This window comes from Triturus cristatus, chromosome 1_1, assembly GCF_964204655.1.
Source record: "Triturus cristatus chromosome 1_1, aTriCri1.1, whole genome shotgun sequence".
Lineage (NCBI taxonomy): Eukaryota > Metazoa > Chordata > Amphibia > Caudata > Salamandridae > Triturus > Triturus cristatus.
The window spans coordinates 807,090,221-807,162,309 of NC_140579.1; positions in this window are offsets into that span (position 1 = coordinate 807,090,221).

The following is a 72,089-nucleotide window of genomic DNA, read 5'->3' on the forward strand; positions in this document are numbered from 1 at the left end:
TTCAGACATGGCCATATGCAAATCAGTCTGACCCTGTGCCGCATGGGAACAGTCCATACTGAACTGCCAAGCCATGCCTTCCCTGGACTGGAAACAAGCTTCCTAGGACCGGTTTCTGGCATTTCAGCCGTCTTCAGCCAGGCTTGCTTGAATCCAGTGGCAAAGTGAGCAAGACACTCACGTCTGAGCATATCCTGCCAACTTATGGCGAACAAAGCGGTACAAAAGGGGGTGGCGATGGACGGAGCATCAGAACCAATCAAACACTCACACCCAGTCAACAGATCCGAGTTTGATCCATCACCGTTCTTTAGCCCACTCTGCCACCCCAGTTCAGACATGGCCATATGCTAATCAGTCTGACCCTGTGCCTCATGGGAACAGTCCAGCCCGAACTGCCAAACCATGCCTTCCCTGGACCGGAAACAAGCTTCCTAGGACCGGTTTCTAGCATTTCAGCCGTCTTCAGCCAGGCTTGCTTGAATCCAGTGGCAAAGTGAGCAAGGGACTCATGTCTGAGCATACCCTGCCAACTTAGGGCGAACAAAGCGGTACAAAAGGGGGTGGTGATGGACGGAGCATCAGAACCAATCAAACACTCACACCCAGTCAACAGATTGAAGTTTGATCCATCACCGTTCTTTAGCCCACTCTGCCACCCCAGTTCAGACATGGCCATATGCAAATCAGTCTGACCCTGTGCCTCATGGGAACAGTCCAGCCCGAACTGCCAAGCCATGCCTTCCCTGGACCGGAAACAAGCTTCCTAGGACCGGTTTCTGGCATTTCAGCCGTCTTCAGCCAGGCTTGCTTGAATCCAGTGGCAAAGTGAGCAAGGGACTCACGTCTGAGCATACCCTGCCAATTTATGGCGAACAAAGCGGTACAAAAGGGGGTGGTGATGGACGGAGCATCAGAACCAATCAAACACTCACACCCAGTCAACAGATCCGAGTTTGATCCATCACCGTTCTTTAGCCCACTCTGCCACCCCAGATCAGACATGGACATATGCAAATCAGTCTGACCCTGTGCCTCATGGGAACAGTCCAGCCCGAACTGCCAAGCCATGCCTTCCCTGGACCGGAAACAAGCTTCCTAGGACCGGTTTCTGGCATTTCAGCCGTCTTCAGCCAGGCTTGCTTGAATCCAGTGGCAAAGTGAGCAAGGGACTCATGTCTGAGCATACCATGCCAACTTATTGCGAACAAAGTGGTACAAAAGGGGGTGGTGATGGACGGAGCATCAGAACCAATCAAACACTCACACCCAGTCAACAGATCCGAGTTTGTTCAATCACCGTTCTTTAGCCCACTCTGCCACCCCAGTTCAGACATGGCCATATGCAATTCAGTCTGACCCTGTGCCTCATGCGAACAGTCCAGCCCGAACTGCCATGCCATGCCTTCTCTGGACCGGAAACAAGCTTCCTAGGACCGGTTTCTGGCATTTCAGCTGTCTTCAGCCAGGCTTGCTTGAATCCAGTGGCAAAGTGAGCAAGGGACTCACGTCTGAGCATACCCTGCCAACTTATGGCGAACAAAGCGGTACAAAAGGGGGTGGTGATGGACGGAGCATCAGAACCAATCAAACACTCACAGCCAGTCAACAGATCCGAGTTTGATCCATCACCGTTCTTTGGCCCACTCTGCCACCCCAGTTCAGACATTGCCATCTGCAAATCAGTCTGACCCTGTGCCTCATGGGAACAGTCCAGCCCGAACTGCCAAGCCATGCCTTCCCTGGACCGGAAACAAGCTTCCTAGGACCGGTTTCTGGCATTTCAGCCGTCTTCAGCCAGGCTTGCTTGAATCCAGTGGCAAAGTGAGCAAGGGACTCACGTCTGAGCATGCCCTGCCAACTTATGGTGAACCTATCGGTACAAAAGGGGGTGGTGATGGACGAAGCATCAGAAACAATCAAACACTCACACCCAGTCAACAGATCCGAGTTTGATCCATCACCGTTCTTTAGCCCACTCTGCCACCCCAGATCAGACATGGCCATATGCAAATCAGTCTGACCCTGTGCCTCATGGGAACAGTCCAGCCCGAACTGCCAAGCCATGCCTTCCCTGGACCGGAAACAAGCTTCCTAGGACCGGTTTCTGGCATTTCAGCCGTCTTCAGCCAGGCTTGCTTGAATCCAGTGGCAAAGTGAGCAAGGGACTCACGTGTGAGCATACCCTGCCAACTTATGGCGAACATAGCGGTCCAGAAGGGGGTGGTGATGGACGGAGCATCAGAACCAATCAAACACTCACACCCAGTCAACAGATCCGAGTTTGATCCATCACCGTTCTTTAGCCCACTCTGCCACCCCAGTTCAGACATGGCCATATGCTAATCAGTCTGACCCTGTGCCTCATGGGAACAGTCCAGCCCGAACTGCCAAACCATGCCTTCCCTGGACCGGAAACAAGCTTCCTAGGACCGGTTTCTAGCATTTCAGCCGTCTTCAGCCAGGCTTGCTTGAATCCAGTGGCAAAGTGAGCAAGGGACTCATGTTTGAGCATACCCTGCCAACTTAGGGCGAACAAAGCGGTACAAAAGGGGGTGGTGATGGACGGAGCATCAGAACCAATCAAACACTCACACCCAGTCAACAGATTGAAGTTTGATCCATCACCGTTCTTTAGCCCACTCTGCCACCCCAGTTCAGACATGGCCATATGCAAATCAGTCTGACCCTGTGCCTCATGGGAACAGTCCAGCCCGAACTGCCAAGCCATGCCTTCCCTGGACCGGAAACAAGCTTCCTAGGACCGGTTTCTGGCATTTCAGCCGTCTTCAGCCAGGCTTGCTTGAATCCAGTGGCAAAGTGAGCAAGGGACTCACGTCTGAGCATACCCTGCCAACTTATGGCGAACAAAGCGGTACAAAAGGGGGTGGTGATGGACGGAGCATCAGAACCAATCAAACACTCACACCCAGTCAACAGATCCGAGTTTGATCCATCACCGTTCTTTAGCCCACTCTGCCACCCCAGATCAGACATGGACATATGCAAATCAGTCTGACCCTGTGCCTCATGGGAACAGTCCAGCCCGAACTGCCAAGCCATGCCTTCCCTGGACCGGAAACAAGCTTCCTAGGACCGGTTTCTGGCATTTCAGCCGTCTTCAGCCAGGCTTGCTTGAATCCAGTGGCAAAGTGAGCAAGGGACTCACGTCTGAGCATACCATGCCAACTTATGGCGAACAAAGCGGTACAAAAGGGAGTGGTGATGGACGGAGCATCAGAACCAATCAAACACTCACACCCAGTCAACAGATCCGAGTTTGTTCCATCACCGTTCTTTAGCCCACTCTGCCACCCCAGTTCAGACATGGCCATATGCAATACAGTCTGACCCTGTGCCTCATGCGAACAGTCCAGCCTGAACTGCCATGCCATGCCTTCCCTGGACCGGAAACAAGCTTCCTAGGACCGGTTTCTGGCATTTCAGCTGTCTTCAGCCAGGCTTGCTTGAATCCAGTGGCAAAGTGAGCAAGGGACTCACGTCTGAGCATACCCTGCCAACTTATGGCGAACAAAGCGGTACAAAAGGGGGTGGTGATGGACGGAGCATCAGAACCAATCAAACACTCACAGCCAGTCAACAGATCCGAGTTTGATCCATCACCGTTCTTTGGCCCACTCTGCCACCCCAGTTCAGACATTGCCATCTGCAAATCAGTCTGACCCTGTGCCTCATGGGAACAGTCCAGCCCGAACTGCCAAGCCATGCCTTCCCTGGACCAGAAACAATCTTCCTAGGACCGGTTTCTGGCATTTCAGCCGTCTTCAGCCAGGCTTGCTTGAATCCAGTGGCAAAGTGAGCAAGGGACTCACGTCTGAGCATACCCTGCCAACTTAGGGCGAACAAAGCGGTACAAAAGGGGGTGGTGATGGACGGAGCATCAGAACCAATTAAACACTCACACCCAATCAACAGATCGAAGTTTGATTCATCACCGTTCTTTAGCACACTCTGCCACCCCAGTTCAGACATGGCCATATGCAAATCAGTCTGACCCTGTGCCTCATGGGAACAGTCCAGCCCGAACTGCCAAGCCATGCCTTCCCTGGACCGGAAACAAGCTTCCTAGGACCGGTTTCTGGCATTTCAGCCGTCTTCAGCCAGGCTTGCGTGAATCCAGTGGCAAAGTGAGCAAGGGGCTCACGTCTGAGCATACCCTGCCAACTTATGGCGAACAAAGCGGTACAAAAGGGGGTGGTGATGGACGGAGCATCAGAACCAATCAAACACTCACACCCAGTCAACAGATCTGAGTTTGATCCATCACCGTTCTTTAGCCCACTCTGCCAACCCAGTTCAGACATGACCATATGCAAATCAGTCTGACCCTGTGCCTCATGGGAACAGTCTAGGCCGAACTGCCAAACAATGCCTTCCCTGGACCGGAAACAGGCTTCCTAGGACCGGTTTCTGGCATTTCAGCCGTCTTCAGCCAGGCTTGCTTGAATCCAGTGGCAAAGTGAGCAAGGGACTCACGTCTGAGCATACCCTGCCAACTTATGGCGAACAAAGCGGTACAAAAGGGGGTGGTGATGGACGGAGCATCAGAACCAATCAAACACTCACACCCAGTCAACAGATCCGAGTTTGATCCATCACCGTTCTTTAGCCCACTCTGCCACCCCAGTTCAGACATGGCCATATGCAGATCAGTCTGACCCTGTGCCTCATGGGAACAGTCCAGCCCGAACTGCCAAGCCATGCCATCCCTGGACCCGAAACAAGCTTCCTAGGACCGGCTTCTGGCATTTCAGCAAGGTTTGCTTGAATCCAGTGGCAAAGTGAGCAAGGGACTCACGTCTGAGCATACCCTGCCAACTTAGGGCGAACAAAGCGGTACAAAAGGGGGTGGTGATGGACGGAGCATCAGAACCAATTAAACACTCACACCCAGTCAATAGATCGAAGTTTGATCCATCACCGTTCTTTAGCACACTCTGCCACCCCAGTTCAGACATGGCCATATGCAAATCAGTCTGACCCTGTGCCTCATGGGAACAGTCCAGCCCGAACTGCCAAGCCATGCCTTCCCTGGACCGGAAACAAGCTTCCTAGGACCGGTTTCTGGCATTTCAGCCGTCTTCAGCCAGGCTTGCTTGAATCCCGTGGCAAAGTGAGCAAGGGACTCACATCTGAGCATACCCTGCCAACTTATGGCGAACAAAGCGGTACAAAAGGGGGTGGTGATGGACGGAGCATCAGAACCAATCAAACACTCACACCCAGTCAACAGATCTGAGTTTGATCCATCACCGTTCTTTTGCCCATTCTGCCACCCCAGTTCAGACATGGCCATATGCAAATCAGTCTGACCCTGTGCCTCATGGGAACAGTCCAGCACGAACTGCCAAGCCATGCCTTCCCGGGACCAGAAACAAGCTTCCTAGGACAGGTTCTGGCATTTCAGCCGTCTTCTGCCAGGCTTGCTTGAATCCAGTGGCAAAGTGAGCAAGGGACTCACGTCTGAGCATACCCTGCCAACTTATGGCGAACAAAGCGGTACAAAAGGGGGTGGTGATGGACGGAGCATCAGAACCAACCAAACACTCACACTCAGTCAGCAGATCCGAGTTTGATCCATCACCGTTCTTTAGCCCACTCTGCCACCCCAGATCAGACATGGCCATATGCAAATCAGTCTGACCCTGTGCCTCATGGGAACTGTCCAGCCCGAAATACCAAGCCATGCCTTTCCTTGACCGGAAACAAGCTTTCTAGGACCGGTTTCTGGCATTTCAGCCGTCTTCAGCCAGGCTTGCTTGAATCCAGTGGCAAAGTGAGCAAGGGACTCACGTCTGAGAGTACCCTGCTAACTTATGGTGAACCTATCGGTACAAAAGGGGGTGGTGATGGACGAAGCATCAGAAACAATCAAACACTCACACCCAGTCAACAGATCCGAGTTTGATCCATCACCGTTCTTTAGCCTACTCTGCCACCCCAGTTCAGACATGGCCATATGCAAATCAGTCTGACCCTGTGCCTCATGGGAACAGTCCAGCCCGAACTGCCAAGCCATGCCTTCCCTGGACCGGAAACAAGCTTCCTAGGACCGGTTTCTGGCATTTCAGCCGTCTTCAGCCAGGCTTGCTTGAATCCAGTGGCAAAGTGAGCAAGGGACTCACGTGTGAGCATACCCTGCCAACTTATGGCGAACAAAGCGGTACAAAAGGGGGTGGTGATGGACGGAGCATCAGAACCAATCAAACACTCACACCCAGTCAACAGATCCGAGTTTGATCCATCACCGTTCTTTAGCCCACTCTGCCACCCCAGATCAGACATGGCCATATGCAAATCAGTCTGACCCTGTGCCTCATGGAAACAGTCCAGCCCGAACTGCCAAGCCATGCCTTCCCTGGACCGGAAACAAGCTTCCTAGGACCATTTTCTGGCATTTCAGCCGTCTTCAGCCAGGCTTGCTTGAATCCAGTGGCAAAGTGAGCAAGGGACTCACGTCTGAGCATACCCTGCCAACTTATGGCGAACAAAGCAGTTCAAAAGGGGGTCGTGATGGACGGAGCATCAGAACCAATCAAACACTCACACCCAGTCAACAGATCCGAGTATGATCCATCACCGTTCTTTGGCCTACTCTGCCACCCCAGTTCAGACATTGCCATATGCAAATCAGTCTGACCCTGTGCCTCATGGGAACAGTCCAGCCTGAATTGCCAAGCCATGTCTTCCCTGGACCGGAAACAAGCTTCCTAGGACCGGTTTCTGGCATTTCAGCCATCTTCAGCCAGGCTTGCTTGAATCCAGTGGCAAAGTGAGCAAGGGACTCACGTCTGAGCATACCCTGCCAACTTATGGCGAACAAAGCGGTACAAAAGGGGGTGGTGATGGACGGAGCATAAGAACCAATCAAACACTCACACCCAGTCAACAGACCTGAGTTTGATCCATCACCGTTCTTTAGCCCACTCTGCCACCCCAGTTCAGACATGGCCATATGCAGATCAGTCTGACCCTGTGCCTCATGGGAACAGTCCAGCCCGAACTGCCAAGCCATGCCATCCCTGGACCCGAAACAAGCTTCCTAGGACCGGCTTCTGGCATTTCAGCAAGGCTTGCTTGAATCCAGTGGCAAAGTGAGCAAGGGACTCACGTCTGAGCATACCCTGCCAACTTAGGGCGAACAAAGCGGTACAAAAGGGGGTGGTGATGGACGGAGCATCAGAACCAATTAAACACTCACACCCAATCAACAGATCGAAGTTTGATTCATCACCGTTCTTTAGCACACTCTGCCACCCCAGTTCAGACATGGCCATATGCAAATCAGTCTGACCCTGTGCCTCATGGGAACAGTCCAGCCCGAACTGCCAAGCCATGCCTTCCCTGGACCGGAAACAAGCTTCCTAGGACCGGTTTCTGGCATTTCAGCCGTCTTCAGCCAGGCTTGCGTGAATCCAGTGGCAAAGTGAGCAAGGGGCTCACGTCTGAGCATACCCTGCCAACTTATGGCGAACAAAGCGGTACAAAAGGGGGTGGTGATGGACGGAGCATCAGAACCAATCAAACACTCACACCCAGTCAACAGATCTGAGTTTGATCCATCACCGTTCTTTAGCCCACTCTGCCAACCCAGTTCAGACATGACCATATGCAAATCAGTCTGACCCTGTGCCTCATGGGAACAGTCTAGGCCGAACTGCCAAACAATGCCTTCCCTGGACCGGAAACAGGCTTCCTAGGACCGGTTTCTGGCATTTCAGCCGTCTTCAGCCAGGCTTGCTTGAATCCAGTGGCAAAGTGAGCAAGGGACTCACGTCTGAGCATACCCTGCCAACTTATGGCGAACAAAGCGGTACAAAAGGGGGTGGTGATGGACGGAGCATCAGAACCAATCAAACACTCACACCCAGTCAACAGATCCGAGTTTGATCCATCACCGTTCTTTAGCCCACTCTGCCACCCCAGTTCAGACATGGCCATATGCAGATCAGTCTGACCCTGTGCCTCATGGGAACAGTCCAGCCCGAACTGCCAAGCCATGCCATCCCTGGACCCGAAACAAGCTTCCTAGGACCGGCTTCTGGCATTTCAGCAAGGTTTGCTTGAATCCAGTGGCAAAGTGAGCAAGGGACTCACGTCTGAGCATACCCTGCCAACTTAGGGCGAACAAAGCGGTACAAAAGGGGGTGGTGATGGACGGAGCATCAGAACCAATTAAACACTCACACCCAGTCAATAGATCGAAGTTTGATCCATCACCGTTCTTTAGCACACTCTGCCACCCCAGTTCAGACATGGCCATATGCAAATCAGTCTGACCCTGTGCCTCATGGGAACAGTCCAGCCCGAACTGCCAAGCCATGCCTTCCCTGGACCGGAAACAAGCTTCCTAGGACCGGTTTCTGGCATTTCAGCCGTCTTCAGCCAGGCTTGCTTGAATCCCGTGGCAAAGTGAGCAAGGGACTCACATCTGAGCATACCCTGCCAACTTATGGCGAACAAAGCGGTACAAAAGGGGGTGGTGATGGACGGAGCATCAGAACCAATCAAACACTCACACCCAGTCAACAGATCTGAGTTTGATCCATCACCGTTCTTTTGCCCATTCTGCCACCCCAGTTCAGACATGGCCATATGCAAATCAGTCTGACCCTGTGCCTCATGGGAACAGTCCAGCACGAACTGCCAAGCCATGCCTTCCCGGGACCAGAAACAAGCTTCCTAGGACAGGTTCTGGCATTTCAGCCGTCTTCTGCCAGGCTTGCTTGAATCCAGTGGCAAAGTGAGCAAGGGACTCACGTCTGAGCATACCCTGCCAACTTATGGCGAACAAAGCGGTACAAAAGGGGGTGGTGATGGACGGAGCATCAGAACCAACCAAACACTCACACTCAGTCAGCAGATCCGAGTTTGATCCATCACCGTTCTTTAGCCCACTCTGCCACCCCAGATCAGACATGGCCATATGCAAATCAGTCTGACCCTGTGCCTCATGGGAACTGTCCAGCCCGAAATACCAAGCCATGCCTTTCCTTGACCGGAAACAAGCTTTCTAGGACCGGTTTCTGGCATTTCAGCCGTCTTCAGCCAGGCTTGCTTGAATCCAGTGGCAAAGTGAGCAAGGGACTCACGTCTGAGAGTACCCTGCTAACTTATGGTGAACCTATCGGTACAAAAGGGGGTGGTGATGGACGAAGCATCAGAAACAATCAAACACTCACACCCAGTCAACAGATCCGAGTTTGATCCATCACCGTTCTTTAGCCTACTCTGCCACCCCAGTTCAGACATGGCCATATGCAAATCAGTCTGACCCTGTGCCTCATGGGAACAGTCCAGCCCGAACTGCCAAGCCATGCCTTCCCTGGACCGGAAACAAGCTTCCTAGGACCGGTTTCTGGCATTTCAGCCGTCTTCAGCCAGGCTTGCTTGAATCCAGTGGCAAAGTGAGCAAGGGACTCACGTGTGAGCATACCCTGCCAACTTATGGCGAACAAAGCGGTACAAAAGGGGGTGGTGATGGACGGAGCATCAGAACCAATCAAACACTCACACCCAGTCAACAGATCCGAGTTTGATCCATCACCGTTCTTTAGCCCACTCTGCCACCCCAGATCAGACATGGCCATATGCAAATCAGTCTGACCCTGTGCCTCATGGAAACAGTCCAGCCCGAACTGCCAAGCCATGCCTTCCCTGGACCGGAAACAAGCTTCCTAGGACCATTTTCTGGCATTTCAGCCGTCTTCAGCCAGGCTTGCTTGAATCCAGTGGCAAAGTGAGCAAGGGACTCACGTCTGAGCATACCCTGCCAACTTATGGCGAACAAAGCAGTTCAAAAGGGGGTCGTGATGGACGGAGCATCAGAACCAATCAAACACTCACACCCAGTCAACAGATCCGAGTATGATCCATCACCGTTCTTTGGCCTACTCTGCCACCCCAGTTCAGACATTGCCATATGCAAATCAGTCTGACCCTGTGCCTCATGGGAACAGTCCAGCCTGAATTGCCAAGCCATGTCTTCCCTGGACCGGAAACAAGCTTCCTAGGACCGGTTTCTGGCATTTCAGCCATCTTCAGCCAGGCTTGCTTGAATCCAGTGGCAAAGTGAGCAAGGGACTCACGTCTGAGCATACCCTGCCAACTTATGGCGAACAAAGCGGTACAAAAGGGGGTGGTGATGGACGGAGCATAAGAACCAATCAAACACTCACACCCAGTCAACAGACCTGAGTTTGATCCATCACCGTTCTTTAGCCCACTCTGCCACCCCAGTTCAGACATGGCCATATGCAGATCAGTCTGACCCTGTGCCTCATGGGAACAGTCCAGCCCGAACTGCCAAGCCATGCCATCCCTGGACCCGAAACAAGCTTCCTAGGACCGGCTTCTGGCATTTCAGCAAGGCTTGCTTGAATCCAGTGGCAAAGTGAGCAAGGGACTCACGTCTGAGCATACCCTGCCAACTTAGGGCGAACAAAGCGGTACAAAAGGGGGTGGTGATGGACGGAGCATCAGAACCAATCAAACACTCACACCCAGTCAACAGATCCGAGTTTGATCCATCACCGTTCTTTAGCCCACTCTGCCACCCCAGTTCAGACATGGCCATATGCAGATCAGTCTGACCCTGTGCCTCATGGGAACAGTCCAGCGCGAACTGCCAAGCCATGCCTTCCCTGGACCCGAAACAAGCTTCCTAGGACCGGTTTCTGGCATTTCAGCCAGGCTTGCTTGAATCCAGTGGCAAAGTGAGCAAGGGACTCACGTCTGAGGATACCCTGCCAACTTAGGGCGAACAAAGCGGTACAAAAGGGGGTGGTGATGGACGGAGCATCAGAACCAATTAAACACTCACACCCAGTCAATAGATCGAAGTTTGATCCATCACCGTTCTTTAGCACACTCTGCCACCCCAGTTCAGACATGGCCATATGCAAATCAGTCTGACCCTGTGCCTCATGGGAACAGTCCAGCCCGAACTGCCAAGCCATGCCTTCCCGGGACCAGAAACAAGCTTCCTAGGACAGGTTCTGGCATTTCAGCCGTCTTCTGCCAGGCTTGCTTGAATCCAGTGGCAAAGTGAGCAAGGGACTCACGTCTGAGCATACCCTGCCAACTTATGGCGAACAAAGCGGTACAAAAGGGGGTGGTGATGGACGGAGCATCAGAACCAACCAAACACTCACACTCAGTCAGCAGATCCGAGTTTGATCCATCACCGTTCTTTGGCCTACTCTGCCACCCCAGTTCAGACATTGCCATATGCAAATCAGTCTGACCCTGTGCCTCATGGGAACAGTCCAGCCTGAATTGCCAAGCCATGTCTTCCCTGGACCGGAAACAAGCTTCCTAGGACCGGTTTCTGGCATTTCAGCCATCTTCAGCCAGGCTTGCTTGAATCCAGTGGCAAAGTGAGCAAGGGACTCACGTCTGAGCATACCCTGCCAACTTATGGCGAACAAAGCGGTACAAAAGGGGGTGGTGATGGACGGAGCATAAGAACCAATCAAACACTCACACCCAGTCAACAGATCCGAGTTTGATCCATCACTGTTCTTTAGCCCACTCTGCCACCCCAGTTCAGACATGGCCATATGCAGATCAGTCTGACCCTGTGCCTCATGGGAACAGTCCAGCCCGAACTGCCAAGCCATGCCATCCCTGGACCCGAAACAAGCTTCCTAGGACCGGCTTCTGGCATTTCAGCAAGGCTTGCTTGAATCCAGTGGCAAAGTGAGCAAGGGACTCACGTCTGAGCATACCCTGCCAACTTAGGGCGAACAAAGCGGTACAAAAGGGGGTGGTGATGGACGGAGCATCAGAACCAATCAAACACTCACACCCAGTCAACAGATCCGAGTTTGATCCATCACCGTTCTTTAGCCCACTCTGCCACCCCAGTTCAGACATGGCCATATGCAGATCAGTCTGACCCTGTGCCTCATGGGAACAGTCCAGCGCGAACTGCCAAGCCATGCCTTCCCTGGACCCGAAACAAGCTTCCTAGGACCGGTTTCTGGCATTTCAGCCAGGCTTGCTTGAATCCAGTGGCAAAGTGAGCAAGGGACTCACGTCTGAGGATACCCTGCCAACTTAGGGCGAACAAAGCGGTACAAAAGGGGGTGGTGATGGACGGAGCATCAGAACCAATTAAACACTCACACCCAGTCAATAGATCGAAGTTTGATCCATCACCGTTCTTTAGCACACTCTGCCACCCCAGTTCAGACATGGCCATATGCAAATCAGTCTGACCCTGTGCCTCATGGGAACAGTCCAGCCCGAACTGCCAAGCCATGCCTTCCCGGGACCAGAAACAAGCTTCCTAGGACAGGTTCTGGCATTTCAGCCGTCTTCTGCCAGGCTTGCTTGAATCCAGTGGCAAAGTGAGCAAGGGACTCACGTCTGAGCATACCCTGCCAACTTATGGCGAACAAAGCGGTACAAAAGGGGGTGGTGATGGACGGAGCATCAGAACCAACCAAACACTCACACTCAGTCAGCAGATCCGAGTTTGATCCATCACCGTTCTTTAGCCCACTCTGCCACCCCAGATCAGACATGGCCATATGCAAATCAGTCTGACCCTGTGCCTCATGGGAACTGTCCAGCCCGAAATGCCAAGCCATGCCTTTCCTTGACCGGAAACAAGCTTTCTAGGACCGGTTTCTGGCATTTCAGCCGTCTTCAGCCAGGCTTGCTTGAATCCAGTGGCAAAGTGAGCAAGGGACTCACGTCTGAGCATACCCTGCTAACTTATGGTGAACCTATCGGTACAAAAGGGGGTGGTGATGGACGAAGCATCAGAAACAATCAAACACTCACACCCAGTCAACAGATCCAAGTTTGATCCATCACCGTTCTTTAGCCTACTCTGCCACCCCAGTTCAGACATGGCCATATGCAAATCAGTCTGACCCTGTGCCTCATGGGAACAGTCCAGCCCGAACTGCCAAGCCATGCCTTCCCTGGACCGGAAACAAGCTTCCTAGGACCGGTTTCTGGCATTTCAGCCGTCTTCAGCCAGGCTTGCTTGAATCCAGTGGCAAAGTGAGCAAGGGACTCACGTGTGAGCATACCCTGCCAACTTATGGCGAACAAAGCGGTACAAAAGGGGGTGGTGATGGACGGAGCATCAGAACCAATCAAACACTCACACCCAGTCAACAGATCCGAGTTTGATCCATCACCGTTCTTTAGCCCACTCTGCCACCCCAGATCAGACATGGCCATATGCAAATCAGTCTGACCCTGTGCCTCATGGGAACAGTCCAGCCCGAACTGCCAAGCCATGCCTTCCCTGGACCGGAAACAAGCTTCCTAGGACCATTTTCTTGCATTTCAGCCGTCTTCAGCCAGGCTTGCTTGAATCCAGTGGCAAAGTGAGCAAGGGACTCACGTCTGAGCATACCCTGCCAACTTATGGCGAACAAAGCAGTTCAAAAGGGGGTCGTGATGGACGGAGCATCAGAACCAATCAAACACTCACACCCAGTCAACAGATCCGAGTTTGATCCATCACCGTTCTTTAGCCCACTCTGCCACCCCAGTTCAGACATGGCCATATGCAGATCAGTCTGACCCTGTGCCTCATGGGAACAGTCCAGCCCGAACTGCCAAGCCATGCCATCCCTGGACCCGAAACAAGCTTCCTAGGACCGGCTTCTGGCATTTCAGCAAGGCTTGCTTGAATCCAGTGGCAAAGTGAGCAAGGGACTCACGTCTGAGCATACCCTGCCAACTTAGGGCGAACAAAGCGGTACAAAAGAGGGTGGTGATGGACGGAGCATCAGAACCAATCAAACACTCACACCCAGTCAATAGATCGAAGTTTGATCCATCACCGTTCTTTAGCACACTCTGCCACCCCAGTTCAGACATGGCCATATGCAAATCAGTCTGACCCTGTGCCTCATGGGAACAGTCCAGCCCGAACTGCCAAGCCATGCCTTCCCTGGACCGGAAACAAGCTTCCTAGGACCGGTTTCTGGCATTTCAGCCGTCTTTAGCCAGGCTTGCTTGAATCCAGTGGCAAAGTGAGCAAGGGACTCACATCTGAGCATACCCTGCCAACTTATGGCGAACAAAGCGGTACAAAAGGGGGTGGTGATGGACTGAGCATCAGAACCAATCAAACACTCACACCCAGTCAACAGATCCGAGTTTGATCCATCACCGTTCTTTTGCCCATTCTGCCACCCCAGTTCAGACATGGCCATATGCAAATCAGTCTGACCCTGTGCCTCATGGGAACAGTCCAGCACGAACTGCCAAGCCATTCCTTCCCGGGACCAGAAACAAGCTTCCTAGGACAGGTTCTGGCATTTCAGCCGTCTTCTGCCAGGCTTGCTTGAATCCAGTGGCAAAGTGAGCAAGGGACTCACGTCTGAGCATACCCTGCCAACTTATGGCGAACAAAGCGGTACAAAAGGGGGTGGTGATGGACGGAGCATCAGAACCAACCAAACACTCACACTCAGTCAGCAGATCCGAGTTTGATCCATCACCGTTCTTTAGCCCACTCTGCCACCCCAGATCAGACATGGCCATATGCAAATCAGTCTGACCCTGTGCCTCATGGGAACTGTCCAGCCCGAAATGCCAAGCCATGCCTTTCCTTGACCGGAAACAAGCTTTCTAGGACCGGTTTCTGGCATTTCAGCCGTCTTCAGCCAGGCTTGCTTGAATCCAGTGGCAAAGTGAGCAAGGGACTCACGTCTGAGCATACCCTGCTAACTTATGGTGAACCTATCGGTACAAAAGGGGGTGGTGATGGACGAAGCATCAGAAACAATCAAACACTCACACCCAGTCAACAGATCCGAGTTTGATCCATCACCGTTCTTTAGCCTACTCTGCCACCCCAGTTCAGACATGGCCATATGCAAATCAGTCTGACCCTGTGCCTCATGGGAACAGTCCAGCCCGAACTGCCAAGCCATGCCTTCCCTGGACCGGAAACAAGCTTCCTAGGACCGGTTTCTGGCATTTCAGCCGTCTTCAGCCAGGCTTGCTTGAATCCAGTGGCAAAGTGAGCAAGGGACTCACGTGTGAGCATACCCTGCCAACTTATGGCGAACAAAGCGGTACAAAAGGGGGTGGTGATGGACGGAGCATAAGAACCAATCAAACACTCACACCCAGTCAACAGATCCGAGTTTGATCCATCACCGTTCTTTAGCCCACTCTGCCACCCCAGTTCAGACATGGCCATATGCAGATCAGTCTGACCCTGTGCCTCATGGGAACAGTCCAGCCCGAACTGCCAAGCCATGCCATCCCTGGACCCGAAACAAGCTTCCTAGGACCGGCTTCTGGCATTTCAGCAAGGCTTGCTTGAATCCAGTGGCAAAGTGAGCAAGGGACTCACGTCTGAGCATACCCTGCCAACTTAGGGCGAACAAAGCGGTACAAAAGGGGGTGGTGATGGACGGAGCATCAGAACCAATCAAACACTCACACCCAGTCAACAGATCCGAGTTTGATCCATCACCGTTCTTTAGCCCACTCTGCCACCCCAGTTCAGACATGGCCATATGCAGATCAGTCTGACCCTGTGCCTCATGGGAACAGTCCAGCGCGAACTGCCAAGCCATGCCTTCCCTGGACCCGAAACAAGCTTCCTAGGACCGGTTTCTGGCATTTCAGCCAGGCTTGCTTGAATCCAGTGGCAAAGTGAGCAAGGGACTCACGTCTGAGGATACCCTGCCAACTTAGGGCGAACAAAGCGGTACAAAAGGGGGTGGTGATGGACGGAGCATCAGAACCAATTAAACACTCACACCCAGTCAATAGATCGAAGTTTGATCCATCACCGTTCTTTAGCACACTCTGCCACCCCAGTTCAGACATGGCCATATGCAAATCAGTCTGACCCTGTGCCTCATGGGAACAGTCCAGCCCGAACTGCCAAGCCATGCCTTCCCGGGACCAGAAACAAGCTTCCTAGGACAGGTTCTGGCATTTCAGCCGTCTTCTGCCAGGCTTGCTTGAATCCAGTGGCAAAGTGAGCAAGGGACTCACGTCTGAGCATACCCTGCCAACTTATGGCGAACAAAGCGGTACAAAAGGGGGTGGTGATGGACGGAGCATCAGAACCAACCAAACACTCACACTCAGTCAGCAGATCCGAGTTTGATCCATCACCGTTCTTTAGCCCACTCTGCCACCCCAGATCAGACATGGCCATATGCAAATCAGTCTGACCCTGTGCCTCATGGGAACTGTCCAGCCCGAAATGCCAAGCCATGCCTTTCCTTGACCGGAAACAAGCTTTCTAGGACCGGTTTCTGGCATTTCAGCCGTCTTCAGCCAGGCTTGCTTGAATCCAGTGGCAAAGTGAGCAAGGGACTCACGTCTGAGCATACCCTGCTAACTTATGGTGAACCTATCGGTACAAAAGGGGGTGGTGATGGACGAAGCATCAGAAACAATCAAACACTCACACCCAGTCAACAGATCCAAGTTTGATCCATCACCGTTCTTTAGCCTACTCTGCCACCCCAGTTCAGACATGGCCATATGCAAATCAGTCTGACCCTGTGCCTCATGGGAACAGTCCAGCCCGAACTGCCAAGCCATGCCTTCCCTGGACCGGAAACAAGCTTCCTAGGACCGGTTTCTGGCATTTCAGCCGTCTTCAGCCAGGCTTGCTTGAATCCAGTGGCAAAGTGAGCAAGGGACTCACGTGTGAGCATACCCTGCCAACTTATGGCGAACAAAGCGGTACAAAAGGGGGTGGTGATGGACGGAGCATCAGAACCAATCAAACACTCACACCCAGTCAACAGATCCGAGTTTGATCCATCACCGTTCTTTAGCCCACTCTGCCACCCCAGATCAGACATGGCCATATGCAAATCAGTCTGACCCTGTGCCTCATGGGAACAGTCCAGCCCGAACTGCCAAGCCATGCCTTCCCTGGACCGGAAACAAGCTTCCTAGGACCATTTTCTTGCATTTCAGCCGTCTTCAGCCAGGCTTGCTTGAATCCAGTGGCAAAGTGAGCAAGGGACTCACGTCTGAGCATACCCTGCCAACTTATGGCGAACAAAGCAGTTCAAAAGGGGGTCGTGATGGACGGAGCATCAGAACCAATCAAACACTCACACCCAGTCAACAGATCCGAGTTTGATCCATCACCGTTCTTTAGCCCACTCTGCCACCCCAGTTCAGACATGGCCATATGCAGATCAGTCTGACCCTGTGCCTCATGGGAACAGTCCAGCCCGAACTGCCAAGCCATGCCATCCCTGGACCCGAAACAAGCTTCCTAGGACCGGCTTCTGGCATTTCAGCAAGGCTTGCTTGAATCCAGTGGCAAAGTGAGCAAGGGACTCACGTCTGAGCATACCCTGCCAACTTAGGGCGAACAAAGCGGTACAAAAGAGGGTGGTGATGGACGGAGCATCAGAACCAATCAAACACTCACACCCAGTCAATAGATCGAAGTTTGATCCATCACCGTTCTTTAGCACACTCTGCCACCCCAGTTCAGACATGGCCATATGCAAATCAGTCTGACCCTGTGCCTCATGGGAACAGTCCAGCCCGAACTGCCAAGCCATGCCTTCCCTGGACCGGAAACAAGCTTCCTAGGACCGGTTTCTGGCATTTCAGCCGTCTTTAGCCAGGCTTGCTTGAATCCAGTGGCAAAGTGAGCAAGGGACTCACATCTGAGCATACCCTGCCAACTTATGGCGAACAAAGCGGTACAAAAGGGGGTGGTGATGGACTGAGCATCAGAACCAATCAAACACTCACACCCAGTCAACAGATCCGAGTTTGATCCATCACCGTTCTTTTGCCCATTCTGCCACCCCAGTTCAGACATGGCCATATGCAAATCAGTCTGACCCTGTGCCTCATGGGAACAGTCCAGCACGAACTGCCAAGCCATGCCTTCCCGGGACCAGAAACAAGCTTCCTAGGACAGGTTCTGGCATTTCAGCCGTCTTCTGCCAGGCTTGCTTGAATCCAGTGGCAAAGTGAGCAAGGGACTCACGTCTGAGCATACCCTGCCAACTTATGGCGAACAAAGCGGTACAAAAGGGGGTGGTGATGGACGGAGCATCAGAACCAACCAAACACTCACACTCAGTCAGCAGATCCGAGTTTGATCCATCACCGTTCTTTAGCCCACTCTGCCACCCCAGATCAGACATGGCCATATGCAAATCAGTCTGACCCTGTGCCTCATGGGAACTGTCCAGCCCGAAATGCCAAGCCATGCCTTTCCTTGACCGGAAACAAGCTTTCTAGGACCGGTTTCTGGCATTTCAGCCGTCTTCAGCCAGGCTTGCTTGAATCCAGTGGCAAAGTGAGCAAGGGACTCACGTCTGAGCATACCCTGCTAACTTATGGTGAACCTATCGGTACAAAAGGGGGTGGTGATGGACGAAGCATCAGAAACAATCAAACACTCACACCCAGTCAACAGATCCGAGTTTGATCCATCACCGTTCTTTAGCCTACTCTGCCACCCCAGTTCAGACATGGCCATATGCAAATCAGTCTGACCCTGTGCCTCATGGGAACAGTCCAGCCCGAACTGCCAAGCCATGCCTTCCCTGGACCGGAAACAAGCTTCCTAGGACCGGTTTCTGGCATTTCAGCCGTCTTCAGCCAGGCTTGCTTGAATCCAGTGGCAAAGTGAGCAAGGGACTCACGTGTGAGCATACCCTGCCAACTTATGGCGAACAAAGCGGTACAAAAGGGGGTGGTGATGGACGGAGCATCAGAACCAATCAAACACTCACACCCAGTCAACAGATCCGAGTTTGATCCATCACCGTTCTTTAGCCCACTCTGCCACCCCAGATCAGACATGGCCATATGCAAATCAGTCTGACCCTGTGCCTCATGGGAACAGTCCAGCCCGAACTGCCAAGCCATGCCTTCCCTGGACCGGAAACAAGCTTCCTAGGACCATTTTCTGGCATTTCAGCCGTCTTCAGCCAGGCTTGCTTGAATCCAGTGGCACAGTGAGCAAGGGACTCATGTCTGAGCATACCCTGCCAACTTATGGCGAACAAAGCAGTTCAAAAGGGGGTGGTGATGGACGGAGCATCAGAACCAATCAAACACTCACACCCAGTCAACAGATCCGAGTATGATCCATCACCGTTCTTTGGCCTACTCTGCCACCCCAGTTCAGACATTGCCATATGCAAATCAGTCTGACCCTGTGCCTCATGGGAACAGTCCAGCCCAAACTGCCAAGCCATGCCTTCCCTGGACCGGAAACAAGCTTCCTAGGACCGGTTTCTGGCATTTCAGCCATCTTCAGCCAGGCTTGCTTGAATCCAGTGGCAAAGTGAGCAAGGGACTCATGTCTGAGCATACCCTGCCAACTTATGGCGAACAATGCGGTACAAAAGGGGGTGGTGATGGACGGAGCATCAGAACCAATCAAACACTCACACCCAGTCAACAGATCCGAGTTTGATCCATCACCGTTCTTTAGCCCACTCTGCCACCCCAGTTCAGACATGGCCATATACAAATCAGTCTGACCCTGTGCCGCATGGGAACAGTCCATACTGAACTGCCAAGCCATGCCTTCCCTGGACTGGAAACAAGCTTCCTAGGACCGGTTTCTGGCATTTCAGCCGTCTTCAGCCAGGCTTGCTTGAATCCAGTGGCAAAGTGAGCAAGACACTCACGTCTGAGCATATCCTGCCAACTTATGGCGAACAAAGCGGTACAAAAGGGGGTGGCGATGGACGGAGCATCAGAACCAATCAAACACTCACACCCAGTCAACAGATCCGAGTTTGATCCATCACCGTTCTTTAGCCCACTCTGCCACCCCAGTTCAGACATGGCCATATGCTAATCAGTCTGACCCTGTGCCTCTTGGGAACAGGCCAGCCCGAACTGCCAAACCATGCCTTCCCTGGACCGGAAACAAGCTTCCTAGGACCGGTTTCTGGCATTTCAGCCGTCTTCAGCCAGGCTTGCTTGAATCCAGTGGCAAAGTGAGCAAGGGACTCACGTCTGAGCATACCCTGCCAACTTAGGGCGAACAAAGCGGTACGAAAGAGGGTGGTGATGGACGGAGCATCAGAACCAATCAAACACTCACACCCAGTCAACAGATCCGAGTTTGATCCATCACCGTTCTTTAGCTCACTCTGCCACCCCAGATCAGACATGGACATATGCAAATCAGTCTGACCCTGTGCCTCATGGGAACAGTCCAGCCCGAACTGCCAAGCCATGCCTTCCCTGGACCAGAAACAAGCTTCCTAGGACCGGTTTCTGGCATTTCAGCCGTCTTCAGCCAGGCATGCTTGAATCCAGTTGCAAAGTGAGCAAGGGACTCACGTCTGAGCATACCATGCCAACTTATAGCGAACAAAGCGGTACAAAAGGGGGTGGTGATGGACGGAGCATCAGAACCAATCAAACACTCACAGCCAGTCAACAGATCCGAGTTTGATCCATCACCGTTCTTTGGCCCACTCTGCCACCCCAGTTCAGACATTGCCATATGCAAATCAGTCTTACCCTGTGCCTCATGGGAACAGTCCAGCCCGAACTGCCAAGCCATGCCTTCCCTGGACCGGAAACAAGCTTCCTAGGACCGGTTTCTGGCATTTCAGCCGTCTTCAGCCAGGCTTGCTTGAATCCAGTGGCAAAGTGAGCAAGGGACTCACCTCTGAGCATGCCCTGCCAACTTATGGTGAACAAAACGGTACAAAAGGGGGTGGTGATGGACTGATCATCAGAACCAATCAAACACTCACACCCAGTCAATAGATCGGAGTTTGATCCATCACCGGTCTTCAGCCCACTCTGCCACCCCTGTTCAGACATGGCCATATGCAAATCAGTCTGACCCTGTGCCTCATGGGAACAGTCCAGCCCGAACTGCCAAGCCATGCCTTCCCTGGACCAGAAACAATCTTCCTAGGACCGGTTTCTGGCATTTCAGCCGTCTTCAGCCAGGCTTGCTTGAATCCAGTGGCAAAGTGAGCAAGGGACTCACGTCTGAGCATACCCTGCCAACTTATGGCGAACAAAGCGGTACAAAAGGGGGTGGTGATGGACGGAGCATCAGAACCAATTAAACACTCACACCCAGTCAACAGATCGAAGTTTGATCCATCACCGTTCTTTAGCCCACTCTGCCACCCCAGTGCAGACATGGCCATATGCAAATCAGTCTGACCCTGTGCCTCATGGGAACAGTCCAGCCCGAACTGCCAAGCCATGCCTTCCCTGGACCGGAAACCAGCTTCCTAGGACCGGTTTCTGGCATTTCAGCCGTCTTCAGCCAGGCTTGCTTGAATCCAGTGGCAAAGTGAGCAAGGGACTCACGTCTGAGCATACCATGCCAACTTATGGCGAACAAAGCGGTACAAAAGGGGGTGGTGATGGACGGAGCATCAGAACCAATCAAACACTCACACCCAGTCAAGAGATCGGAGTTTGTTCCATCACCGTTCTTTAGCCCACTCTGCCACCCCAGTTCAGACATGGCCATATGCAAATCAGTCTGACCCCGTGCCTCATGCGAACAGTCCAGCCCGAACTGCCATGCCATGCCTTCCCTGGACCGGAAACAAGCTTCCTAGGACCGGTTTCTGGCATTTCAGCCGTCTTCAGCCAGGCTTGCTTGAATCCAGGGGCAAAGTGAGCAAGGGACTCACGTCTGAGCAGACCCTGCCAACTTATGGTGAACAAAGCGGTACAAAAGGGGGTGGTGATGGACTGATCATCAGAACCAATCAAACACTCACACCCAGTCAAGAGATCGGAGTTTGATCCATCACCGTTCTTCAGCCCACTCTGCCACCCCTGTTCAGACATGGCCATATGCAAATCAGTCTGACCCTGTGCCTCATGGGAACAGTCCAGCCCGAACTGCCAAGCCATGCCTTCCCTGGACCAGAAACATTCTTCCTAGGACCGGTTTCTGACATTTCAGCCGTCTTCAGCCAGGCTTGCTTGAATCCAGTGGCAAAGTGAGCAAGGGACTCACGTCTGAGAGTACCCTGCTAACTTATGGTGAACCTATCGGTACAAAAGGGGGTGGTGATGGACGAAGCATCAGAAACAATCAAACACTCACACCCAGTCAACAGATCCGAGTTTGATCCATCACCGTTCTTTAGCCTACTCTGCCACCCCAGTTCAGACATGGCCATATGCAAATCAGTCTGACCCTGTGCCTCATGGGAACAGTCCAGCCCGAACTGCCAAGCCATGCCTTCCCTGGACCGGAAACAAGCTTCCTAGGACCGGTTTCTGGCATTTCAGCCGTCTTCAGCCAGGCTTGCTTGAATCCAGTGGCAAAGTGAGCAAGGGACTCACGTGTGAGCATACCCTGCCAACTTATGGCGAACAAAGCGGTACAAAAGGGGGTGGTGATGGACGGAGCATCAGAACCAATCAAACACTCACACCCAGTCAACAGATCCGAGTTTGATCCATCACCGTTCTTTAGCCCACTCTGCCACCCCAGATCAGACATGGCCATATGCAAATCAGTCTGACCCTGTGCCTCATGGGAACAGTCCAGCCCGAACTGCCAAGCCATGCCTTCCCTGGACCGGAAACAAGCTTCCTAGGACCATTTTCTGGCATTTCAGCCGTCTTCAGCCAGCTTGCTTGAATCCAGTGGCAAAGTGAGCAAGGGACTCACGTCTGAGCATACCCTGCCAACTTATGGCGAACAAAGCAGTTCAAAAGGGGGTCGTGATGGACGGAGCATCAGAACCAATCAAACACTCACATCCAGGCAACAGATCCGAGTATGATCCATCACCGTTCTTTGGCCTACTCTGCCACCCCAGTTCAGACATTGCCATATGCAAATCAGTCTGACCCTGTGCCTCATGGGAACAGTCCAGCCTGAATTGCCAAGCCATGTCTTCCCTGGACCGGAAACAAGCTTCCTAGGACCGGTTTCTGGCATTTCAGCCATCTTCAGCCAGGCTTGCTTGAATCCAGTGGCAAAGTGAGCAAGGGACTCACGTCTGAGCATACCCTGCCAACTTATGGCGAACAAAGCGGTACAAAAGGGGGTGGTGATGGACGGAGCATAAGAACCAATCAAACACTCACACCCAGTCAACAGATCCGAGTTTGATCCATCACCGTTCTTTAGCCCACTCTGCCACCCCAGTTCAGACATGGCCATATGCAGATCAGTCTGACCCTGTGCCTCATGGGAACAGTCCAGCCCGAACTGCCAAGCCATGCCATCCCTGGACCCGAAACAAGCTTCCTAGGACCGGCTTCTGGCATTTCAGCAAGGCTTGCTTGAATCCAGTGGCAAAGTGAGCAAGGGACTCACGTCTGAGCATACCCTGCCAACTTAGGGCGAACAAAGCGGTAAAAAAGGGGGTGGTGATGGACGGAGCATCAGAACCAATCAAACACTCACACCCAGTCAACAGATCCGAGTTTGATCCATCACCGTTCTTTAGCCCACTCTGCCACCCCAGTTCAGACATGGCCATATGCAGATCAGTCTGACCCTGTGCCTCATGGGAACAGTCCAGCGCGAACTGCCAAGCCATGCCTTCCCTGGACCCGAAACAAGCTTCCTAGGACCGGTTTCTGGCATTTCAGCCAGGCTTGCTTGAATCCAGTGGCAAAGTGAGCAAGGGACTCACGTCTGAGCATACCCTGCCAACTTAGGGCGAACAAAGCGGTACAAAAGGGGGTGGTGATGGACGGAGCATAAGAACCAATTAAACACTCACACCCAGTCAATAGATCGAAGTTTGATCCATCACCGTTCTTTAGCACACTCTGCCACCCCAGTTCAGACATGGCCATATGCAAATCAGTCTGACCCTGTGCCTCATGGGAACAGTCCAGCCCGAACTGCCAAGCCATGCCTTCCCGGGACCAGAAACAAGCTTCCTAGGACAGGTTCTGGCATTTCAGCCGTCTTCTGCCAGGCTTGCTTGAATCCAGTAGCAAAGTGAGCAAGGGACTCACGTCTGAGCATACCCTGCCAACTTATGGCGAACAAAGCGGTACAAAAGGGGGTGGTGATGGACGGAGCATCAGAACCAACCAAACACTCACACTCAGTCAGCAGATCCGAGTTTGATCCATCACCGTTCTTTAGCCCACTCTGCCACCCCAGATCAGACATGGCCATATGCAAATCAGTCTGACCCTGTGCCTCATGGGAACTGTCCAGCCCGAAATGCCAAGCCATGCCTTTCCTTGACCGGAAACAAGCTTTCTAGGACCGGTTTCTGGCATTTCAGCCGTCTTCAGCCAGGCTTGCTTGAATCCAGTGGCAAAGTGAGCAAGGGACTCACGTCTGAGCATACCCTGCCAACTTATGGCGAACAAAGCGGTACAAAAGGGGGTGGTGATGGACGGAGCATCAGAACCAATCAAACACTCACACCCAGTCAACAGATCCGAGTTTGATCCATCACCGTTCTTTAGCCCACTCTGCCACCCCAGATCAGACATGGCCATATGCAAATCAGTCTGACCCTGTGCCTCATGGGAACAGTCCAGCCCGAACTGCCAAGCCATGCCTTCCCTGGACCGGAAACAAGCTTCCTAGGACCATTTTCTTGCATTTCAGCCGTCTTCAGCCAGGCTTGCTTGAATCCAGTGGCAAAGTGAGCAAGGGACTCACGTCTGAGCATACCCTGCCAACTTATGGCGAACAAAGCAGTTCAAAAGGGGGTCATGATGGACGGAGCATCAGAACCAATCAAACTTTCACACCCAGTCAACAGATCCGAGTTTGATCCATCACCGTTCTTTAGCCCACTCTGCCACCCCAGTTCAGACATGGCCATATGCAGATCAGTCTGACCCTGTGCCTCATGGGAACAGTCCAGCCCGAACTGCCAAGCCATGCCATCCCTGGACCCGAAACAAGCTTCCTAGGACCGGCTTCTGGCATTTCAGCAAGGCTTGCTTGAATCCAGTGGCAAAGTGAGCAAGGGACTCACGTCTGAGCATACCCTGCCAACTTAGGGCGAACAAAGCGGTACAAAAGGGGGTGGTGATGGACGGAGCATCAGAACCAATCAAACACTCACACCCAGTCAATAGATCGAAGTTTGATCCATCACCGTTCTTTAGCACACTCTGCCACCCCAGTTCAGACATGGCCATATGCAAATCAGTCTGACCCTGTGCCTCATGGGAACAGTCCAGCCCGAACTGCCAAGCCATGCCTTCCCTGGACCGGAAACAAGCTTCCTAGGACCGGTTTCTGGCATTTCAGCCGTCTTCAGCCAGGCTTGCTTGAATCCAGTGGCAAAGTGAGCAAGGGACTCACATCTGAGCATACCCTGCCAACTTATGACGAACAAAGCGGTACAAAAGGGGGTGGTGATGGACGGAGCATCAGAACCAATCAAACACTCACACCCAGTCAACAGATCCGAGTTTGATCCATCACCGTTCTTTTGCCCATTCTGCCACCCCAGTTCAGACATGGCCATATGCAAATCAGTCTGACCCTGTGCCTCATGGGAACAGTCCAGCACGAACTGCCAAGCCATGCCTTCCCGGGACCAGAAACAAGCTTCCTAGGACAGGTTCTGGCATTTCAGCCGTCTTCTGCCAGGCTTGCTTGAATCCAGTGGCAAAGTGAGCAAGGGACTCACGTCTGAGCATACCCTGCCAACTTATGGCGAACAAAGCGGTACAAAAGGGGGTGGTGATGGACGGAGCATCAGAACCAACCAAACACTCACACTCAGTCAGCAGATCCGAGTTTGATCCATCACCGTTCTTTAGCCCACTCTGCCACCCCAGATCAGACATGGCCATATGCAAATCAGTCTGACCCTGTGCCTCATGGGAACTGTCCAGCCCGAAATGCCAAGCCATGCCTTTCCTTGACCGGAAACAAGCTTTCTAGGACCGGTTTCTGGCATTTCAGCCGTCTTCAGCCAGGCTTGCTTGAATCCAGTGGCAAAGTGAGCAAGGGACTCACGTCTGAGCATACCCTGCTAACTTATGGTGAACCTATCGGTACAAAAGGGGGTGGTGATGGACGAAGCATCAGAAACAATCAAACACTCACACCCAGTCAACAGATCCGAGTTTGATCCATCACCGTTCTTTAGCCTACTCTGCCACCCCAGTTCAGACATGGCCATATGCAAATCAGTCTGACCCTGTGCCTCATGGGAACAGTCCAGCCCGAACTGCCAAGCCATGCCTTCCCTGGACCGGAAACAAGCTTCCTAGGACCGGTTTCTGGCATTTCAGCCGTCTTCAGCCAGGCTTGCTTGAATCCAGTGGCAAAGTGAGCAAGGGACTCACGTGTGAGCATACCCTGCCAACTTATGGCGAACAAAGCGGTACAAAAGGGGGTGGTGATGGACGGAGCATCAGAACCAATCAAACACTCACACCCAGTCAACAGATCCGAGTTTGATCCATCACCGTTCTTTAGCCCACTCTGCCACCCCAGATCAGACATGGCCATATGCAAATCAGTCTGACCCTGTGCCTCATGGGAACAGTCCAGCCCGAACTGCCAAGCCATGCCTTCCCTGGACCGGAAACAAGCTTCCTAGGACCATTTTCTGGCATTTCAGCCGTCTTCAGCCAGGCTTGCTTGAATCCAGTGGCAAAGTGAGCAAGGGACTCACGTCTGAGCATACCCTGCCAACTTATGGCGAACAAAGCAGTTCAAAAGGGGGTCGTGATGGACGGAGCATCAGAACCAATCAAACACTCACAGCCAGTCAACAGATCCGAGTTTGATCCATCACCGTTCTTTGGCCCACTCTGCCACCCCAGTTCAGACATTGCCATATGCAAATCAGTCTTACCCTGTGCCTCATGGGAACAGTCCAGCCCGAACTGCCAAGCCATGCCTTCCCTGGACCGGAAACAAGCTTCCTAGGACCGGTTTCTGGCATTTCAGCCGTCTTCAGCCAGGCTTGCTTGAATCCAGTGGCAAAGTGAGCAAGGGACTCACCTCTGAGCATGCCCTGCCAACTTATGGTGAACAAAACGGTACAAAAGGGGGTGGTGATGGACTGATCATCAGAACCAATCAAACACTCACACCCAGTCAATAGATCGGAGTTTGATCCATCACCGGTCTTCAGCCCACTCTGCCACCCCTGTTCAGACATGGCCATATGCAAATCAGTCTGACCCTGTGCCTCACGGGAACAGTCCAGCCCGAACTGCCAAGCCATGCCTTCCCTGGACCAGAAACAATCTTCCTAGGACCGGTTTCTGGCATTTCAGCCGTCTTCAGCCAGGCTTGCTTGAATCCAGTGGCAAAGTGAGCAAGGGACTCACGTCTGAGCATACCCTGCCAACTTATGGCGAACAAAGCGGTACAAAAGGGGGTGGTGATGGACGGAGCATCAGAACCAATTAAACACTCACACCCAGTCAACAGATCGAAGTTTGATCCATCACCGTTCTTTAGCCCACTCTGCCACCCCAGTGCAGACATGGCCATATGCAAATCAGTCTGACCCTGTGCCTCATGGGAACAGTCCAGCCCGAACTGCCAAGCCATGCCTTCCCTGGACCGGAAACCAGCTTCCTAGGACCGGTTTCTGGCATTTCAGCCGTCTTCAGCCAGGCTTGCTTGAATCCAGTGGCAAAGTGAGCAAGGGACTCACGTCTGAGCATACCATGCCAACTTATGGCGAACAAAGCGGTACAAAAGGGGGTGGTGATGGACGGAGCATCAGAACCAATCAAACACTCACACCCAGTCAAGAGATTGGAGTTTGTTCCATCACCGTTCTTTAGCCCACTCTGCCACCCCAGTTCAGACATGGCCATATGCAAATCAGTCTGACCCCGTGCCTCATGCGAACAGTCCAGCCCGAACTGCCATGCCATGCCTTCCCTGGACCGGAAACAAGCTTCCTAGGACCGGTTTCTGGCATTTCAGCCGTCTTCAGCCAGGCTTGCTTGAATCCAGGGGCAAAGTGAGCAAGGGACTCACGTCTGAGCAGACCCTGCCAACTTATGGTGAACAAAGCGGTACAAAAGGGGGTGGTGATGGACTGATCATCAGAACCAATCAAACACTCACACCCAGTCAAGAGATCGGAGTTTGATCCATCACCGTTCTTCAGCCCACTCTGCCACCCCTGTTCAGACATGGCCATATGCAAATCAGTCTGACCCTGTGCCTCATGGGAACAGTCCAGCCCGAACTGCCAAGCCATGCCTTCCCTGGACCAGAAACATTCTTCCTAGGACCGGTTTCTGACATTTCAGCCGTCTTCAGCCAGGCTTGCTTGAATCCAGTGGCAAAGTGAGCAAGGGACTCACGTCTGAGAGTACCCTGCTAACTTATGGTGAACCTATCGGTACAAAAGGGGGTGGTGATGGACGAAGCATCAGAAACAATCAAACACTCACACCCAGTCAACAGATCCGAGTTTGATCCATCACCGTTCTTTAGCCTACTCTGCCACCCCAGTTCAGACATGGCCATATGCAAATCAGTCTGACCCTGTGCCTCATGGGAACAGTCCAGCCCGAACTGCCAAGCCATGCCTTCCCTGGACCGGAAACAAGCTTCCTAGGACCGGTTTCTGGCATTTCAGCCGTCTTCAGCCAGGCTTGCTTGAATCCAGTGGCAAAGTGAGCAAGGGACTCACGTGTGAGCATACCCTGCCAACTTATGGCGAACAAAGCGGTACAAAAGGGGGTGGTGATGGACGGAGCATCAGAACCAATCAAACACTCACACCCAGTCAACAGATCCGAGTTTGATCCATCACCGTTCTTTAGCCCACTCTGCCACCCCAGATCAGACATGGCCATATGCAAATCAGTCTGACCCTGTGCCTCATGGGAACAGTCCAGCCCGAACTGCCAAGCCATGCCTTCCCTGGACCGGAAACAAGCTTCCTAGGACCATTTTCTGGCATTTCAGCCGTCTTCAGCCAGGCTTGCTTGAATCCAGTGGCAAAGTGAGCAAGGGACTCACGTCTGAGCATACCCTGCCAACTTATGGCGAACAAAGCAGTTCAAAAGGGGGTCGTGATGGACGGAGCATCAGAACCAATCAAACACTCACACCCAGTCAACAGATCCGAGTATGATCCATCACCGTTCTTTGGCCTACTCTGCCACCCCAGTTCAGACATTGCCATATGCAAATCAGTCTGACCCTGTGCCTCATGGGAACAGTCCAGCCTGAATTGCCAAGCCATGTCTTCCCTGGACCGGAAACAAGCTTCCTAGGACCGGTTTCTGGCATTTCAGCCATCTTCAGCCAGGCTTGCTTGAATCCAGTGGCAAAGTGAGCAAGGGACTCACGTCTAAGCATACCCTGCCAACTTATGGCGAACAAAGCGGTACAAAAGGGGGTGGTGATGGACGGAGCATAAGAACCAATCAAACACTCACACCCAGTCAACAGATCCGAGTTTGATCCATCACCGTTCTTTAGCCCACTCTGCCACCCCAGTTCAGACATGGCCATATGCAGATCAGTCTGACCCTGTGCCTCATGGGAACAGTCCAGCCCGAACTGCCAAGCCATGCCATCCCTGGACCCGAAACAAGCTTCCTAGGACCGGCTTCTGGCATTTCAGCAAGGCTTGCTTGAATCCAGTGGCAAAGTGAGCAAGGGACTCACGTCTGAGCATACCCTGCCAACTTAGGGCGAACAAAGCGGTAAAAAAGGGGGTGGTGATGGACGGAGCATCAGAACCAATCAAACACTCACACCCAGTCAACAGATCCGAGTTTGATCCATCACCGTTCTTTAGCCCACTCTGCCACCCCAGTTCAGACATGGCCATATGCAGATCAGTCTGACCCTGTGCCTCATGGGAACAGTCCAGCGCGAACTGCCAAGCCATGCCTTCCCTGGACCCGAAACAAGCTTCCTAGGACCGGTTTCTGGCATTTCAGCCAGGCTTGCTTGAATCCAGTGGCAAAGTGAGCAAGGGACTCACGTCTGAGCATACCCTGCCAACTTAGGGCGAACAAAGCGGTACAAAAGGGGGTGGTGATGGACGGAGCATAAGAACCAATTAAACACTCACACCCAGTCAATAGATCGAAGTTTGATCCATCACCGTTCTTTAGCACACTCTGCCACCCCAGTTCAGACATGGCCATATGCAAATCAGTCTGACCCTGTGCCTCATGGGAACAGTCCAGCCCGAACTGCCAAGCCATGCCTTCCCGGGACCAGAAACAAGCTTCCTAGGACAGGTTCTGGCATTTCAGCCGTCTTCTGCCAGGCTTGCTTGAATCCAGTAGCAAAGTGAGCAAGGGACTCACGTCTGAGCATACCCTGCCAACTTATGGCGAACAAAGCGGTACAAAAGGGGGTGGTGATGGACGGAGCATCAGAACCAACCAAACACTCACACTCAGTCAGCAGATCCGAGTTTGATCCATCACCGTTCTTTAGCCCACTCTGCCACCCCAGATCAGACATGGCCATATGCAAATCAGTCTGACCCTGTGCCTCATGGGAACTGTCCAGCCCGAAATGCCAAGCCATGCCTTTCCTTGACCGGAAACAAGCTTTCTAGGACCGGTTTCTGGCATTTCAGCCGTCTTCAGCCAGGCTTGCTTGAATCCAGTGGCAAAGTGAGCAAGGGACTCACGTCTGAGCATACCCTGCCAACTTATGGCGAACAAAGCGGTACAAAAGGGGGTGGTGATGGACGGAGCATCAGAACCAATCAAACACTCACACCCAGTCAACAGATCCGAGTTTGATCCATCACCGTTCTTTAGCCCACTCTGCCACCCCAGATCAGACATGGCCATATGCAAATCAGTCTGACCCTGTGCCTCATGGGAACAGTCCAGCCCGAACTGCCAAGCCATGCCTTCCCTGGACCGGAAACAAGCTTCCTAGGACCATTTTCTTGCATTTCAGCCGTCTTCAGCCAGGCTTGCTTGAATCCAGTGGCAAAGTGAGCAAGGGACTCACGTCTGAGCATACCCTGCCAACTTATGGCGAACAAAGCAGTTCAAAAGGGGGTCATGATGGACGGAGCATCAGAACCAATCAAACTTTCACACCCAGTCAACAGATCCGAGTTTGATCCATCACCGTTCTTTAGCCCACTCTGCCACCCCAGTTCAGACATGGCCATATGCAGATCAGTCTGACCCTGTGCCTCATGGGAACAGTCCAGCCCGAACTGCCAAGCCATGCCATCCCTGGACCCGAAACAAGCTTCCTAGGACCGGCTTCTGGCATTTCAGCAAGGCTTGCTTGAATCCAGTGGCAAAGTGAGCAAGGGACTCACGTCTGAGCATACCCTGCCAACTTAGGGCGAACAAAGCGGTACAAAAGGGGGTGGTGATGGACGGAGCATCAGAACCAATCAAACACTCACACCCAGTCAATAGATCGAAGTTTGATCCATCACCGTTCTTTAGCACACTCTGCCACCCCAGTTCAGACATGGCCATATGCAAATCAGTCTGACCCTGTGCCTCATGGGAACAGTCCAGCCCGAACTGCCAAGCCATGCCTTCCCTGGACCGGAAACAAGCTTCCTAGGACCGGTTTCTGGCATTTCAGCCGTCTTCAGCCAGGCTTGCTTGAATCCAGTGGCAAAGTGAGCAAGGGACTCACATCTGAGCATACCCTGCCAACTTATGGCGAACAAAGCGGTACAAAAGGGGGTGGTGATGGACGGAGCATCAGAACCAATCAAACACTCACACCCAGTCAACAGATCCGAGTTTGATCCATCACCGTTCTTTTGCCCATTCTGCCACCCCAGTTCAGACATGGCCATATGCAAATCAGTCTGACCCTGTGCCTCATGGGAACAGTCCAGCACGAACTGCCAAGCCATGCCTTCCCGGGACCAGAAACAAGCTTCCTAGGACAGGTTCTGGCATTTCAGCCGTCTTCTGCCAGGCTTGCTTGAATCCAGTGGCAAAGTGAGCAAGGGACTCACGTCTGAGCATACCCTGCCAACTTATGGCGAACAAAGCGGTACAAAAGGGGGTGGTGATGGACGGAGCATCAGAACCAACCAAACACTCACACTCAGTCAGCAGATCCGAGTTTGATCCATCACCGTTCTTTAGCCCACTCTGCCACCCCAGATCAGACATGGCCATATGCAAATCAGTCTGACCCTGTGCCTCATGGGAACTGTCCAGCCCGAAATGCCAAGCCATGCCTTTCCTTGACCGGAAACAAGCTTTCTAGGACCGGTTTCTGGCATTTCAGCCGTCTTCAGCCAGGCTTGCTTGAATCCAGTGGCAAAGTGAGCAAGGGACTCACGTCTGAGCATACCCTGCTAACTTATGGTGAACCTATCGGTACAAAAGGGGGTGGTGATGGACGAAGCATTAGAAACAATCAAACACTCACACCCAGTCAACAGATCCGAGTTTGATCCATCACCGTTCTTTAGCCTACTCTGCCACCCCAGTTCAGACATGGCCATATGCAAATCAGTCTGACCCTGTGCCTCATGGGAACAGTCCAGCCCGAACTGCCAAGCCATGCCTTCCCTGGACCGGAAACAAGCTTCCTAGGACCGGTTTCTGGCATTTCAGCCGTCTTCAGCCAGGCTTGCTTGAATCCAGTGGCAAAGTGAGCAAGGGACTCACGTGTGAGCATACCCTGCCAACTTATGGCGAACAAAGCGGTACAAAAGGGGGTGGTGATGGACGGAGCATCAGAACCAATCAAACACTCACACCCAGTCAACAGATCCGAGTTTGATCCATCACCGTTCTTTAGCCCACTCTGCCACCCCAGATCAGACATGGCCATATGCAAATCAGTCTGACCCTGTGCCTCATGGGAACAGTCCAGCCCGAACTGCCAAGCCATGCCTTCCCTGGACCGGAAACAAGCTTCCTAGGACCATTTTCTGGCATTTCAGCCGTCTTCAGCCAGGCTTGCTTGAATCCAGTGGCAAAGTGAGCAAGGGACTCACGTCTGAGCATACCCTGCCAACTTATGGCGAACAAAGCAGTTCAAAAGGGGGTGGTGATGGACGGAGCATCAGAACCAATCAAACACTCACACCCAGTCAACAGATCCGAGTATGATCCATCACCGTTCTTTGGCCTACTCTGCCACCCCAGTTCAGACATTGCCATATGCAAATCAGTCTGACCCTGTGCCTCATGGGAACAGTCCAGCCCAAACTGCCAAGCCATGCCTTCCCTGGACCGGAAACAAGCTTCCTAGGACCGGTTTCTGGCATTTCAGCCATCTTCAGCCAGGCTTGCTTGAATCCAGTGGCAAAGTGAGCAAGGGACTCATGTCTGAGCATACCCTGCCAACTTATGGCGAACAATGCGGTACAAAAGGGGGTGGTGATGGACGGAGCATCAGAACCAATCAAACACTCACACCCAGTCAACAGATCCGAGTTTGATCCATCACCGTTCTTTAGCCCACTCTGCCACCCCAGTTCAGACATGGCCATATGCAAATCAGTCTGACCCTGTGCCGCATGGGAACAGTCCATACTGAACTGCCAAGCCATGCCTTCCCTGGACTGGAAACAAGCTTCCTAGGACCGGTTTCTGGCATTTCAGCCGTCTTCAGCCAGGCTTGCTTGAATCCAGTGGCAAAGTGAGCAAGACACTCACGTCTGAGCATATCCTGCCAACTTATGGCGAACAAAGCGGTACAAAATGGGGTGGCGATGGACGGAGCATCAGAACCAATCAAACACTCACACCCAGTCAACAGATCCGAGTTTGATCCATCACCGTTCTTTAGCCCACTCTGCCACCCCAGTTCAGACATGGCCATATGCTAATCAGTCTGACCCTGTGCCTCTTGGGAACAGTCCAGCCCGAACTGCCAAACCATGCCTTCCCTGGACCGGAAACAAGCTTCCTAGGACCGGTTTCTGGCATTTCAGCCGTCTTCAGCCAGGCTTGCTTGAATCCAGTGGCAAAGTGAGCAAGGGACTCACGTCTGAGCATACCCTGCCAACTTAGGGCGAACAAAGCGGTACAAAAGGGGGTGGTGATGGACGGAGCATCAGAACCAATCAAACACTCACACCCAGTCAACAGATCCGAGTTTGATCCATCACCGTTCTTTAGCTCACTCTGCCACCCCAGATCAGACATGGACATATGCAAATCAGTCTGACCTTGTGCCTCATGGGAACAGTCCAGCCCGAACTGCCAAGCCATGCCTTCCCTGGACCAGAAACAAGCTTCCTAGGACCGGTTTCTGGCATTTCAGCCGTCTTCAGCCAGGCATGCTTGAATCCAGTTGCAAAGTGAGCAAGGGACTCACGTCTGAGCATACCATGCCAACTTATAGCGAACAAAGCGGTACAAAAGGGGGTGGTGATGGACGGAGCATCAGAACCAATCAAACACTCACAGCCAGTCAACAGATCCGAGTTTGATCCATCACCGTTCTTTGGCCCACTCTGCCACCCCAGTTCAGACATTGCCATATGCAAATCAGTCTTACCCTGTGCCTCATGGGAACAGTCCAGCCCGAACTGCCAAGCCATGCCTTCCCTGGACCGGAAACAAGCTTCCTAGGACCGGTTTCTGGCATTTCAGCCGTCTTCAGCCAGGCTTGCTTGAATCCAGTGGCAAAGTGAGCAAGGGACTCACGTCTGAGCATGCCCTGCCAACTTATGGTGAACAAAACGGTACAAAAGGGGGTGGTGATGGACTGATCATCAGAACCAATCAAACACTCACACCCAGTCAAGAGATCGGAGTTTGATCCATCACCGGTCTTCAGCCCACTCTGCCACCCCTGTTCAGACATGGCCATATGCAAATCAGTCTGACCCTGTGCCTCATGGGAACAGTCCAGCCCGAACTGCCAAGCCATGCCTTCCCTGGACCAGAAACAATCTTCCTAGGACCGGTTTCTGGCATTTCAGCCGTCTTCAGCCAGGCTTGCTTGAATCCAGTGGCAAAGTGAGCAAGGGACTCACGTCTGAGCATACCCTGCCAACTTATGGCGAACAAAGCGGTACAAAAGGGGGTGGTGATGGACGGAGCATCAGAACCAATTAAACACTCACACCCAGTCAACAGATCCGAGTTTGATCCATCACCGTTCTTTAGCCCACTCTGCCACCCCAGTTCAGACATGGCCATATGCAAATCAGTCTGACCCTGTGCCGCATGGGAACAGTCCATACTGAACTGCCAAGCCATGCCTTCCCTGGACTGGAAACAAGCTTCCTAGGACCGGTTTCTGGCATTTCAGCCGTCTTCAGCCAGGCTTGCTTGAATCCAGTGGCAAAGTGAGCAAGACACTCACGTCTGAGCATATCCTGCCAACTTATGGCGAACAAAGCGGTACAAAAGGGGGTGGCGATGGACGGAGCATCAGAACCAATCAAACACTCACACCCAGTCAACAGATCCGAGTTTGATCCATCACCGTTCTTTAGCCCACTCTGCCACCCCAGTTCAGACATGGCCATATGCTAATCAGTCTGACCCTGTGCCTCTTGGGAACAGTCCAGCCCGAACTGCCAAACCATGCCTTCCCTGGACCGGAAACAAGCTTCCTAGGACCGGTTTCTGGCATTTCAGCCGTCTTCAGCCAGGCTTGCTTGAATCCAGTGGCAAAGTGAGCAAGGGACTCACGTCTGAGCATACCCTGCCAACTTAGGGCGAACAAAGCGGTACAAAAGGGGGTGGTGATGGACGGAGCATCAGAACCAATCAAACACTCACACCCAGTCAACAGATCCGAGTTTGATCCATCACCGTTCTTTAGCTCACTCTGCCACCCCAGATCAGACATGGACATATGCAAATCAGTCTGACCCTGTGCCTCATGGGAACAGTCCAGCCCGAACTGCCAAGCCATGCCTTCCCTGGACCAGAAACAAGCTTCCTAGGACCGGTTTCTGGCATTTCAGCCGTCTTCAGCCAGGCATGCTTGAATCCAGTTGCAAAGTGAGCAAGGGACTCACGTCTGAGCATACCATGCCAACTTATAGCGAACAAAGCGGTACAAAAGGGGGTGGTGATGGACGGAGCATCAGAACCAATCAAACACTCACAGCCAGTCAACAGATCCGAGTTTGATCCATCACCGTTCTTTGGCCCACTCTGCCACCCCAGTTCAGACATTGCCATATGCAAATCAGTCTTACCCTGTGCCTCATGGGAACAGTCCAGCCCGAACTGCCAAGCCATGCCTTCCCTGGACCGGAAACAAGCTTCCTAGGACCGGTTTCTGGCATTTCAGCCGTCTTCAGCCAGGCTTGCTTGAATCCAGTGGCAAAGTGAGCAAGGGACTCACGTCTGAGAGTACCCTGCTAACTTATGGTGAACCTATCGGTACAAAAGGGGGTGGTGATGGACGAAGCATCAGAAACAATCAAACACTCACACCCAGTCAACAGATCCGAGTTTGATCCATCACCGTTCTTTAGCCTACTCTGCCACCCCAGTTCAGACATGGCCATATGCAAATCAGTCTGACCCTGTGCCTCATGGGAACAGTCCAGCCCGAACTGCCAAGCCATGCCTTCCCTGGACCGGAAACAAGCTTCCTAGGACCGGTTTCTGGCATTTCAGCCGTCTTCAGCCAGGCTTGCTTGAATCCAGTGGCAAAGTGAGCAAGGGACTCACGTGTGAGCATACCCTGCCAACTTATGGCGAACAAAGCGGTACAAAAGGGGGTGGTGATGGACGGAGCATCAGAACCAATCAAACACTCACACCCAGTCAACAGATCCGAGTTTGATCCATCACCGTTCTTTAGCCCACTCTGCCACCCCAGATCAGACATGGCCATATGCAAATCAGTCTGACCCTGTGCCTCATGGGAACAGTCCAGCCCGAACTGCCAAGCCATGCCTTCCCTGGACCGGAAACAAGCTTCCTAGGACCATTTTCTGGCATTTCAGCCGTCTTCAGCCAGGCTTGCTTGAATCCAGTGGCAAAGTGAGCAAGGGACTCACGTCTGAGCATACCCTGCCAACTTATGGCGAACAAAGCAGTTCAAAAGGGGGTCGTGATGGACGGAGCATCAGAACCAATCAAACACTCACACCCAGTCAACAGATCCGAGTATGATCCATCACCGTTCTTTGGCCTACTCTGCCACCCCAGTTCAGACATTGCCATATGCAAATCAGTCTGACCCTGTGCCTCATGGGAACAGTCCAGCCTGAATTGCCAAGCCATGTCTTCCCTGGACCGGAAACAAGCTTCCTAGGACCGGTTTCTGGCATTTCAGCCATCTTCAGCCAGGCTTGCTTGAATCCAGTGGCAAAGTGAGCAAGGGACTCACGTCTAAGCATACCCTGCCAACTTATGGCGAACAAAGCGGTACAAAAGGGGGTGGTGATGGACGGAGCATAAGAACCAATCAAACACTCACACCCAGTCAACAGATCCGAGTTTGATCCATCACCGTTCTTTAGCCCACTCTGCCACCCCAGTTCAGACATGGCCATATGCAGATCAGTCTGACCCTGTGCCTCATGGGAACAGTCCAGCCCGAACTGCCAAGCCATGCCATCCCTGGACCCGAAACAAGCTTCCTAGGACCGGCTTCTGGCATTTCAGCAAGGCTTGCTTGAATCCAGTGGCAAAGTGAGCAAGGGACTCACGTCTGAGCATACCCTGCCAACTTAGGGCGAACAAAGCGGTAAAAAAGGGGGTGGTGATGGACGGAGCATCAGAACCAATCAAACACTCACACCCAGTCAACAGATCCGAGTTTGATCCATCACCGTTCTTTAGCCCACTCTGCCACCCCAGTTCAGACATGGCCATATGCAGATCAGTCTGACCCTGTGCCTCATGGGAACAGTCCAGCGCGAACTGCCAAGCCATGCCTTCCCTGGACCCGAAACAAGCTTCCTAGGACCGGTTTCTGGCATTTCAGCCAGGCTTGCTTGAATCCAGTGGCAAAGTGAGCAAGGGACTCACGTCTGAGCATACCCTGCCAACTTAGGGCGAACAAAGCGGTACAAAAGGGGGTGGTGATGGACGGAGCATAAGAACCAATTAAACACTCACACCCAGTCAATAGATCGAAGTTTGATCCATCACCGTTCTTTAGCACACTCTGCCATCCCAGTTCAGACATGGCCATATGCAAATCAGTCTGACCCTGTGCCTCATGGGAACAGTCCAGCCCGAACTGCCAAGCCATGCCTTCCCGGGACCAGAAACAAGCTTCCTAGGACAGGTTCTGGCATTTCAGCCGTCTTCTGCCAGGCTTGCTTGAATCCAGTAGCAAAGTGAGCAAGGGACTCACGTCTGAGCATACCCTGCCAACTTATGGCGAACAAAGCGGTACAAAAGGGGGTGGTGATGGACGGAGCATCAGAACCAACCAAACACTCACACTCAGTCAGCAGATCCGAGTTTGATCCATCACCGTTCTTTAGCCCACTCTGCCACCCCAGATCAGACATGGCCATATGCAAATCAGTCTGACCCTGTGCCTCATGGGAACTGTCCAGCCCGAAATGCCAAGCCATGCCTTTCCTTGACCGGAAACAAGCTTTCTAGGACCGGTTTCTGGCATTTCAGCCGTCTTCAGCCAGGCTTGCTTGAATCCAGTGGCAAAGTGAGCAAGGGACTCACGTCTGAGCATACCCTGCCAACTTATGGCGAACAAAGCGGTACAAAAGGGGGTGGTGATGGACGGAGCATCAGAACCAATCAAACACTCACACCCAGTCAACAGATCCGAGTTTGATCCATCACCGTTCTTTAGCCCACTCTGCCACCCCAGATCAGACATGGCCATATGCAAATCAGTCTGACCCTGTGCCTCATGGGAACAGTCCAGCCCGAACTGCCAAGCCATGCCTTCCCTGGACCGGAAACAAGCTTCCTAGGACCATTTTCTTGCATTTCAGCCGTCTTCAGCCAGGCTTGCTTGAATCCAGTGGCAAAGTGAGCAAGGGACTCACGTCTGAGCATACCCTGCCAACTTATGGCGAACAAAGCAGTTCAAAAGGGGGTCATGATGGACGGAGCATCAGAACCAATCAAACTTTCACACCCAGTCAACAGATCCGAGTTTGATCCATCACCGTTCTTTAGCCCACTCTGCTACCCCAGTTCAGACATGGCCATATGCAGATCAGTCTGACCCTGTGCCTCATGGGAACAGTCCAGCCCGAACTGCCAAGCCATGCCATCCCTGGACCCGAAACAAGCTTCCTAGGACCGGCTTCTGGCATTTCAGCAAGGCTTGCTTGAATCCAGTGGCAAAGTGAGCAAGGGACTCACGTCTGAGCATACCCTGCCAACTTAGGGCGAACAAAGCGGTACAAAAGGGGGTGGTGATGGACGGAGCATCAGAACCAATCAAACACTCACACCCAGTCAATAGATCGAAGTTTGATCCATCACCGTTCTTTAGCACACTCTGCCACCCCAGTTCAGACATGGCCATATGCAAATCAGTCTGACCCTGTGCCTCATGGGAACAGTCCAGCCCGAACTGCCAAGCCATGCCTTCCCTGGACCGGAAACAAGCTTCCTAGGACCGGTTTCTGGCATTTCAGCCGTCTTCAGCCAGGCTTGCTTGAATCCAGTGGCAAAGTGAGCAAGGGACTCACATCTGAGCATACCCTGCCAACTTATGGCGAACAAAGCGGTACAAAAGGGGGTGGTGATGGACGGAGCATCAGAACCAATCAAACACTCACACCCAGTCAACAGATCCGAGTTTGATCCATCACCGTTCTTTTGCCCATTCTGCCACCCCAGTTCAGACATGGCCATATGCAAATCAGTCTGACCCTGTGCCTCATGGGAACAGTCCAGCACGAACTGCCAAGCCATGCCTTCCCGGGACCAGAAACAAGCTTCCTAGGACAGGTTCTGGCATTTCAGCCGTCTTCTGCCAGGCTTGCTTGAATCCAGTGGCAAAGTGAGCAAGGGACTCACGTCTGAGCATACCCTGCCAACTTATGGCGAACAAAGCGGTACAAAAGGGGGTGGTGATGGACGGAGCATCAGAACCAACCAAACACTCACACTCAGTCAGCAGATCCGAGTTTGATCCATCACCGTTCTTTAGCCCACTCTGCCACCCCAGATCAGACATGGCCATATGCAAATCAGTCTGACCCTGTGCCTCATGGGAACTGTCCAGCCCGAAATGCCAAGCCATGCCTTTCCTTGACCGGAAACAAGCTTTCTAGGACCGGTTTCTGGCATTTCAGCCGTCTTCAGCCAGGCTTGCTTGAATCCAGTGGCAAAGTGAGCAAGGGACTCACGTCTGAGCATACCCTGCTAACTTATGGTGAACCTATCGGTACAAAAGGGGGTGGTGATGGACGAAGCATTAGAAACAATCAAACACTCACACCCAGTCAACAGATCCGAGTTTGATCCATCACCGTTCTTTAGCCTACTCTGCCACCCCAGTTCAGACATGGCCATATGCAAATCAGTCTGACCCTGTGCCTCATGGGAACAGTCCAGCCCGAACTGCCAAGCCATGCCTTCCCTGGACCGGAAACAAGCTTCCTAGGACCGGTTTCTGGCATTTCAGCCGTCTTCAGCCAGGCTTGCTTGAATCCAGTGGCAAAGTGAGCAAGGGACTCACGTGTGAGCATACCCTGCCAACTTATGGCGAACAAAGCGGTACAAAAGGGGGTGGTGATGGACGGAGCATCAGAACCAATCAAACACTCACACCCAGTCAACAGATCCGAGTTTGATCCATCACCGTTCTTTAGCCCACTCTGCCACCCCAGATCAGACATGGCCATATGCAAATCAGTCTGACCCTGTGCCTCATGGGAACAGTCCAGCCCGAACTGCCAAGCCATGCCTTCCCTGGACCGGAAACAAGCTTCCTAGGACCATTTTCTGGCATTTCAGCCGTCTTCAGCCAGGCTTGCTTGAATCCAGTGGCAAAGTGAGCAAGGGACTCACGTCTGAGCATACCCTGCCAACTTATGGCGAACAAAGCAGTTCAAAAGGGGGTGGTGATGGACGGAGCATCAGAACCAATCAAACACTCACACCCAGTCAACAGATCCGAGTATGATCCATCACCGTTCTTTGGCCTACTCTGCCACCCCAGTTCAGACATTGCCATATGCAAATCAGTCTGACCCTGTGCCTCATGGGAACAGTCCAGCCCAAACTGCCAAGCCATGCCTTCCCTGGACCGGAAACAAGCTTCCTAGGACCGGTTTCTGGCATTTCAGCCATCTTCAGCCAGGCTTGCTTGAATCCAGTGGCAAAGTGAGCAAGGGACTCATGTCTGAGCATACCCTGCCAACTTATGGCGAACAATGCGGTACAAAAGGGGGTGGTGATGGACGGAGCATCAGAACCAATCAAACACTCACACCCAGTCAACAGATCCGAGTTTGATCCATCACCGTTCTTTAGCCCACTCTGCCACCCCAGTTCAGACATGGCCATATGCAAATCAGTCTGACCCTGTGCCGCATGGGAACAGTCCATACTGAACTGCCAAGCCATGCCTTCCCTGGACTGGAAACAAGCTTCCTAGGACCGGTTTCTGGCATTTCAGCCGTCTTCAGCCAGGCTTGCTTGAATCCAGTGGCAAAGTGAGCAAGACACTCACGTCTGAGCATATCCTGCCAACTTATGGCGAACAAAGCGGTACAAAATGGGGTGGCGATGGACGGAGCATCAGAACCAATCAAACACTCACACCCAGTCAACAGATCCGAGTTTGATCCATCACCGTTCTTTAGCCCACTCTGCCACCCCAGTTCAGACATGGCCATATGCTAATCAGTCTGACCCTGTGCCTCATGGGAACAGTCCAGCCCGAACTGCCAAGCCATGCCTTCCCTGGACCAGAAACAATCTTCCTAGGACCGGTTTCTGGCATTTCAGCCGTCTTCAGCCAGGCTTGCTTGAATCCAGTGGCAAAGTGAGCAAGGGACTCACGTCTGAGCATACCCTGCCAACTTATGGCGAACAAAGCGGTACAAAAGGGGGTGGTGATGGACGGAGCATCAGAACCAATTAAACACTCACACCCAGTCAACAGATCCGAGTTTGATCCATCACCGTTCTTTAGCCCACTCTGCCACCCCAGTTCAGACATGGCCATATGCAAATCAGTCTGACCCTGTGCCGCATGGGAACAGTCCATACTGAACTGCCAAGCCATGCCTTCCCTGGACTGGAAACAAGCTTCCTAGGACCGGTTTCTGGCATTTCAGCCGTCTTCAGCCAGGCTTGCTTGAATCCAGTGGCAAAGTGAGCAAGACACTCACGTCTGAGCATATCCTGCCAACTTATGGCGAACAAAGCGGTACAAAAGGGGGTGGCGATGGACGGAGCATCAGAACCAATCAAACACTCACACCCAGTCAACAGATCCGAGTTTGATCCATCACCGTTCTTTAGCCCACTCTGCCACCCCAGTTCAGACATGGCCATATGCTAATCAGTCTGACCCTGTGCCTCTTGGGAACAGTCCAGCCCGAACTGCCAAACCATGCCTTCCCTGGACCGGAAACAAGCTTCCTAGGACCGGTTTCTGGCATTTCAGCCGTCTTCAGCCAGGCTTGCTTGAATCCAGTGGCAAAGTGAGCAAGGGACTCACGTCTGAGCATACCCTGCCAACTTAGGGCGAACAAAGCGGTACAAAAGGGGGTGGTGATGGACGGAGCATCAGAACCAATCAAACACTCACACCCAGTCAACAGATCCGAGTTTGATCCATCACCGTTCTTTAGCTCACTCTGCCACCCCAGATCAGACATGGACATATGCAAATCAGTCTGACCCTGTGCCTCATGGGAACAGTCCAGCCCGAACTGCCAAGCCATGCCTTCCCTGGACCAGAAACAAGCTTCCTAGGACCGGTTTCTGGCATTTCAGCCGTCTTCAGCCAGGCATGCTTGAATCCAGTTGCAAAGTGAGCAAGGGACTCACGTCTGAGCATACCATGCCAACTTATAGCGAACAAAGCGGTACAAAAGGGGGTGGTGATGGACGGAGCATCAGAACCAATCAAACACTCACAGCCAGTCAACAGATCCGAGTTTGATCCATCACCGTTCTTTGGCCCACTCTGCCACCCCAGTTCAGACATTGCCATATGCAAATCAGTCTTACCCTGTGCCTCATGGGAACAGTCCAGCCCGAACTGCCAAGCCATGCCTTCCCTGGACCGGAAACAAGCTTCCTAGGACCGGTTTCTGGCATTTCAGCCGTCTTCAGCCAGGCTTGCTTGAATCCAGTGGCAAAGTGAGCAAGGGACTCACGTCTGAGAGTACCCTGCTAACTTATGGTGAACCTATCGGTACAAAAGGGGGTGGTGATGGACGAAGCATCAGAAACAATCAAACACTCACACCCAGTCAACAGATCCGAGTTTGATCCATCACCGTTCTTTAGCCTACTCTGCCACCCCAGTTCAGACATGGCCATATGCAAATCAGTCTGACCCTGTGCCTCATGGGAACAGTCCAGCCCGAACTGCCAAGCCATGCCTTCCCTGGACCGGAAACAAGCTTCCTAGGACCGGTTTCTGGCATTTCAGCCGTCTTCAGCCAGGCTTGCTTGAATCCAGTGGCAAAGTGAGCAAGGGACTCACGTGTGAGCATACCCTGCCAACTTATGGCGAACAAAGCGGTACAAAAGGGGGTGGTGATGGACGGAGCATCAGAACCAATCAAACACTCACACCCAGTCAACAGATCCGAGTTTGATCCATCACCGTTCTTTAGCCCACTCTGCCACCCCAGATCAGACATGGCCATATGCAAATCAGTCTGACCCTGTGCCTCATGGGAACAGTCCAGCCCGAACTGCCAAGCCATGCCTTCCCTGGACCGGAAACAAGCTTCCTAGGACCATTTTCTGGCATTTCAGCCGTCTTCAGCCAGGCTTGCTTGAATCCAGTGGCAAAGTGAGCAAGGGACTCACGTCTGAGCATACCCTGCCAACTTATGGCGAACAAAGCAGTTCAAAAGGGGGTCGTGATGGACGGAGCATCAGAACCAATCAAACACTCACACCCAGTCAACAGATCCGAGTATGATCCATCACCGTTCTTTGGCCTACTCTGCCACCCCAGTTCAGACATTGCCATATGCAAATCAGTCTGACCCTGTGCCTCATGGGAACAGTCCAGCCTGAATTGCCAAGCCATGTCTTCCCTGGACCGGAAACAAGCTTCCTAGGACCGGTTTCTGGCATTTCAGCCATCTTCAGCCAGGCTTGCTTGAATCCAGTGGCAAAGTGAGCAAGGGACTCACGTCTAAGCATACCCTGCCAACTTATGGCGAACAAAGCGGTACAAAAGGGGGTGGTGATGGACGGAGCATAAGAACCAATCAAACACTCACACCCAGTCAACAGATCCGAGTTTGATCCATCACCGTTCTTTAGCCCACTCTGCCACCCCAGTTCAGACATGGCCATATGCAGATCAGTCTGACCCTGTGCCTCATGGGAACAGTCCAGCCCGAACTGCCAAGCCATGCCATCCCTGGACCCGAAACAAGCTTCCTAGGACCGGCTTCTGGCATTTCAGCAAGGCTTGCTTGAATCCAGTGGCAAAGTGAGCAAGGGACTCACGTCTGAGCATACCCTGCCAACTTAGGGCGAACAAAGCGGTAAAAAAGGGGGTGGTGATGGACGGAGCATCAGAACCAATCAAACACTCACACCCAGTCAACAGATCCGAGTTTGATCCATCACCGTTCTTTAGCCCACTCTGCCACCCCAGTTCAGACATGGCCATATGCAGATCAGTCTGACCCTGTGCCTCATGGGAACAGTCCAGCGCGAACTGCCAAGCCATGCCTTCCCTGGACCCGAAACAAGCTTCCTAGGACCGGTTTCTGGCATTTCAGCCAGGCTTGCTTGAATCCAGTGGCAAAGTGAGCAAGGGACTCACGTCTGAGCATACCCTGCCAACTTAGGGCGAACAAAGCGGTACAAAAGGGGGTGGTGATGGACGGAGCATAAGAACCAATTAAACACTCACACCCAGTCAATAGATCGAAGTTTGATCCATCACCGTTCTTTAGCACACTCTGCCACCCCAGTTCAGACATGGCCATATGCAAATCAGTCTGACCCTGTGCCTCATGGGAACAGTCCAGCCCGAACTGCCAAGCCATGCCTTCCCGGGACCAGAAACAAGCTTCCTAGGACAGGTTCTGGCATTTCAGCCGTCTTCTGCCAGGCTTGCTTGAATCCAGTAGCAAAGTGAGCAAGGGACTCACGTCTGAGCATACCCTGCCAACTTATGGCGAACAAAGCGGTACAAAAGGGGGTGGTGATGGACGGAGCATCAGAACCAACCAAACACTCACACTCAGTCAGCAGATCCGAGTTTGATCCATCACCGTTCTTTAGCCCACTCTGCCACCCCAGATCAGACATGGCCATATGCAAATCAGTCTGACCCTGTGCCTCATGGGAACTGTCCAGCCCGAAATGCCAAGCCATGCCTTTCCTTGACCGGAAACAAGCTTTCTAGGACCGGTTTCTGGCATTTCAGCCGTCTTCAGCCAGGCTTGCTTGAATCCAGTGGCAAAGTGAGCAAGGGACTCACGTCTGAGCATACCCTGCCAACTTATGGCGAACAAAGCGGTACAAAAGGGGGTGGTGATGGACGGAGCATCAGAACCAATCAAACACTCACACCCAGTCAACAGATCCGAGTTTGATCCATCACCGTTCTTTAGCCCACTCTGCCACCCCAGATCAGACATGGCCATATGCAAATCAGTCTGACCCTGTGCCTCATGGGAACAGTCCAGCCCGAACTGCCAAGCCATGCCTTCCCTGGACCGGAAACAAGCTTCCTAGGACCATTTTCTTGCATTTCAGCCGTCTTCAGCCAGGCTTGCTTGAATCCAGTGGCAAAGTGAGCAAGGGACTCACGTCTGAGCATACCCTGCCAACTTATGGCGAACAAAGCAGTTCAAAAGGGGGTCATGATGGACGGAGCATCAGAACCAATCAAACTTTCACACCCAGTCAACAGATCCGAGTTTGATCCATCACCGTTCTTTAGCCCACTCTGCCACCCCAGTTCAGACATGGCCATATGCAGATCAGTCTGACCCTGTGCCTCATGGGAACAGTCCAGCCCGAACTGCCAAGCCATGCCATCCCTGGACCCGAAACAAGCTTCCTAGGACCGGCTTCTGGCATTTCAGCAAGGCTTGCTTGAATCCAGTGGCAAAGTGAGCAAGGGACTCACGTCTGAGCATACCCTGCCAACTTAGGGCGAACAAAGCGGTACAAAAGGGGGTGGTGATGGACGGAGCATCAGAACCAATCAAACACTCACACCCAGTCAATAGATCGAAGTTTGATCCATCACCGTTCTTTAGCACACTCTGCCACCCCAGTTCAGACATGGCCATATGCAAATCAGTCTGACCCTGTGCCTCATGGGAACAGTCCAGCCCGAACTGCCAAGCCATGCCTTCCCTGGACCGGAAACAAGCTTCCTAGGACCGGTTTCTGGCATTTCAGCCGTCTTCAGCCAGGCTTGCTTGAATCCAGTGGCAAAGTGAGCAAGGGACTCACATCTGAGCATACCCTGCCAACTTATGGCGAACAAAGCGGTACAAAAGGGGGTGGTGATGGACGGAGCATCAGAACCAATCAAACACTCACACCCAGTCAACAGATCCGAGTTTGATCCATCACCGTTCTTTTGCCCATTCTGCCACCCCAGTTCAGACATGGCCATATGCAAATCAGTCTGACCCTGTGCCTCATGGGAACAGTCCAGCACGAACTGCCAAGCCATGCCTTCCCGGGACCAGAAACAAGCTTCCTAGGACAGGTTCTGGCATTTCAGCCGTCTTCTGCCAGGCTTGCTTGAATCCAGTGGCAAAGTGAGCAAGGGACTCACGTCTGAGCATACCCTGCCAACTTATGGCGAACAAAGCGGTACAAAAGGGGGTGGTGATGGACGGAGCATCAGAACCAACCAAACACTCACACTCAGTCAGCAGATCCGAGTTTGATCCATCACCGTTCTTTAGCCCACTCTGCCACCCCAGATCAGACATGGCCATATGCAAATCAGTCTGACCCTGTGCCTCATGGGAACTGTCCAGCCCGAAATGCCAAGCCATGCCTTTCCTTGACCGGAAACAAGCTTTCTAGGACCGGTTTCTGGCATTTCAGCCGTCTTCAGCCAGGCTTGCTTGAATCCAGTGGCAAAGTGAGCAAGGGACTCACGTCTGAGCATACCCTGCTAACTTATGGTGAACCTATCGGTACAAAAGGGGGTGGTGATGGACGAAGCATTAGAAACAATCAAACACTCACACCCAGTCAACAGATCCGAGTTTGATCCATCACCGTTCTTTAGCCTACTCTGCCACCCCAGTTCAGACATGGCCATATGCAAATCAGTCTGACCCTGTGCCTCATGGGAACAGTCCAGCCCGAACTGCCAAGCCATGCCTTCCCTGGACCGGAAACAAGCTTCCTAGGACCGGTTTCTGGCATTTCAGCCGTCTTCAGCCAGGCTTGCTTGAATCCAGTGGCAAAGTGAGCAAGGGACTCACGTGTGAGCATACCCTGCCAACTTATGGCGAACAAAGCGGTACAAAAGGGGGTGGTGATGGACGGAGCATCAGAACCAATCAAACACTCACACCCAGTCAACAGATCCGAGTTTGATCCATCACCGTTCTTTAGCCCACTCTGCCACCCCAGATCAGACATGGCCATATGCAAATCAGTCTGACCCTGTGCCTCATGGGAACAGTCCAGCCCGAACTGCCAAGCCATGCCTTCCCTGGACCGGAAACAAGCTTCCTAGGACCATTTTCTGGCATTTCAGCCGTCTTCAGCCAGGCTTGCTTGAATCCAGTGGCAAAGTGAGCAAGGGACTCACGTCTGAGCATACCCTGCCAACTTATGGCGAACAAAGCAGTTCAAAAGGGGGTGGTGATGGACGGAGCATCAGAACCAATCAAACACTCACACCCAGTCAACAGATCCGAGTATGATCCATCACCGTTCTTTGGCCTACTCTGCCACCCCAGTTCAGACATTGCCATATGCAAATCAGTCTGACCCTGTGCCTCATGGGAACAGTCCAGCCCAAACTGCCAAGCCATGCCTTCCCTGGACCGGAAACAAGCTTCCTAGGACCGGTTTCTGGCATTTCAGCCATCTTCAGCCAGGCTTGCTTGAATCCAGTGGCAAAGTGAGCAAGGGACTCATGTCTGAGCATACCCTGCCAACTTATGGCGAACAATGCGGTACAAAAGGGGGTGGTGATGGACGGAGCATCAGAACCAATCAAACACTCACACCCAGTCAACAGATCCGAGTTTGATCCATCACCGTTCTTTAGCCCACTCTGCCACCCCAGTTCAGACATGGCCATATGCAAATCAGTCTGACCCTGTGCCGCATGGGAACAGTCCATACTGAACTGCCAAGCCATGCCTTCCCTGGACTGGAAACAAGCTTCCTAGGACCGGTTTCTGGCATTTCAGCCGTCTTCAGCCAGGCTTGCTTGAATCCAGTGGCAAAGTGAGCAAGACACTCACGTCTGAGCATATCCTGCCAACTTATGGCGAACAAAGCGGTACAAAATGGGGTGGCGATGGACGGAGCATCAGAACCAATCAAACACTCACACCCAGTCAACAGATCCGAGTTTGATCCATCACCGTTCTTTAGCCCACTCTGCCACCCCAGTTCAGACATGGCCATATGCTAATCAGTCTGACCCTGTGCCTCTTGGGAACAGTCCAGCCCGAACTGCCAAACCATGCCTTCCCTGGACCGGAAACAAGCTTCCTAGGACCGGTTTCTGGCATTTCAGCCGTCTTCAGCCAGGCTTGCTTGAATCCAGTGGCAAAGTGAGCAAGGGACTCACGTCTGAGCATACCCTGCCAACTTAGGGCGAACAAAGCGGTACAAAAGGGGGTGGTGATGGACGGAGCATCAGAACCAATCAAACACTCACACCCAGTCAACAGATCCGAGTTTGATCCATCACCGTTCTTTAGCTCACTCTGCCACCCCAGATCAGACATGGACATATGCAAATCAGTCTGACCTTGTGCCTCATGGGAACAGTCCAGCCCGAACTGCCAAGCCATGCCTTCCCTGGACCAGAAACAAGCTTCCTAGGACCGGTTTCTGGCATTTCAGCCGTCTTCAGCCAGGCATGCTTGAATCCAGTTGCAAAGTGAGCAAGGGACTCACGTCTGAGCATACCATGCCAACTTATAGCGAACAAAGCGGTACAAAAGGGGGTGGTGATGGACGGAGCATCAGAACCAATCAAACACTCACAGCCAGTCAACAGATCCGAGTTTGATCCATCACCGTTCTTTGGCCCACTCTGCCACCCCAGTTCAGACATTGCCATATGCAAATCAGTCTTACCCTGTGCCTCATGGGAACAGTCCAGCCCGAACTGCCAAGCCATGCCTTCCCTGGACCGGAAACAAGCTTCCTAGGACCGGTTTCTGGCATTTCAGCCGTCTTCAGCCAGGCTTGCTTGAATCCAGTGGCAAAGTGAGCAAGGGACTCACGTCTGAGCATGCCCTGCCAACTTATGGTGAACAAAACGGTACAAAAGGGGGTGGTGATGGACTGATCATCAGAACCAATCAAACACTCACACCCAGTCAAGAGATCGGAGTTTGATCCATCACCGGTCTTCAGCCCACTCTGCCACCCCTGTTCAGACATGGCCATATGCAAATCAGTCTGACCCTGTGCCTCATGGGAACAGTCCAGCCCGAACTGCCAAGCCATGCCTTCCCTGGACCAGAAACAATCTTCCTAGGACCGGTTTCTGGCATTTCAGCCGTCTTCAGCCAGGCTTGCTTGAATCCAGTGGCAAAGTGAGCAAGGGACTCACGTCTGAGCATACCCTGCCAACTTATGGCGAACAAAGCGGTACAAAAGGGGGTGGTGATGGACGGAGCATCAGAACCAATTAAACACTCACACCCAGTCAACAGATCCGAGTTTGATCCATCACCGTTCTTTAGCCCACTCTGCCACCCCAGTTCAGACATGGCCATATGCAAATCAGTCTGACCCTGTGCCGCATGGGAACAGTCCATACTGAACTGCCAAGCCATGCCTTCCCTGGACTGGAAACAAGCTTCCTAGGACCGGTTTCTGGCATTTCAGCCGTCTTCAGCCAGGCTTGCTTGAATCCAGTGGCAAAGTGAGCAAGACACTCACGTCTGAGCATATCCTGCCAACTTATGGCGAACAAAGCGGTACAAAAGGGGGTGGCGATGGACGGAGCATCAGAACCAATCAAACACTCACACCCAGTCAACAGATCCGAGTTTGATCCATCACCGTTCTTTAGCCCACTCTGCCACCCCAGTTCAGACATGGCCATATGCTAATCAGTCTGACCCTGTGCCTCTTGGGAACAGTCCAGCCCGAACTGCCAAACCATGCCTTCCCTGGACCGGAAACAAGCTTCCTAGGACCGGTTTCTGGCATTTCAGCCGTCTTCAGCCAGGCTTGCTTGAATCCAGTGGCAAAGTGAGCAAGGGACTCACGTCTGAGCATACCCTGCCAACTTAGGGCGAACAAAGCGGTACAAAAGGGGGTGGTGATGGACGGAGCATCAGAACCAATCAAACACTCACACCCAGTCAACAGATCCGAGTTTGATCCATCACCGTTCTTTAGCTCACTCTGCCACCCCAGATCAGACATGGACATATGCAAATCAGTCTGACCCTGTGCCTCATGGGAACAGTCCAGCCCGAACTGCCAAGCCATGCCTTCCCTGGACCAGAAACAAGCTTCCTAGGACCGGTTTCTGGCATTTCAGCCGTCTTCAGCCAGGCATGCTTGAATCCAGTTGCAAAGTGAGCAAGGGACTCACGTCTGAGCATACCATGCCAACTTATAGCGAACAAAGCGGTACAAAAGGGGGTGGTGATGGACGGAGCATCAGAACCAATCAAACACTCACAGCCAGTCAACAGATCCGAGTTTGATCCATCACCGTTCTTTGGCCCACTCTGCCACCCCAGTTCAGACATTGCCATATGCAAATCAGTCTTACCCTGTGCCTCATGGGAACAGTCCAGCCCGAACTGCCAAGCCATGCCTTCCCTGGACCGGAAACAAGCTTCCTAGGACCGGTTTCTGGCATTTCAGCCGTCTTCAGCCAGGCTTGCTTGAATCCAGTGGCAAAGTGAGCAAGGGACTCACGTCTGAGCATGCCCTGCCAACTTATGGTGAACAAAACGGTACAAAAGGGGGTGGTGATGGACTGATCATCAGAACCAATCAAACACTCACACCCAGTCAAGAGATCGGAGTTTGATCCATCACCGGTCTTCAGCCCACTCTGCCACCCCTGTTCAGACATGGCCATATGCAAATCAGTCTCACCCTGTGCCTCATGGGAACAGTCCAGCCCGAACTGCCAAGCCATGCCTTCCCTGGACCAGAAACAATCTTCCTAGGACCGGTTTCTGGCATTTCAGCCGTCTTCAGCCAGGCTTGCTTGAATCCAGTGGCAAAGTGAGCAAGGGACTCACGTCTGAGCATACCCTGCCAACTTATGGCGAACAAAGCGGTACAAAAGGGGGTGGTGATGGACGGAGCATCAGAACCAATTAAACACTCACACCCAGTCAACAGATCGAAGTTTGATCCATCACCGTTCTTTAGCCCACTCTGCCACCCCAGTGCAGACATGGCCATATGCAAATCAGTCTGACCCTGTGCCTCATGGGAACAGTCCAGCCCGAACTGCCAAGCCATGCCTTCCCTGGACCGGAAACAAGCTTCCTAGGACCGGTTTCTGGCATTTCAGCCGTCTTCAGCCAGGCTTGCTTGAATCCAGGGGCAAAGTGAGCAAGGGACTCACGTCTGAGCAGACCCTGCCAACTTATGGCGAACAAAGCGGTACAAAAGGGGGTGGTGATGGACGGAGCATCAGAACCAATCAAACACTCACAGCCAGTCAACAGATCCGAGTTTGATCCATCACTGTTCTTTGGCCCACTCTGCCACCCCAGTTCAGACATTGCCATATGCAAATCAGTCTGACCCTGTGCCTCATGGGAACAGTCCAGCCCGAACTGCCAAGCCATGCCTTCCCTGGACCGGAAACAAGCTTCCTAGGACCGGTTTCTGGCATTTCAGCCGTCTTCAGCCAGGCTTGCTTGAATCCAGTGGCAAAGTGAGCAAGGGACTCACGTCTGAGCATGCCCTGCCAACTTATGGTGAACAAAGCGGTACAAAAGGGGGTGGTGATGGACTGATCATCAGAACCAATCAAACACTCACACCCAGTCAAGAGATCGGAGTTTGATCCATCACCGTTCTTCAGCCCACTCTGCCACCCCTGTTCAGACATGGCCATATGCAAATCAGTCTGACCCTGTGCCTCATGGGAACAGTCCAGCCCGAACTGCCAAGCCATGCCTTCCCTGGACCAGAAACATTCTTCCTAGGACCGGTTTCTGACATTTCAGCCGTCTTCAGCCAGGCTTGCTTGAATCCAGTGGCAAAGTGAGCAAGGGACTCACGTCTGAGCATACCCTGCCAACTTAGGGCGAACAAAGCGGTACAAAAGGGGGTGGTGATGGACGGAGCATCAGAACCAATTAAACACTCACACCCAGTCAACAGTTCGAAGTTTGATCCATCACCGTTCTTTAGCACACTCTGCCACCCCAGTTCAGACATGGCCATATGCAAATCAGTCTGACCCTGTGCCTCATGGGAACAGTCCAGCCCGAACTGCCAAGCCATGCCTTCCCTGGACCGGAAACAAGCTTCCTAGGACCGGTTTCTGGCATTTCAGCCGTCTTCAGCCAGGCTTGCTTGAATCCAGTGGCAAAGTGAGCAAGGGGCTCACGTCTGAGCATACCCTGCCAACTTATGGCGAACAAAGTGGTACAAAAGGGGGTGGTGATGGACGGAGCATCAGAACCAATCAAACACTCACACCCAGTCAACAGATCCGAGTTTGATCCATCACCGTTCTTTAGCCCACTCTGCCACCCCAGTTCAGACATGACCATATGCAAATCAGTCTGACCCTGTGCCTCATGGGAACAGTCTAGGCCGAACTGCCAAACAATGCCTTCCCTGGACCGGAAACAAGCTTCCTAGGACCGGTTTCTGGCATTTCAGCCGTCTTCAGCCAGGCTTGCTTGAATCCAGTGGCAAAGTGAGCAAGGGGCTCACGTCTGAGCATACCCTGCCAACTTATGGCGAACAAAGCGGTACAAAAGGGGGTGGTGATGGACGGAGCATCAGAACCAATCAAACACTCACACCCAGTCAACAGATCCGAGTTTGATCCATCACCGTTCTTTAGCCCACTCTGCTACCCCAGTTCAGACATGACCATATGCAAATCAGTCTGACCCTGTGCCTCATGGGAACAGTCTAGGCCGAACTGCCAACCCATGCCTTCCCTGGACCCGAAACAAGCTTCCTAGGACCGGTTTCTGGCATTTCAGCCAGGCTTGCTTGAATCCAGTGGCAAAGTGAGCAAGGGACTCACGTCTGAGCATACCCTGCCAACTTAGGGCGAACAAAGCGGTACAAAAGGGGGTGGTGATGGACGGAGCATCAGAACCAATTAAACACTCACACCCAGTCAATAGATCGAAGTTTGATCCATCACCGTTCTTTAGCACACTCTGCCACCCCAGTTCAGACATGGCCATATGCAAATCAGTCTGACCCTGTGCGTCATGGGAACAGTCCAGCCCGAACTGCCAAGCCATGCCTTCCCTGGACCGGAAACAAGCTTCCTAGGACCGGTTTCTAGCATTTCAGCCGTCTTCAGCCAGGCTTGCTTGAATCCAGTGGCAAAGTGAGCAAGGGACTCACGTCTGAGCATACCCTGCCAACTTATGGCGAACAAAGCGGTACAAAAGGGGGTGGTGATGGACGGAGCATCAGAACCAATCAAACACTCACACCCAGTCAACAGATCCGAGTTTGATCCATCACCGTTCTTTTGCCCACTCTGCCACCCCAGTTCAGACATGGCCATATGCAAATCAGTCTGACCCTGTGCCTCATGGGAACAGTCCAGCCCGAACTGCCAAGCCATGCCTTCCCGGGACCAGAAACAAGCTTCCTAGGACAGGTTCTGGCATTTCAGCCGTCTTCAGCCAGGCTTGCTTGAATCCAGTGGCAAAGTGAGCAAGGGACTCACGTCTGAGCATACCCTGCCAACTTATGGCGAACAAAGCGGTACAAAAGGGGGTGGTGATGGACGGAGCATCAGAACCAATCAAACACTCACACCCAGTCAACAGATCCGAGTTTGATCCATCACCGTTCTTTAGCCCACTCTGCCACCCCAGATCAGACATGGCCATATGCAAATCAGGCTGACCCTGTGCCTCATGGGAACTGTCCAGCCCGAAATGCCAAGCCATGCCTTTCCTTGACCGGAAACAAGCTTTCTAGGACCGGTTTCTGGCATTTCAGCCGTCTTCAGCCAGGCTTGCTTGAATCCAGTGGCAAAGTGAGCAAGGGACTCACGTCTGAGCATACCCTGCTAACTTATGGTGAACCTATCGGTACAAAAGGGGGTGGTGATGGACGAAGCATCAGAAACAATCAAACACTCACACCCAGTCAACAGATCCGAGTTTGATCCATCACCGTTCTTTAACCCACTCTGCCACCCCAGTTCAGACATGGCCATATGCAAATCAGTCTGACCCTGTGCCTCATGGGAACAGTCCAGCCCGAACTGCCAAGCCATGCCTTCCCTGGACCGGAAACAAGCTTCCTAGGACCGGTTTCTGGCATTTCAGCCGTCTTCAGCCAGGCTTGCTTGAATCCAGTGGCAAAGTGAGCAAGGGACTCACGTGTGAGCATACCCTGCCAACTTATGGCGAACAAAGCGGTACAAAAGGGGGTGGTGATGGACGGAGCATCAGAACCAATCAAACACTCACACCCAGTCAACAGATCCGAGTTTGATCCATCACCGTTCTTTAGCCCACTCTGCCACCCCAGATCAGACATGGCCATATGCAAATCAGTCTGACCCTGTGCCTCATGGGAACAGTCCAGCCCGAACTGCCAAGCCATGCCTTCCCTGGACCGGACACAAGCTTCCTAGGACCATTTTCTGGCATTTCAGCCGTCTTCAGCCAGGCTTGCTTGAATCCAGTGGCAAAGTGAGCTAGGGACTCACTTCTGAGCATACCCTGCCAACTTATGGCGAACAAAGCATTACAAAAGGGGGTGGTGATGGACGGAGCATCAGAACCAATCAAACACTCACACCCAGTCAACAGATCCGAGTTTGATCCATCACCGTTCTTTGGCCCACTCTGCCACCCAAGTTCAGACATTGCCATATGCAAATCAGTCTGACCCTGTGCCTCATGGGAACAGTCCAGCCCGAACTGCCAAGCCATGCCTTCCCTGGACCGGAAACAAGCTTCCTAGGACCGGTTTCTGGCATTTCAGCCATCTTCAGCCAGGCTTGCTTGAATCCAGTGGCAAAGTGAGCAAGGGACTCATGTCTGAGCATACCCTGCCAACTTATGGCGAACAAAGCAGTACAAAAGGGGGTGGTGATGGACGGAGCATCAGAACCAATCAAACACTCACACCCAGTCAACAGATCCGAGTTTGATCCATCACAGTTCTTTAGCCCACTCTGCCACCCCAGTTCAGACATGGCCATATGCAAATTAGTCTGACCCTGTGCCGCATGGGAACAGTCCATACCGAACTGCCAAGCCATGCCTTCCCTGGACTGGAAACAAGCTTCCTAGGACCGGTTTCTGGCATTTCAGCCGTCTTCAGCCAGGCTTGCTTGAATCCAGTGGCAAAGTGAGCAAGGGACTCACGTCTGAGCATACCCTGCCAACTTATGGCGAACAAAGCGGTACAAAAGGGGGTGGTGATGGACGGTGCATCAGAACCAATCAAACACTCACACCCAGTCAACAGATCTGAGTTTGATCCATCACCGTTCTTTAGCCCACTCTGCCACCCCAGTTCAGACATGGCCATATGCTAATCAGTCTGACCCTGTGCCTCATGGGAACAGTCCAGCCCGAACTGCCAAACCATGCCTTCCCTGGACCGGAAACAAGCTTCCTAGGACCGGTTTCTGGCATTTCAGCCGTCTTCAGCCAGGTTTGCTTGAATCCAGTGGCAAAGTGAGCAAGGGACTCATGTCTGAGCATACCCTGCCAACTTAGGGCGAACAAAGCGGTACAAAAGGGGGTGGTGATGGACGGAGCATCAGAACCAATCAAACACTCACACCCAGTCAACAGATTGAAGTTTGATCCATCACCGTTCTTTAGCCCACTCTGCCACCCCAGTTCAGACATGGCCATATGCAAATCAGTCTGACCCTGTGCCTCATGGGAACAGTCCAGCCCGAACTGCCAAGCCATGCCTTCCCTGGACCGGAAACAAGCTTCCTAGGACCGGTTTCTGGCATTTCAGCCGTCTTCAGCCAGGCTTGCTTGAATCCAGTGGCAAAGTGAGCAAGGGACTCACGTCTGAGCATACCCTGCCAACTTATGGCGAACAAAGCGGTACAAAAGGGGGTGGTGATGGACGGAGCATCAGAACCAATCAAACACTCACACCCAGTCATCAGATCCGAGTTTGATCCATCACCGTTCTTTAGCCCACTCTGCCACCCCAGATCAGACATGGCCATATGCAAATCAGGCTGACCCTGTGCCTCATGGGAACTGTCCAGCCCGAAATGCCAAGCCATGCCTTTCCTTGACCGGAAACAAGCTTTCTAGGACCGGTTTCTGGCATTTCAGCCGTCTTCAGCCAGGCTTGCTTGAATCCAGTGGCAAAGTGAGCAAGGGACTCACGTCTGAGCATACCCTGCTAACTTATGGTGAACCTATCGGTACAAAAGGGGGTGGTGATGGACGAAGCATCAGAAACAATCAAACACTCACACCCAGTCAACAGATCCGAGTTTGATCCATCACCGTTCTTTAGCTCACTCTGCCACCCCAGTTCAGACATGGCCATATGCAAATCAGTCTGAACCTTTGCCTCATGGGAACAGTCCAGCCCGAACTGCCAAGCCATGCCTTCCCTGGACCGGAAACAAGCTTCCTAGGACCGGTTTCTGGCATTTCAGCCATCTTCAGCCAGGCTTGCTTGAATCCAGTGGCAAAGTGAGCAAGGGACTCACGTGTGAGCATACCCTGCCAACTTATGGCGAACAAAGCGGTACAAAAGGGGGTGGTGATGGACGGTGCATCAGAACCAATCAAACACTCACACCCAGTCAACAGATCTGAGTTTGATCCATCACCGTTCTTTAGCCCACTCTGCCACCCAGGTTCAGACATGGCCATATGCTAATCAGTCTGACCCTGTGCCTCATGGGAACAGTCCAGCCCGAACTGCCAAACCATGCCTTCCCTGGACCGGAAACAAGCTTCCTAGGACCGGTTTCTGGCATTTCAGCCGTCTTCAGCCAGGTTTGCTTGAATCCAGTGGCAAAGTGAGCAAGGGACTCATGTCTGAGCATACCCTGCCAACTTAGGGCGAACAAAGCGGTACAAAAGGGGGTGGTGATGGACGGAGCATCAGAACCAATCAAACACTCACACCCAGTCAACATATTGAAGTTTGATCCATCACCGTTCTTTAGCCCAATCTGCCACCCCAGTTCAGACATGGCCATATGCAAATCAGTCTGACCCTGTGCCTCATGGGAACAGTCCAGCCCGAACTGCCAAGCCATGCCTTCCCTGGACCGGAAACAAGCTTCCTAGGACCGGTTTCTGGCATTTCAGCCGTCTTCAGCCAGGCTTGCTTGAATCCAGTGGCAAAGTGAGCAAGGGACTCACGTCTGAGCATACCCTGCCAACTTATGGCGAACAAAGCGGTACAAAAGGGGATGGTGATGGACGGAGCATCAGAACCAATCAAACACTCACACCCAGTCAACAGATCCGAGTTTGATCCATCACCGTTCTTTAGCTCACTCTGCCACCCCAGATCAGACATGGACATATGCAAATCAGTCTGACCCTGTGCCTCATGGGAACAGTCCAGCCCGAACTGCCAAGCCATGCCTTCCCTGGACCAGAAACAAGCTTCATAGGACCGGTTTCTGGCATTTCAGCCGTCTTCAGCCAAGCTTGCTTGAATCCAGTGGCAAAGTGAGCAAGGGACTCACGTCTGAGCATACCATGCCAACTTATGGTGAACAAAGCGGTACAAAAGGGGGTGGTGATGGACGGAGCATCAGAACCAATCAAACACTCACACCCAGTCAACAGATCCGAGTTTGTTCCATCACCGTTCTTTAGCCCACTCTGCCACCCCAGTTCAGACATGGCCATATGCAAATCAGTCTGACCCTGTGCCTCATGCGAACAGTCCAGACCGAACTGCCATGCCATGCCTTCCCTGGATCGGAAACAAGCTTCCTAGGACCGGTTTCTGGCATTTCAGCTGTCTTCAGCCAGGCTTGCTTGAATCCAGTGGCAAAGTGAGCAAGGGACTCACGTCTGAGCATACCCTGCCAACTTATGGCGAACAAAGCGGTACAAAAGGGGGTGGTGATGGACGGAGCATCAGAACCAATCAAACACTCCAGCCAGTCAACAGATCCGAGTTTGATCCATCACCGTTCTTTGGCCCACTCTGCCACCCCAGTTCAGACATTGCCATATGCAAATCAGTCTGACCCTGTGCCTCATGGGAACAGTCCAGCCCGAACTGCCAAGCCATGCCTTCCCTGGACCGGAAACAAGCTTCCTAGGACCGGTTTCTGGCATTTCAGCCGTCTTCAGCCAGGCTTGCTTGAATCCAGTGGCAAAGTGAGCAAGGGACTCACGTCTGAGCATGCCCTGCCAACTTATGGTGAACAAAGCGGTACAAAAGGGGGTGGTGATGGACTGATCATCAGAACCAATCAAACACTCACACCCAGTCAAGAGATCGGAGTTTGATCCATCACCGGTCTTCAGCCCACTCTGCCACCCCTGTTCAGACATGGACATATGCAAATCAGTCTGACCGTGTGCCTCATGGGAACAGTCTAGCCCGAACTGCCAAGCCATGCCTTCCCTGGACCAGAAACAATCTTCCTAGGACCGGTTTCTGGCATTTCAGCCGTCTTCAGCCAGGCTTGCTTGAATCCAGTGGCAAAGTGAGCAAGGGACTCACGTCTGAGCATACCCTGCAAATTTAGGGCGAACAAAGCGGTACAAAAGGGGGTGGTGATGGACGGAGCATCAGAACCAATTAAACACTCACACCCAGTCAACAGATCGAAGTTTGATCCATCACCGTTCTTTAGCACACTCTGCCACCCCAGTTCAGACATGGCCATATGCAAATCAGTCTGACCCTGTGCCTCATGGGAACAGTCCAGCTCGAACTGCCAAGCCATGCCTTCCCTGGACCGAAAACAAGCTTCCTAGGACCGGTTTCTGGCATTTCAGCCGTCGTCAGCCAGGCTTGCTTGAATCCAGTGGCAAAGTGAGCAAGGGGCTCACGTCTGAGCATACCCTGCCAATTTATGGCGAACAAAGCGGTACAAAAGGGGGTGGTGATGGACGGAGCATCAGAACCAATCAAACACTCACACCCAGTCAACAGATCCGAGTTTGATCCATCACCGTTCTTTAGCCCACTCTGCCACCCCAGTTCAGACATGACCATATGCAAATCAGTCTGACCCTGTGCCTCATGGGAACAGTCTAGGCCGAACTGCCAAACAATGCCTTCCCTGGACCCGAAACAAGCTTCCTAGGACCGGTTTCTGGCATTTCAGCCAGGCTTGCTTTAATCCAGTGGCAAAGTGAGCAAGGGACTCACGTCTGAGCATACCCTGCCAACTTAGGGCGAACAAAGCGGTAAAAAAGGGGGTGGTGATGGACGGAGCATCAGAACCAATTAAACACTCACACCCAGTCAATAGATCGAAGTTTGATCCATCACCGTTCTTTAGCACACTCTGCCACCCCAGTTCAGACATGGCCATATGCAAATCAGTCTGACCCTGTGCCTCATGGGAACAGTCCAGCCCGAACTGCCAAGCCATGCCTTCCCTGGACCGGAAACAAGCTTCCTAGGACCGGTTTCTGGCATTTCAGCCTTCTTCAGCCAGGCTTGCTTGAATCCAGTGGCAAAGTGAGCAAGGGACTCACGTCTGAGCATACCCTGCCAACTTATGGTGAACAAAGCGGTACAAAAGGGGGTGGTGATGGACGGAGCATCAGAACCAATCAAACACTCACATCCAGTCAACAGATCCGAGTTTGATCCATCACCGTTCTTTTGCCCACTCTGCCACCCCAGTTCAGACATGGCCATATGCAAATCAGTCTGACCCTGTGCCTCATGGGAACAGTCCAGCCCGAACTGCCAAGCCATGCCTTCCCGGGACCAGAAACAAGCTTCCTAGGACAGGTTCTGGCATTTCAGCCGTCTTCAGCCAGGCTTGCTTGAATCCAGTGGCAAAGTGAGCAAGGGACTCACGTCTGAGCATACCCTGCCAACTTATGGCGAACAAAGTGGTACAAAAGGGGGTGGTGATGGACGGAGCATCAGAACCAATCAAACACTCACACCCAGTCAAGAGATCCGAGTTTGATCTATCACCGTTCTTTAGCCCACTCTGCCACCCCAGATCAGACATGGCCATATGCAAATCAGTCTGACCCTGTGCCTCATGGGAACTGTCCAGCCCGAAATGCCAAGCCATGCCTTTCCTTGACCGGAAACAAGCTTTCTAGGACCGGTTTCTGGCATTTCAGCCGTCTTCAGCCAGGCTTGCTTGAATCCAGTGGCAAAGTGAGCAAGGGACTCACGTCTGAGCATACCCTGCTAACTTATGGTGAACAAAGCGGTACAAAAGGGGGTGGTGATGGACGAAGCATCAGAAACAATCAAACACTCACACCCAGTTAACAGATCCGAGTTTGATCCATCACCGTTCTTTAGCCCACTCTGCCACCCCAGTTCAGACATGGCCATATGCAAATCAGTCTGACCCTGTGCCTCATGGGAACTGTGAGAAGTTGGCCTGATATGTAGTGCTCACTATTCTAGTGATCACTGTGTATCATTCTAAACGACCCTTATTGATGATTGGTTGTAAGTCAACCTTATAGACCAGCTATCCTAGTAGCGTGGACAAGAGCTGTCTTCAGGCTAAACTCTAGAGGGCGTGTTAAGCCAGCTGTTTACCATCACATATACCCCTTGAGCGCCAAGTGAAAGGACACCACACAAGTTGTTATGAAAATAAAGGATATTTATTTATAACAAGACTACCCTGGCTCTTTATGAGTCAGGGAGCTAAGCACAATACAAAACTCTTAGGAAAATACTTCTGGTTGCACAATTTACACAAATGCCCGAAGGGCACGAAACCATTTACACTGCAAGTGGAATGGGAGAGGTTAGAAAGTTTAAAGTTACTGATTCCGGAGGAATCCGATCAGTGGGACTAAACGAAAAAGGAACTGGACACTTGTAGAGTGAACCTACGATGGAGCACCGAGATGCTCGAGTTACCTAGCCCAGAGGCTGCGGCTGCGTGGGGTTCAGCAAGATGTCGGGAGTCCTCGTTGTAGTCTCAGGAGCCTGAAAGAAGAAGTTGCTGGCAGGCGACCAGTGTCGATGTTCAGCGAGATCCAAGCCTGGATCGGTGATGAAGGAAACCTGAAAGCAGAGGAGACTCAGTTCTCAACCGCTAGCCAGCGATCGTGTGGGTACCAGGAAGGTACCGTATGAAGTCACCTCGACCAGGTGAGTGGATGACGTCGGACTCGGCTGTTCTTCGGACCAGGAGGCGCGGCGGCGACCAGGATGGAGGGCGAGCTGTCCCACGAAGGTGTCTGCTGTCGATGATGCTTGGCCCAGGAGTGGGGCAGCAGGTCTTGGCAGTGGCAAACCCATGCGGTGGAGTCAAGATGGCGTCTGGAGTGGACCAGGAGGGTCCGAGGTACTCCTCTGTTGAAGGGGAGCAAGAGCCAGTCTGGAGCAACCAGACCAGTGATGAAAGACTGTCGTGGTGCGTCGTGAAGAGGGCCACAAGCAGGTCGGCGAGTGGTCAGACAACGCGGTGAGCAGCAAGGAGCAGAAGGGCCCCCACGCAGATCTCGTGGATGCTGGGGAGGCAGACTTCGGTGCTGGAGCCGCTCAGGGTTAGGGCTTCTCAAACCCTAGGTGCACTCACTCGAGGGTCCCTCGGTGGGCGTGCTAGATAAGCGTCGTGCAGGTTCTGAAGATGGCCGGTCCCGCAGGTCTCGTCACACCTACGAATCTCAGCTGGGCTGACGATGTAGGTAGAGGTCAGAGATGGCAGGGAACCCGGGTCTCGTCGAGCTGGGCAGTCTTGATCCGTGGGAGAGACGTACAGCAAACCGCAAGCGCTTAGGTGGTGCCTGCTGGTGCAGGGTGGCTACTCCTTAGCCACAAGGGAGAGTCTTCAGAAATAGTCAAGAGTTCCTTTCGTGGAAAGTAGTTCAAGATTCAGAATTAACCATTTTGGGAAGGGGACTCGCTCCTACCTTTATTCTAGGAAAAGGGGCTGGCCCGTGACTAGGTCCTACCTATGGGTGGGGCCAGGAGGGGGGTGGTTACACCCCTATCCTTCGTCCGGCTTCGCCCCAGCTCAGAGGCAGGGTTGCCCCTGAAACTGGTTTGAGCCGGGCTATGCACAGTGAGCACCGGGGTGCCACTTGCAATCACCTTCCTTTCAGCCCTGCCTACCTGGGATACACAAACCCTGTCTGGGATGGTGCTAACACCGCCCTCGACAGGAAACCCTTTGTCCAAGCTCCCCTCGCTGGAAGGTCTCCCAGCAGCAGGAGGTCAGACTTGTGTCTGGTGGCAGCATCCATTTTGTGATGCTGAGGCTTGAGTCAACTTTAACTGGGGTTCAAGGTTACTTCCATGTCGTGCCCCTCTAAAAGGGGGGAATGCTAACCCCGTCGCCAGAATTGGCGAGGGGTTCGTATTCCAATTCGTATGCCACCTTACTCGACATGTGTGGGTGATGCGATGCCAGAGTTAGCAAGTAACCGCGAGGATTATAATGCATTTTAAGGTAGTTGGCACGCGTCACCATGGAACGGCTATTAGGACTTGGTTCCGCAAGCCGTCGACGGGCTCAGCTCACGCCAGTGCACCATCCCACATGATTCCCCGCACTCTGCCTTCAGGATTGATAAGGCCTGCCATAGGAGTGACTGATAAGAATCCATGTGTCCATTTTAGGGTTAGGTATAGGAATACTACACCTACAGCAACGGGTGATTACACCACCTTGCCCCAGCTGTCGTGCAGCCAGTTGTGTCAGATTTGGGCGGCCATCCAGGGGTGGCATAATACATGCTGCAGCCCCTGGTAGGCCCTGGGTACACCGATGCCCTGGATACCTGTGGTATGCTGATACAGGGACTGATAAGGCGGCCCAGTTCCAATTAGTGGATGCACCTAATGTACATGTGTGTTAATTTCGAGAGAGAACAGCTAGGCTGTGGGTCTGATTGGCAGGCCCACAGCCAGGGAAAGTCATAAACCAATGAAGCAAAAAGCAAAAAATCTGGGTGATCATAGGATTGCAGACCCTACTCTCCTACATGACCCCCCCCCCAAACTTTGGGACAATAAGCTAACCTTGACCAGGTGAGTCTTCTTGCTCTAAGTGGAAATACCTGGAGAGCCCATCTGCATTGCCATGATCAGTGCCAGGTCTATGCTCCACTGTGAAGTCCATCCCCTGTAGGGAAATGGACCACCTAAGTAGTTTGGGGTTTTCACCCTTCATTTGATTTAGCCACAAGAGGGGCTTATGGTCGGTGTGAATCTTGAAGTGAGTGCCAAACAAGTATGGCCTCAACTTCTTCAGGGCCCAAACCACAGCAAAGGCCTCCCTCTCAATAGCTGACCAATTCTTCTCTCTGGGGGTCAGCCTCCTGCTAATAAAAGCTATGGGCTGGTCATTGTAGGAGAGTAGGGTCTGCAATCCTATGATCACCCAGATTTTTTGCTTTTGCTTCATTGGTTTACGACTTTCTCCGGCTGTGGGCCTGCCAATCAGACCCACAGCCTAGCTGTTCTCTCTCGAAATTAACACACATGTACGTTAGGTGCATCCACTAATTGGAACTGGGCCGCCTTGTCAGTCCCTGTCTCAGCATACCACAGGTATCCAGGGCATCGGTGTACCCAGGGCCTACCAGGGGCTGAAGCATGTATTATGCCACCCCTGGAATGGCCGCCCAAATCTGACACAACTGGCTGCACGACAGCTGGGGCCACGTGGTGTAATCACCCGTTGCTGTAGGTGTAGTATTCCTACACCTAAACCCTAACATGGACACATGGGTTCCTATCAGTCACTCCTATGGCAGGCCTTATCAATCCTGAAGGCAGAGTGCAGGGGATCATGTGGGACGGTGCTCTGGCGCGAGCTGAGCCCGTCGACGGCTTGTGGAACCAAGTCCTAATAGCCGTTCCATGGTGACGCGGGCCAACTACTTTTAATGCCTTATAATCCTAGCGGTTATTTGCTAACTTTGGCCTCGCATCACCTACACATGTCGAGTAAGGTGTCATACGAATGGGAATACGAACCCCTCGCCAGTCCGGGTGACGGGGTTGGCATTCCCCCCCTTTTAGAGGGACACGACATGGAAGTAACCTTGAACCCCGGTTAAAGTTGACTCAAGCCTCAGCATCACAAAATGGATGCTGCCACCAGACACAAGTCTGACCTCCCGCTGCTGGGGGGACCTTCCAGCAAAGGGAGCTTGGACAAAGGGTTTCCTGTCGAGGGCGGTGTTAGCACCGTCCCAGACAGGGTTTGTGTATCCCAGGTGGGCAGGGCTGAAAGGAAGGTGACTGCAAGTGGCACCCCGGTGCTCACTGTGCATAGCCCGGCTCAAACCAGTTTCGGGGGCACACCGGCCCCTGAGCTGGCACGAAGCCGGACAAAGGATAGGGGTGTAACCACCCCCCTCCTGGCTCCACCCATAGGTAGAACCTAGTCACGGGCCAGCCCCTTTTCTTAGAATAAAGGTAGGAGCGAGTCCCCTTCCCAAATTGGATAATCAGATAATCGGATACCTCCGAATCACGAACCACTTTCCACGAAAGGAACTCTTGACTATTTCTGAAGACTCTCCCTTGTGGCTAAGGAGTAGCCACCCTGCACCAGCAGGCACCACCTAAGCGCTTGCGGTTTGCTGTAAGTCTCTCCTACGGATCAAGACTGCCCAGCTCGACGAGACCCGAGTTCCCTGCCATCTCTGACCTTTTACCTCCCTCATCAGCTCAGCTGAGAGTCGTAGGTGTGACGAGACCTGCGGGACCGGCTATCTTCAGGACCTGCACGACGCTTATCTAGCACGCCCACCGAGGGACCCTCGAGTGAGTGCACCTAGGGTTTGAGAAACCCTAAACCCTGAGCAGCTCCAGCATCGAAGTCTGTCTCCCCAGCATCCACGAGATCTGCGTGGGGGCCCTTCCGCTCCTTGCTGTTCACCGCGTTGTCCGACCACTTGCCGACCGGCTTGTGGCCCGCTTCACGACGCACCACGGTTTGTTTCATCACTAGTCTGGTTGCTCCAGACTGGCTCTCGCTCCCCTTCAACAGAGGAGTACCCCGGACCCTCCTGGTCCACTCCCGACGCCATCTTGACTCCCCCGCTTGGGTGGCCACTGCCAAGATCCGCTGCCCCTTCCTGGGCCCAGCATCATCGACAGCAGACACCTTCGTGGGACAGCTCGCCCTCCATCCTGGTCGCCGCCGCGCCTCCTGGTCCGAGGAACAGCCGAGTCCGACGTCACCCACTCACCTGGTCGAGGTGACTTCCGCCGGTACCCTCCTGGTACCCACACGATCGCTGGCTAGCGGTTGAGAACTGAGTCCCCTCTGCTTTCAGGTTTTCCTTCACCACCGATCCAGGCTTGGATCGCTCTGAACATCGTCACTGGTCGCCTGCCAGCAACTTCTTCTTTCAGGCTCCTGAGACTACACGAGGACTCCCGACATCTTGACGAACTTCACGCAGCCGCAGCCTCCGGGCTAGGTAACTCGAGCATCTCGGTGCTCCATCGCAGGTTCGCTCTACAAGTGTCCAGTTCCTTTTTCGTTTAGTCCCACTGATCGGATCACTCCGGGATCCGTATCTCCAGACTCTAACCATTCGCATTTCACTGTTAGTGTAGGTGGTTTCTCGTGCCCCTCGGGCATTTGTGTAAATTGTGCAACTGAAGTATTTTCCTAAGAGTTTTGTAGTGTGCTTAGCTCCCTGACTCATAAAGAGCCAGGGTAGTCCTGTTATAAATAAATATCCTTTTATTTTCATAACAACTTGTGTGGTGTCCTTTCACTTGGTGTTCAAGGGGTATATGTGATGGTAAACAGCTGGCTTAACACGCCCTCTAGAGTTTAGCCTAAGACTGCTCGTATCCACGCTACTAGGATAGCTGGTCTAAAAGGTTGACTTACAACCAATCATCAATAAGGGTCGTTTGGAATGATACACAGTGATCACTAGAATAGTGAGCACTACATATCAGGCCAACTTCTCACATTGGTGAGCAGCGGTTGGGATTTGAGCTTGCTGTTGTTTTACCACACACGTATCCTAAGAATATCGCAGTGAAAGATCACATAAGTACCCAGGTACATATAACTTAACTTAGAATACTCCGAGTTCTACTGAACCGGCTGTTGTAGTGTAACAGGGCTTAGCACACCCTGACTACAACTCCTAGCAAGGGATCAGTAGGTAAACCCATAGTGTAGGTAGGTGCAACACTTACACCTCACTAGAAAAGCATGTCGATCCACGGAGAGTCTTCGCAGACTCCCTTAGTGGTCAGTGACCCTCCACAGGTCGTGTCACGATATGCAACTCTTAGCTTCAAGGAGATGCGACAACTGTGTGCCTCCAGGAAGCTAAACCAGGGTTCTAACCCTACCATCGCAATACTGATAGGTCTCTTAGAGGCGTACGATGCTAGGAGGTCCTCTAACACAGGTCCCCCCAGTGCAGATGGGAACATGCCGCCCTTAGAGGGAACCCTCGGTGACCCGGACCTCGACCCTCACACAGAGGAGGAGGACGAGGACGAGTTATCGGGAGACGAGGCAGACAAAGGTCCAGCGGTAGTCGGCAGGCTTACAAGGACCAACTTAAGCAGGCATGAGAATGGAACTGGGGGAGCCCCGGGCCCACGCTCAAGCAGGCTTAACCTTGGGAACGGACGAGCTAGGTCTCTCTCCAGAGGCTCTGGCAGATCGGTTCATACACATGTCTCTCAGGCATCCTCTCAGAGAGGAATGACTTCCCCTCAGAGGAGGGAGCATGAAGCGAAGATGCGGGAGGTCAATCTGAGGATCGAGCGGGAAGAACTTGCCCTCGCCAAAGAAAGACTTGCCTTGGCCCGAGAACAGAAATTAAGTGGGTTAGATCCCACTGGTGGCAGCATTCTCCTTAGAGAGAAAGACAGGGGTATAGACACTAGACACCTGAGTAAAATCGTGCCCCCCTTTAAACAAGGGGACGACATCCACAAGTGGATAACTGCCTTGGAGAGGGCCTGCACTGTCCAGTGCGTCCCCCCAAGTCAGTGGGCAGCTATACTGTGGCTTTCCTTTGAAGGTAAAGGAAGGGACAAACTCCTCACTACAAGAGCTGAGGATGCTAACAACTACCAGGTCCTGAAGAACACACTGATTGATGGGTTCGGCTTAACCACGGAACAGTACCGGGTGCTGTTCCGGGACACCCAGAAAATTCAGTCTCAGGATTGGGCTGACTTTGTCGATTGTGCCACTAAGGCTTTGGAAGGCTGGTTGCTGGGTAGCAAGGTTACTGATTACACAGGATTGTACAATCTTATCATGCGAGAACAGATTTTAAACAACTGTCAGAACCAATTGTTGCATCAGCACCTTGTCGACTCGGATCTGACCTCTCCCCAAGAATTGGGAAAGAAGGCGGACAGATGGGTCAGAACAAGGGTCAAGCAGAACCAGAATCAGAACCAGGGTGGTCAGAAGAAAGCAGACCAGAAGGGTAACAAGAACGAACAAAATGACCAGAAGTCTTCGACAGGTCCCCAACAAACCAAAGAGGGTGGGGGTCAGGCTTCGCAGAAGAAGAAGACTCAAGAAGGCCAGTCAAAAAGGTGGTGCCAATACTGTAAAAGTAAGACTCACTGGTTTAGTGAGTGCACCAAGAAAGGAGGGCAAACTCCTGCCACTGCAGCCCCTAAGGCACCTGCACCCCCTAGTACAGTCAGCAGTGGTAGTGCGCCTCCCAAGGCATTAGTTGGGTTAACCTTGGGAACCGAGGGGAGTGACGACTTAGTCGGCACGCTCACTCAGGCCGTCCTTGTCTGTACAGGGGATATGGATATGTCCCCTGACGCCAGTCCCAATACTTTGGGCAAATACAGACAGACACCTTTGATAAATGGAAGAGTGGCTCAGGCCTACAGGGACACGTGTGCCAGTGTCACCATGGTGACGCCTAACTTCGTGGACCCTGGACAGATCATGCTAGGTACCAGTTACCTAGTGACCAATGCCAGCAACGTCACTACCAATCACAGTATGGCAGTTGTTGATTTCTCCTGGGGAGGGGTAAGTGGCCCGAAAAAGGTTGTGGTTAGTTCAGACCTCCCCGTAGAATGTCTGTTGGGCAATGATTTGGAAACGTCACAATGGTCAGAGGTGGAGCAGAGGACTCACATGGAGATGTTAGGCTTGCCAGCACATGTCCTTGCTGTGACCAGGTCACAGGCCAAAAGATGCCCCACTGAACAGGTGCTGGATCCTGGAAGAACGGACCAGGCACCTTCCAAGAAGAGGAGCAGTAAGGGTAAGGCTTCGCCTTCCCCCTTGCCCCAGGTCGTGGATCAAGTCTCCGAGGAGGCTGACCTTAAAGAACTGAGGGAAACTGAGCCGCAAGAGCTTGAACCTGGTCAGGTTGAGTTTCTGGGCTCAGGGGGACCCTCCAGGGAAGACCTGGGGAAGGCACAGTTAGACTGCCCCTCCCTTGAACCCCTCAGACAGCAGGCCGCTGCTGAGGCTGCAGGGAACGCCACAGGTACCCACAAAGTGTACTGGGACGATGGACTCCTGTACTCCGAGGCAAGAGACCCCAAACCTGGTGCGACCAGGAGGTTGGTCATCCCCTTGTCTCTGAGAGGTTTCCTTCTCACCTTGGCCCACGAGATTCCCCTTGCAGGTCACTTAGGCCAGAATAAGACTTGGGACAGACTTGTTCCACACTTTCACTGGCCCCACATGTCCGAAGATACGAAGGAGTTTTGCCGCTCCTGTGTCACTTGCCAAGCCAGTGGTAAGTCAGGTGGCACGACAAAGGCCCCCCTCATACCACTGCCAGTGGTGGGGGTACCCTTTGAACGAGTGGGGATCGACATTGTCGGACCAATGGAACCCCAGACAGCATCAGGGCACAAGTTCATACTGGTGGTGGTGGACCACGCCACCAGGTATCCTGAAGCTATTCCCCTTAGGACCACTACAGCACCTGTGGTGGCACGGGCCCTACTTGGAGTGTTTTCCAGAGTGGGCTTCCCTAAGGAGGTCGTCTCAGACAGAGGTGCAAACTTCATGTCGGGATATCTGACTGCTATGTGGAAGGAATGTGGTGTCAACTACAAGTTCACCACACCCTATCACCCACAATGCAATGGGCTGGTTGAGAGATTCAACCGGACCCTAAAAGGGATGATTCACGGACTACCTGAAAAGCTTCGGCGGAGATGGGATGTCCTGATACCCTGCCTCTTGTTCGCCTACAGAGAGGTCCCACAGAAGGGGGTTGGCTACAGCCCTTTCGAGCTTCTGTTCGGACATCCTGTAAGGGGACCCCTTTGTTTGGTAAAGGAAGGATGGGAGAGACCTCTCAGAAAGCCGGCATCAAACATTGTGGACTATGTGCTCGGTCTCCGCTCGCGGATGGCGGAGTACATGGAAAAGGCGTCTAAAAACCTGGAGGCGAGCCAAGAATTACAGAAAGCTTGGCACGACCAAAAGGCTGTCCTGACTGTGTACCAGCCTGGACAGAAGGTGTGGGTGCTGGAGCCAGTGGCCCCAGCAGCACTCAAAGACAAATGGTCTGGGCCCCACACGATCATTGAGCAAAAGGGAGAGGTCACCTACTTGGTAGACCTGGGAACTCCTTGGAGCCCCCACAGGGTGCTCCATGTAAACAGGCTCAATGCATATGTCGACAGGGAGGGCATGGGCTTGCTCATGGCCACAGATGAGGGACAGGAGGAGGAGAGTGACCCTCTCCCAGACCTGCTCTCTCAGAACCCTGACGATGGATCAGTAGATGGTGTTGTCTTTTGTGGCAGCCTCTCTGGACATCAACAAGAGGATTGTAAACAGGTTCTTCAATCCTTTCGACATATGTTCTCTCTGACACCCAGTCAGACCAAGTGGTGTACCCATGAGGTCGACACTGGGGACAGTCTGCCCGTCAAGAGTAAAATCTATCGGCAACCTGATCATGTCAGAGACTGCATCAAGACAGAGGTGCAGAAAATGTTGGAGCTGGGAGTCATTGAACCCTCGGACAGCCCCTGGGCTAGTCCCGTAGTGCTCGTGCCGAAACCTCACACCCAGGGCGGTAAGAAAGAGATGAGGTTCTGCGTGGACTACAGAGGTCTCAATGCAGTCACTAAGACTGACGCCCACCCGATACCAAGAGCAGACGAACTTATCGACCGGTTGGCCTCGGCCAGCTACTTAAGTACGTTTGACCTGACAGCTGGGTATTGGCAAATCAGGTTAGCTGAGGAGGCCAAGCCCAAAACAGCATTTTCTACCCCGGGTGGGCACTATCAGTTCGTGGTAATGCCCTTTGGGTTGAAAAATGCACCTGCCACCTTCCAAAGGCTGGTGAATCGAGTTCTCACTGGGTTGGACGACTTCTGTGCGGCGTATCTGGACGATATCGCTGTCTTTAGCTCCACCTGGGAGGATCACCTGGTCCACCTGAGGAAAGTGTTAGAGGCCCTGCAGAAGGCAGGCCTCACTATCAAGGCCACCAAGTGCCAGATAGGGCAGACACAGGTTGTATACCTGGGCCACCTTGTAGGTGGAGGCCAGGTTCAACCATTGGAGAGCAAAATACAGGCCATCCAGGACTGGGCTCCTCCAACCACCCAGACTCAGGTTCGAGCTTTCTTGGGCCTGACTGGTTATTACCGGAAATTTGTCAGAAATGATGGATCCATTGTGACCCCGCTAAACGACCTGACAAGTAAAAAGATGCCAAAAAAAGTTCAGTGGACAGCAAGCTGTCAGAAGGCATTCGATGACCTAAAGCAGGCCATGTGCACAGCACCTATCCTAAAGAGTCCAGACTACTCCAAACCATTCATTGTCCAAACAGACGCTTCGGAGCTGGGTGTGGGAGCTGTTCTATCGCAACTGAATTTTGATGGTCATGACCAGCCCATAGCTTTTATTAGCAGGAGGCTGACCCCCAGAGAGAAGAATTGGTCAGCTATTGAGAGGGAGGCCTTTGCTGTGGTTTGGGCCCTGAAGAAGTTGAGGCCATACTTGTTTGGCACTCACTTCAAGATTCAGACCGACCATAAGCCCCTCTTGTTGCTAAATCAAATGAAGGGTGAAAACCCCAAACTACTTAGGTGGTCCATTTCCCTACAGGGGATGGACTTCACAGTGGAGCATAGACCTGGCACTGATCATGGCAATGCAGATGGGCTCTCCAGGTATTTCCACTTAGAGCAAGAAGACTCACCTGGTCAAGGTTAGCTTATTGTCCCAAAGTTTGGGGGGGGGTCATGTAGGAGAGTAGGGTCTGCAATCCTATGATCACCCAGATTTTTTGCTTTTGCTTCATTGGTTTACGACTTTCTCCGGCTGTGGGCCTGCCAATCAGACCCACAGCCTAGCTGTTCGCTCTCGAAATTAACACACATGTACGTTAGGTGCATCCACTAATTGGAACTGGGCCGCCTTGTCAGTCCCTGTCTCAGCATACCACAGGTATCCAGGGCATCGGTGTACCCAGGGCCTACCAGGGGCTGAAGCATGTATTATGCCACCCCTGGAATGGCCGCCCAAATCTGACACAACTGGCTGCACGACGGCTGGGGCCACGTGGTGTAATCACCCGTTGCTGTAGGTGTAGTATTCCTACACCTAAACCCTAACATGGACACATGGGTTCCTATCAGTCACTCCTATGGCAGGCCTT